The sequence below is a fragment of the Humulus lupulus genome, chromosome 6 (assembly GCF_963169125.1).
Source record: "Humulus lupulus chromosome 6, drHumLupu1.1, whole genome shotgun sequence".
Lineage (NCBI taxonomy): Eukaryota > Viridiplantae > Streptophyta > Magnoliopsida > Rosales > Cannabaceae > Humulus > Humulus lupulus.
The window spans coordinates 212,817,550-212,889,638 of NC_084798.1; the positions used below are offsets into that span (position 1 = coordinate 212,817,550).

The following is a 72,089-nucleotide window of genomic DNA, read 5'->3' on the forward strand; positions in this document are numbered from 1 at the left end:
TATGTTTATGTTATTAAAAGTGTTATGATATGTATATGTGTATGTTTGTAGGCTTGGGCATATGACCCATATGACTAACAAGACCCCAAATGGGTTATGGGCATATGACCTACTTAGCTAGTAGGACCCCATTAACCCCATGGGCATATGCTTGTTTAGTCTATGGGACCCCAAGTAATAATGGCCATTATAATAAGTGTATGTTATATGTGTTATGTTAAGTCTTTATGTTTTCTTATGAAATTATGTATGTGACTTTGTGTTAGATTTTCCTTACTGGGCATTAGGCTCACTCCTTTCTGTTTATGTGCAGGAAAATAAGTTTAAGAGGCGGTAAGATTCGTGACGCTTGGAGGATGTGTATCGATGATGAATGGAGTCAAGGGGCCGAGCGTTATTCGATTCGAGGATATAGTCTCCTTTTATGTTTTTATGGTTTTATGTGTATTTTCCGCATTATTATGTAATGTCTTTTATTTTTAAATCATCTTTTGTTTTTAAAGACAATGGGATCCCAAAATCCTTCTTAGTATTCTATTTATTTGTAAATAACTCTTATTTTCAAGTTACTCAATAAATTATGGTGTTTTCGTAAAAATGTAAGTTTTATGTATAGTTTCGATAATGGTCCAATTAGTCTAGATTAGTGGGTCGTTACAGTTGGTATCAGAGAAAACGGTTCCTTCGCATGAAGTTCTCCTCGATACACATGCTCAAAGCTCCGAATCGGACCGCCAAGTAAGTGTTTAAGTTACAAGTTACAAGTTACTTTGTCTATGTGTATAGCTAACAACTTTAGTGTTTATGTTTCAGTTAAGAATGAATGGAGCTTTAACCTACCAAGATATCCGAGCCATTAAGGCCTTAAAAAGAATAAGGGAGCCAAGAAACACCGTAGGAGCCTTAGAAAGGATTACACGAAGGTTGCTTTTGTTTCACCAAGCAATAGGTGGCCTTCAAGAGGCTAAACAAATAATGCTAAGATCAACGGAACAATATGTATTAGTGATTAGGTTGTTTAAAGATTTCCATCCTGTAATAGCAGCCTTAGAAGAAATATGGGAAGAAATGAATGATGAGGATGAATCACCATTAGCAATGAGATACTATTTCCTCTTAGTTAGGTTCACTGCAAAATTTGAATTTCAATTCACCAAGGAGCAAAAGAATAGGATTCTCACAAACCTTCCTAGAGGGCATTTTGATGCTCATGATAATGATGACTATGAGGCAATAGATGATGATATGTTAGATGACGGATCGGATGTAGAAGATCCCGATTTTTAGATTAGTAGTTTTTATTTGTTTTATTTACTTTTATGTTATGATTGTAATAAGTGAAATGGTTTTTCCAAATGAATAAACATGCTATTTGAATATCATGTGTGAGTTTGAATTTTTTTTCACAATCATAATAAATACTAAATAAAATGAATAATGACTGAGTTCGGTGAGGGTGGATACAAATCAATGAACCTGGTTTCCTTATTGAGAGTTAGGGGGCCTTAGTAGTGGGAACGATTTTACTGATCCCAGCCCTCCCTCAATATGGTTAACTTTGGAACAAAGATAAGTTTCGAGCCTGAGAATTAAGTCATATAGGATTATTAGAAACACACTTAGAAAATAAATATGACTTGTTTTTCTAAGTATAGAAACCCACTCTAATAATAAATAAAGACCTATATAATTTTTCATAAAAAGTCATAATAAACAGGTCCGAGATATGTTTGTTTTAGAATAAGTTTTTGCCTTAGAGCCTATTAGGAAAAGTTCTAACATGTTTCTTTTAACTGTTAGAACTCTGCTACGATGTCTCTCCGAAGATCTGCTCGCACCAACGGGAACGCTTCCAACGATGTTCCAGCGACCAATGCGATCCCTACCGTTCGCCGAAGGAGAGTGCGTGTTACTGCTCGCCGCAACGCGCCGGCACAGCCAGCTGACAACACTGCAGAGATTGCCAGACTGCGACAACAAGTTGAGGAACTTCTGCAGCAACGACGCCAACAGGCTCAATCTCAGCCTCAGCCTCCGCCACAGCCGCAGCCGCAGCCACAGCCAATGGCCCCAGCACCCCAACAAGTTGGTCCGTATGGGGGATGGCCTATGACGAACTACGCTCCTTATCCTGTACAGCATATGGAGCCAGTGTACGAGAGGTTCCGCAAGCAGCACGCTCCGAACTTCGAAGGGACTACGGACCCCTTTGAAGCAGAAGAATGGCTAAGGAATGTGGAGCCGATCCTAGCCCACATGAACCTCAATAATGCTGACCGCATATCCTGCGTCTCATCTTTACTCAAGAAAGATGCCAGGATATGGTGGGATTTGGTCCAGCAATCCCACGATGCTGCCACTATGACGTGGACCCGATTTGTGGAGCTCTTCCACAAGAAGTACTACAATTCAGCAGTGCTTGCTACGAGAGTTGAAGAGTTCACCAATCTGAAGCAAGGGAACTTAACAGTGGCGGAATATGCTCGTCAGTTCGATCGCTTAGCAAAGTTCGCAGCAGAGTTGGTTCCAACCGACTATCTAAGGGTGAACAAGTTTGTTAGAGGACTTCGCCCGAAGATCGAGATGGGGGTTAAACTAGCAAACCCGGGAAACACTTCATATGCCGACGTTCTTGAGACGGCAATTGAAGTAGAAAGGTTGCAAGCCAACGTGAGCAAAGAAGAAGCCAGCAAGCCGGAACCTAAACAACAGAGCCAACCTCAGGCCAGTCGGAACAGCAATCAGTCTACCAATAGCGGCAACAGTCAGTCCAACAACAACGGCAACGGACATAAGAGAAGGCATCCTGACAACAGGCAAGTTGACAACAACAAAAGGGCACGACCAAATAATGGGGGAAACAAGTCGGGGTACGTGGAATACCCGCCATGTGCCAAATGTCAGAAGAAGCACCCCGGAGAATGCCGTGCCAACACCAAGGAGTGTTTCAACTGTGGTCAAGAAGGGCATCGTAAAAGAGACTGTCCTCAGCAAAAGCCGGAAGGAAAGAAGGACGAAAAGATGGTTCCTGCTCGGGTTTTTGCTTTAACCCAAGGAGAGGCAGATGCTAGCAACAAGGTGGTCACAGGTCAGGTTTCCATCCTCAATAAACTATGTCATGTATTATTTGATTCGGGAGCCACCCATTCGTATATTTCGTTAGGAATGATAGATAAACTAGACAAACCTAGTGAAAGATTTAGAACTAGGTTTGCAACCGAGTTGCCTTCGGGCAAAGTAGTTCTATCATCACAAATTGTACGAGGCGTACCAATCAAGATTGAGGACAAGGAACTAGAAGGAGACCTGATAGAGCTGGTGATCAAAGACTTCGACGTCATACTAGGCATGGATTGGCTAGCACGGCATGGCGCAACGATCGACTGCAGACGCAAGAAGGTGACATTCGATACTCCTGACGGCCAGAAACTGTGCTTCATGGGACAAGCTTCAGGACTACGCACACCGTTAGTGTCATCTCTCAAAGCTCAGAGAATGATGGAGAAAGGATGCCAAGCATTCTTAGCCAACATCACGAATATGGAGAAGGAGACATCACTCAAAGTTGGAGATGTTCGAGTCATACAAGAATTTCCAGAAGTATTTCCCGATGACTTGCCAGGATTGCCGCCAACTAGAGAAATAGACTTCACGATAGAATTAGTACCGGGCACCGAGCCTATCTCTAAGGCACCATACCGGATGGCACCTACGGAACTCAAGGAGTTAAAGACGCAGCTACAAGAACTCCTAGACTTGGGTTTCATTAGGCCAAGCCATTCACCATGGGGAGCTCCGGTACTATTCGTGAAAAAGAAGGACGGAAGTATGCGCATGTGCATAGACTACCGTGAGCTGAATAAAGTAACGATTAAGAACAAATACCCGCTACCTCGGATTGATGATTTGTTTGATCAACTCCAAAGCGCGACTGTATTCTCTAAGATCGATTTACGGTCCGGGTATCATCAGCTCAAGGTAAAGGGGGAAGATATTCCTAAGACAGCCTTTAGGACTCGTTATGGACATTACGAGTTCTTGGTTATGTCTTTTGGTCTTACTAACGCGCCAGCCGCGTTTATGGACTTAATGAATAGGGTCTTCAAGGACTACTTGGATAAATTCGTCGTTGTGTTCATCGACGACATTTTAATTTACTCCAAGGATGAAGTGGAGCACGAGGAACACTTGAGGATAATTTTGACGCGATTGAAGGAGCACCAACTCTACGCGAAGTTCAAGAAATGCGAGTTTTGGCTCTCACAAGTGGCGTTCCTCGGGCACATCATATCAAAAGACGGAGTAGCAGTAGATCCATTGAAGGTAGAGGCCGTGAAGGATTGGCCTAGACCAAGGAACGCATCGGAAGTAAGAAGCTTCTTAGGGCTAGCAGGTTATTATAGAAAGTTTGTAGAGGGCTTTTCTAAGATAGCCACTCCACTCACCAACCTGACCCGGAAGCAACAAAAGTTTAACTGGAATGATAAGTGTGAGGAAAGCTTCCAGTTGCTTAAGGATAAGCTTTGCTCAACACCAGTACTTAGTGTCCCAACACCCAACGACAAGTTCGTTGTCTACTGTGATGCATCAAAGTTAGGATTGGGATGCGTACTGATGCAAAATGACAAGGTGATAGCCTACGCCTCACGTCAGTTAAAGGAGTATGAACAACGCTATCCAACTCACGATATGGAGTTGGCAGCGGTGGTCTTTGCGTTAAAAATCTGGCGCCATTATCTTTACGGAGAACGGTGCGAGATTTATACGGACCACAAAAGTTTAAAATACTTCTTTACGCAGAAGGAGCTCAACATGAGGCAGCGCAGGTGGTTGGAATTAGTAAAGGATTACGACTGCGAAATCCTATACCACCCGGGGAAGGCAAACGTAGTTGCTGATGCACTTAGCCGAAAAAGTTATGGGAACTTAGCAGCCCTATCCGGAATAGAAAAGCCACTGCAACAGGAGCTTATCAGTGCCGGAATAGAAGTGGTTGTAGGCAAGTTGGCTAACTTGTCTATCCAATCGAATCTGCTAGAAGACATACGGAATGGTCAGAGACATGATGATTCACTGGCAACGCACATGGATGCAGTCAGAGAAGGCAAGACTACAGATTTCTCAATATCCAGTCAAGGTTTATTGAGATATAAGGATCGAGTATGCGTGCCAGACAATCAGAGTATTAAGAAGACGATCCTAGAAGAAGCGCACAATACTCCGTACTCAGTTCATCCAGGGTCTACCAAGATGACTCATGACATCAAGGCAGTCTATTGGTGGCCAGGGATGAAGAAGGACATAGCGGAGTATGTATCTAAGTGTCTAGTATGCCAGCAAGTGAAGGCGGAGCATCAGCGGCCTGCAGGATTATTGCAACCGCTTAGCATACCGGAGTGGAAGTGGGACGATATAGCCATGGACTTCGTGACGGGTCTGCCAAAGACAAATAAGCAGCATGATTCTGCTTGGATAGTCATAGATAGACTAACCAAGTCGGCTCATTTTCTGCCTGTTAAGACTTCTTATACGGCAGACCAATATGCAGACATCTACATCCAAGAGATTGTACGATTGCATGGAATCCCCAAGACAATAGTATCAGATAGAGGATCAGTGTTTACGTCAAGATTTTGGAAAAGCTTACAGCAAGCCATGGGTACTAAGTTAAGTCTTAGTACAGCTTTCCATCCTCAGACAGATGGGCAGTCAGAGCGTACGATTCAGATCTTAGAGGATATGCTACGTGCATGTGTACTTGACTTTGGAGGATCGTGGAACAAGTACTTACCGCTGATCGAGTTCTCGTACAACAACAGCTACCAGTCGACGATCGGAATGGCACCTTATGAGTTGCTATATGGAAGAAGGTGCCGATCACCGTTGCACTGGAACGAGGTAGGAGAAAGGCAGCTTCTAGGGCCCGAAGCTGTTAGGCAAGCTCAAGAAGCAGTAACGCATATTAGACAGCGTATGCTTGCTGCTCAAAGCCGTCAGAAGAGCTACGCGGATACCAAGCGACGTGATGTGGAGTTCCAAGTTGGAGATCAAGTCTTCCTGAAGATATCTCCTATGAAGGGTGTCAAGCGGTTCGGGAAGAAAGGCAAGCTCAGTCCCCGATTCATAGGTCCTTTTGAGATATTGGACAAAGTGGGACCAGTTGCGTATAGACTAGCCCTACCGCCAGCACTAGCCGAAAGTCACAACGTCTTCCACATCTCGATGTTACGCAAGTATGTGTCAGACCCATCTCACGTCCTCAAGTACGATACAATAGCGCTCCAGAAAGACTTAAGTTACGAGGAACGACCGGTTAGCATCCTAGATAGGGGGATGAAGCAGTTACGGTCCAAGAGCTTTCCTATAGTTAAAGTCCTATGGAGCAATAGTTCTGAACGCGAGGCAACGTGGGAGTTGGAAGAGGACATGCAGAGCCGGTATCCGGAGTTATTTGGTAAGTAAATTTCGAGGACGAAATTCTTTTTAGTAGGGGAGAATTGTAGAGTCCAAGAACTTTACTTAGCTAATTGTTTAGTAGTATTATAGTATGTTTAGTGTTATCATTGTTACTTTGGATTTTTGGTTCAGACCGGGAGTTATTTGGACACTCATAGTAGTACTTATAGATTTTCTAAGTTTAACCTATAGTTTAAGAATATTAAGTATAACCTAAGGATTGATTAATGTGTCTGATATTAAGGATTATATTATTATATTATAAGGTTTAGACATCAACCAATAGGATTTTAAGCACATGTTTTGAATGGTAATTAAGGATTAAGTATTTTTGAGGATTAAATTAAATAAGGGTAAAAAGTTTGAATGTATAGGGTCAGTCAGCAGCTTTGAGCACGTTGAGGGCTTAGTCAAGGCTGTTTAGTTCATTCAAACTTAGCTAAAAATGTGTAAATTCGTGTTTAAATATTCTGCGTATGCCGATATATCGCAGCTATAGGGGGCGATATGTCGCAGCACGTAGATACGGAAAACACGAATCGATGCACGGTCGCCTCGGGAACAAAGGTCCAGGCGATATATCGCCTATAGGGGGGCGATATATCGCCTCCACCAGCATGTTTTCAAATTCATTTGAATTCTTTTCCCTTCAGCCATTCAAACTCCTTCAACAGTCCAGCATCTTCTGAACGAGTCTTCAGCCTCTGCTGAACGATTATTCAAATGATTTTCACCTAAAAAGCCATTATTTTTATTCAAGTAAAATCAAGATATTTTCATTCCCAAACTCTATAAATAGGACCTAGTACCCAGCCATTATTCACCATTTGCTCTAAGTTCAGAGGCTGCTAGTGTTAAGTGAGTGTGAGAGTGTAAACACTTGGTTTGGGGAAAAAAACTATAAGCTTAAACATCATAAGCTTATCAAACACTTTGGGAAGTGAGTTCTATAGTATTTCGGTGAAGGTTAGATTGATCTTGCAATCTTTGAGGTAAACCCAAAACTCTAGTTCTTTTCTGTATTTTTATGTTATTTCCTTTCTCAAAACCTTCTACTCAGTTCCCTAACCTTATTCTTATTTTGGTTAGGGAATCCAAGCTTTTAAGCATATAAGTCGGTAAGTGGGTTTTCTATGGTTTAGTCTTTCCATCTCTTTCATTTCATCTCCTTTCTTAGACTCACTCTTTCTTATGGTTTTAGGAGTGTTCCAACAATCCCAACTCAGTCCATAATCTCGGTAACTTTGGTAAGGAAAATAGGCTAGAATTAATATGTTATGTGCTTATGTTATCTATATGTTTATGTTATTAAAAGTGTTATGATATGTATATGTGTATGTTTGTAGGCTTGGGCATATGACCCATATGACTAACAAGACCCCAAATGGGTTATGGGCATATGACCTACTTAGCTAGTAGGACCCCATTAACCCCATGGGCATATGCTTGTTTAGTCTATGGGACCCCAAGTAATAATGGCCATTATAATAAGTGTATGTTATATGTGTTATGTTAAGTCTTTATGTTTTCTTATGAAATTATGTATGTGACTTTGTGTTAGATTTTCCTTACTGGGCATTAGGCTCACTCCTTTCTGTTTATGTGCAGGAAAATAAGTTTAAGAGGCGGTAAGATTCGTGACGCTTGGAGGATGTGTATCGATGATGAATGGAGTCAAGGGGCCGAGCGTTATTCGATTCGAGGATATAGTCTCCTTTTATGTTTTTATGGTTTTATGTGTATTTTCCGCATTATTATGTAATGTCTTTTATTTTTAAATCATCTTTTGTTTTTAAAGACAATGGGATCCCAAAATCCTTCTTAGTATTCTATTTATTTGTAAATAACTCTTATTTTCAAGTTACTCAATAAATTATGGTGTTTTCGTAAAAATGTAAGTTTTATGTATAGTTTCGATAATGGTCCAATTAGTCTAGATTAGTGGGTCGTTACACAAAGATAAAGTATATCATCAGCCAGAAAACCATGGTGAATGAGATGATTAACCAAGACAATCGACCACCTAGTCGGTCATCCGGACAAGGTTAATATGAAAAGTAAGATAATACTTCTAGTCTGATTGGACCAGCCCTCCAATGGTATACTAATTTACCTAATAATTCTATTTCTACTTTTGCACAATTGACTGACACTTTTGTTGAGCAGTTTGCTAGTAGCAGGAAACTTGAAAAGTCTGCAGAAGACCTCTACATCATAGTTCAACGACGGGGTGAGCCTTTACGAGAGTACGTAGGCCGCTTCAACAAAGAAAAGGTTTCTATAACCCATTGTAATCAGGACACAGCCATCTCAGCCTTCCTCAAGGGACTCCGGTACGACTCAGACCTATACAAAGAACTTACCAAGTATCCTTGCAAGAAGATGGAAGACGTTCTCGCCAAAGCCTGGGCACAGATCAAGTGGGAGGAGGATGAAGCTAACTATTATCACTCTTCTCCGAGGAAAGACACTCGAAGAGACTTAAGGGCAGGCAGACGGCAGAGTGATAGACGATCCGAGCCATACCCATATCCCAACAGATCAGAGAACAGAAGGAGGGAGTACAACAGGTTGTCCGAGACACGTCTGCGAGATGGACCAAAGATACCAAAATACAATCTCTCAATTTCACCAGCCGAAGTCGTTGGCGTACTGAAAGGACTCGGAGACAAAGTGAAATGGCCGAAAAGGATGAGGACTCCATCTGACCAGCGAGACAAAGCAAAATGGTGTGAATTCCACAATGACCACGGTCACCGAACGGATGATTGCATTGCCTTAAAACTCGAAGTATCCAACCTGTTAAAACGTGGTCACCTGACTGACTTACTTACAGACAAAGGCAAAAGAACATTCCAGCAGGAGGCAGACAGGTCAGTCGTCCGAAGAGAAGTAACCCCGCCGAAGCCACCTACTCATGAACGGACGGTGAACGTAATAACTGGTGGCTCTGAGGTAAGCGGAGTCACCCATTCAGCAGCTAAAAGACATGCCAGGCAGACCAACTGGGTCAAAGGAGAGTCCAGCGAGACAGAGAAGAATACCATCAACCTACTAGCTCAAATTGGAATACCATCAACAGTATATTTCAAAAGTTTTTGAATTCTTTTTCCTTTCAGCCATTCAACCTCTTGATAAGTCCAGCATCTTTTGAACGAGTCTTCAGCCTCTGCTGAACGATTATTCAAATTATTTTCACCTAAAAAGCTATTATTTTTATTCAAGTAAAATTAAGATCCTTTCATTCCCAAACTCTATAAATAGGACCTAGTACCCAGCCATTATTCATCTTTTGCTCTAAGTTCAGAGGCTGCAAGTGCTAAGTGAGTGTGAGAGTGTAAACACTTGGGTTGGGAAATCATAAGCTTAATCAACATAAGCTTATCAAACACTTTGGGAAGTAAGATTTTATAGTATTTCGGTTTGAGGTGTAGATTGGTCTTACAAGCCTTCAAGGTAACCCAAAACTCTAGTTCATTTCTGTATTATGTTATTTTCTTTCTCATAGTCTTCTACTCAGCCTCTAACCTTAATCTTTATTTTGGTTAGGAAATCTAAGTTCTTGAGCACATAAGTTTTGGTAAGTGTGTTTCTCAAAGGTGTAGTCCTTCCATTCCTTTCCATTCTTTTTCTTCAAATCTACTCACCCTGTTATATATGGTTTTAGGAGTGTTCCAAAAGTCCCAACGCTGTCCTCTTATCCCGATAACTTTGGTAAGGAAAATAGGATAGAAATGCATATGTTATATGTCATATATGTTATCTTATGTTTCTTATGTTATGATATGTATGTTTGTAGGCTTGGGCATATGACCCATTTGACTAACAAGCCCCAAATAGATTATGGGCATATGACCTACTTAGCTAGTAGGACCCCACTAATCTAATGGGCATATGACTTGTTTAGTCTATGGGACCCCAAGTAACAATGGCCATTATAGTATGTGTATGGTAAAGTGTTGTTATGTCTTTATGTTTCTTATGAAATTATGTTTATGACTATGTGTTAGATTTTCCTTGCTGGGCATTAGGCTCATTCCTTTTTATTTATATGTGCAGGAAAATAGGTTTTAGTGGCGGGAAGGGTTCTTGCAAGCTTGGAGAATGTGTATTGAGGCGGAATGGATTCAAGAGCCGAGCGTTATTCGATTCGAGGATGTAGTTTTGTTTTATGTCTTTTTACATGTATTTTCCGCACTATTTATGTAATGTCTTTTATTTTAAATTATGTTTTGTTTTTAAGACAATGGGATCCCATATCCTTTTTGGTATTTTTGTAAGTAACTCTTATTTCTACAAGTTTTCTAATAAAATTATGGTATTTTCGCAATGTAAGCTTTATTGAGGATTTGTATGTATAGTTTCGTTAATGGTCCAAAAGTCTAGAGTAAGTGGGTCATTACAGTTGGTATCAGAGCAACGGTTCCTTTGCATGAAGTTCTCCTCGATACACACGCTCAAAGCTCTGAATCTGACTGCCAAGTAAGTATTTAAGTTATGGTTATTTTGCTTATAAGTATAGCTAACAACTTTAGTGTTTATGTTTTCAGTTAAGAATGAACGGAGCTTTAACCTACCAAGATATCCGAGCCATTAAGGCTTTAAAAAGAATAAGGGAGCCAAGAAACACCGTAGGAGCAGTAGAAGGGATCACTCGAAGATTGCTCTTGTTCCACCAAGAGATAGGTCACCTTCAGGAATCTAAGCAAATAATGTTAAGATCAACGGAACAATATGTATTGATAATTAGGCTATTTAAAGATTTCCATCCTGTAATAGCAGCCTTAGAAGATATATGGGAAACAATGAATGATGAGGATGAACTGCCATTAGCAATGCGTTATTACTTCCTCTTAATTAGGTTCACGGCAAAATTAGAGTTTCAGTTCACAAATGAGCAAAAGCATAGGATTCTCACAAACCTTCCTAGAGGGAATTTTGATGCTCATGACAATGATGATTATGAGGAGATAGATGATGACATGCTAGATGAAGGATCGGATGTAGAAGATCCTGATTTTTAGAATAGTTAGTTTTGCATTGTTTGTTTTATTTCTTTCTTTATTTTATGATTGTAATAAGTGAAAATCTTTTTTCCAAATAAATAACATGCTATTTTATTATCATGTATGAGTTTGATTTTATTTTCGCAATCATAATAAGTAATAAATAAAATGAATAATGACTAAGTTCGGTGAGGGTGGATACAAATCAATGAACCAAGTTTCCTTATTGAGAGTTAGGGGGCCATAGTAGTGGGAACGATTTTACTGATCCCAGCCCTCCCTCAATATGGTTAACTTTGGAACAAAGATAAGTTTCGAGCCTGAGAATTAAGTCATATAGGATGATTAGAAACACACTTAGAAAATAAAGATGACTTGTTTTTCTAAGTATAGAAACCCACTCTAAATAATAAATAAAGACCTATATAATTTTTTCATAAGAAGTCATAATAAATAGGTCTGAGATATGTTTGTTTTAGAATAAGTTTTGCCTTAGAGCCTATTAGGGTAAGTTCTAACATGTTCTCGACTGTTAGAACTTTTGGTGAAGATGTCGCTCCGAAGATCTGCACGCACCAACGGAAACGCCTCCAACGACGTCCCAGCAACCAATGAAATCCCTCCAGTTCGCCGAAGGGGAGTGCGTGCTACTGCTCGCCGCAACGCGCCGGCACCGCCAGCTGACAACACTGCGGAGATCGCTAGACTGCAACAGCAAGTCGAAGAACTTTTGCAGCAACAACGTCAACAGGCTCAAACTCAGCCTCAGCCTCCGCCGCAGCCACAGCCACAACAAATGGCCCCAGCACCCCAACAAGTTGGTCCATATGGGGGATGGCCAATGACGAATTACGCGCCATATCCAAAATCGAACATGGAGCCAGTGTATGAGAGGTTCCGCAAGCAGCACGCTCCAAACTTCGAAGGGACTACAGACCCCTTTGAGGCAGAAGTGTGGCTAAGGAATGTGGAGCCGATTCTGACGTACATGAATCTCAGTAATGCGGACCGCATATCCTGCGTCTCGTCTTTACTCAAGAAGGATGCCAGGATATGGTGGGACCTGGTCCAGCAATCACATGATGTCACCACAATGACATGGACCCGGTTTGTGGAGCTCTTCCACAAGAAGTACTATAACTCAGCTGTACTCGCTTCAAGAGTTGAGGAGTTTGCCAACTTGAAGCAGGGAAATTTATCAGTGGCGAAGTATGCTCGTCAGTTCGACCACTTAGCAAAGTTCGCAGCGGAGATGGTTCCAACCGATTTTCTACGGGTGAACAAGTTTGTTAGAGGACTTCGACCGAAGATCGAGATGGGGATTAAGCTAGCAAACCCGGGAAACACTTCATATGCTAACGTTCTTGAGATGGCAATCGAAGTAGAAAGGTTGCAGGCCAATGTAAGCAAAGAGGAAGCCAGTAAGCCTGAACCTAAACCGCAGAGTCAACCTCAGACCAGTCGGAACAACAACAATAACGACAACAATCAGTCAAACAACAACGGTAACGGACAGAAAAGACGGCATCCTGAGTCATCGTGTTATCTGCGGGGTCTTAATCCTCGTGTAGCCTCCGCGGCCCAGAGAATACTCACCTCCCATGCCAAAGGGGTACACTCCACTAAAACACGATGACTTTACTGACTTGGCAGCTAACCCTACTACACGACTGCATGGGATCCACCCTCACAAGGTATCCCTTGTAACTGAGCCATCAAGTTATCTGTGGGGTCATGATCCCAGGGTGGCCTCCGTGGCCCATAGAATACTCACCTCTCGTGCCAAAGGGGTACACTTCGCTAAAACACGATGACTTTACTAACAAGGCGGCTAACCCCACCACACAGTTGCATGGGGTCCACCCTGTAATGACCCACTAATCTAGACTATTTGGACCATTAACAAAACTATACATAAACTTACATTTTTACGAAAATACCACAATTTTATTTAGTAACTTGTAAAATAAGAGTTACTTACAAATAAATAAAATTCTAATAAGGATATGGGATCCCATTGTCTTTAAAAACAAAAGATGATTTAAAATAAAAGACATTACATAATTGGTGCGGAAAATACACATAAAACCATAAAAACATAAAATGAGACTACATCCTCGAATCGAATAACGCTCGGCCCCTTGACTCCATTCACCATCGATACACATCCTCTAAGCGTCACGAATCTTACCGCCTCTAAAGCTTATTTTCCTGCACATAAAACAGAAAGGAATGAGCCTAATGCCCAGCAAGGAAAATCTAGCACATAGTCATATACATAATTTCATAAGAAACATAAAGACTTAACATAATACATATAACATACACTTATTATAATGGCCATTATTACTTGGGGTCCCATAGACTAAACAAGCATATGCCCAAGGAATTAGTGGGGTCCTACTAGCTAAGTAGGTCATATGCCCATAACCCATTTGGGGTCTTGTTAGTCATATGGGTCATATGCCCAAGCCTACAAACATACATACATACCATAACACATTTAATAACATAAAACATATAGATAACATAAGCACATAACATATTGATTCTAGCCTATTTTCCTTACCAAAGTTACCGGGATATAATGGACTGAGTTGGGACTTTTTGGAACACTCCTAAAACCATAAGAAAGAGTGAGTCTAAAGAAAGGAGATGAAATGAAAGAGATGGAAAGACTAAACCATTTGAGAAACATGCTTACCGAAACTTATGTGCTCAAGAACTTAGATTCCCTAACCAAAATGAAGATTAAGGTTAGAGATTGAGTAGAAGACTATGACAAAGAAAATAACATAATACAGAAAGGAACTAGAGTTTTGGTTAGCTCAAAGACTTGAAAGACCAATCTACACCTCCACCGAAATACTATAGAACTCACTTCCCAAAGTGTTTGATAAGCTTATGATGTTTAAGCTTATAGTTTTCCCAAACCAGGTGTTTACACTCTCACACTCACTTAACACTAGCAGCTTCTGAACTTAGAGCAAAAGGTGAATAATGGCTGGGTACTAGGTCCTATTTATAGAGTTTGGGAATGAAAGTATCTTGATTTTACTTGAATAAAAATAATGGCTTTTTAGGTGAAAATCATTTGAATAATCGTTCAGCAGAGGCTGAAGACTCGTTCAAAAGATGCTGGACTGTTGAAGGAGTTTGAATGGCTGAAAGGAAATGAATTCAAAAACGTTTGAAAACATATTGGAGGAGGCGATATATCGCCCCCTGTAGGCGATATATCGCCTGGGCCAGTATACCCGAGGCGACCGTGCATCGTTTCGTGTTTTCCGTATCTACGTGCTGCGACATATCGCCCCCTATAGCTGCGATATATCGGCACACGCTGAATATTTAAACACGAAATTACACATTTTTAGCTAAGTTTGAATGGAGTAAACAACCTTGACTAAGCCCTCAACATATTCAAAGCTGCTGACTGAGCCTATAACATTCAAACTTTACTCCTTATTAAATTTAATCCTCAAAAATACTTAATCCTTAATCACCATTCATAACATGTGCTTAAAATCCTATTGGTTGATGTCTAAACCTTATAATGTAATAAATATAATCCTTAATATCAGTCACATTAATCAAACCTTAGGTTATACTTAATATTCTTAAACTATAGATTAAACTTAGAAAATCTATAAGTACTACTATGAGTGTCCAAATAATTCCCGGTCTGAACCAAAAATCCATAGTAACAAAGATAACACTAAACATACTATAATACTACTAAACAATTAGCTAAGTAAAGTTCTTGTACTCTACACACCCTCACAAGGTTTCCCTTGACAATCACAAATATTGCACATTTGCATTCATGATAACTTTATTGTACTAAGCACATTCAAACCTGATAGATGGGTACTATTATGCACATCCAGTCATATAATCACACACACATATATATATATAACAACTAGAATTTAACTGGCAGCATACAACCATGCAAACAATTCACTAAGATCACAACAAGCTAAGTTACTCTTGGTGTATACTTCCTTGCCTCTTGTCCTTAGCTTTCGCGAATTATGTCTTTGTGAGTATTTCCGATCGCGTTTAGACTCTATAATCATATTGGGACAATATGTCTTAGTTTGTGCTTACTAAGATTTTAAATGTATATAAGGGAATTTAAAAACAAGAACTGAAATTCCCGACCCTGGCCCAAACCCGAGCCCTTGGGGTAAAATGACCATAATACCCCTCTCAAAATCCTGAAATCAACTTAGAAAATTATTATATCTTAAACTATGTCCGAAATTTCAAGTCAAAACTCTAATTATTTCTTAAAATTCTGTTTTCCGATGCTTGAGTCCAATTCACGAGCCCCGAGCCCACCTCTTGACCTTGAGACTTAAAATTGGTAGTATTGTACTTCCTAAAATATTTTCTAAGTCCTTCAAAATACTTCGTAGGTTCTAAGTCATCAAACCTAAACTTTGAAACTAACTCCCAAATTTAGAATTTTTCTTGAAGCTTACATAATAATTCATGAGCCTAGCTTGTAATAAATTATTATACTTGGACAATTAACTAGAGAATTTTTATCCTTAATTCTCAATAATAAGATTTGATCTTAGAGTACCTGATCCCAAGCCTTGCAGTAACTTTCTAAAGTTTCGGGACCAAATACCACTTTTAGTCTCCTTTGGTTACAAATCTGTAACTATTTGTAACCAGTTGAACACATGCACACCACTACATGCACACGTGACCACCAATGGTCACCATCTTCATACACACCTTCGACCTCTCCCCTCAAGTCTTGCCCGACCCCATGGTTCAACAACAAGGCAATCATGGCTTCCCCTCTACACCACCACAACCATCCTCTCGGCCACCACAACCACCCCATCACCACCACTGGCCTTTCCTCCCTTCCCACGTCGACCATGGAGCGAAACTTCCATATCCGCCTCTACCATTCATCACCCATCACCAAAACACCCCCAAACTTCAAGCCTTATCATATTAAACCATTCACAACCCCTTAATGAAAGTTTCTAGTCCCTAAACACAGATTAAAACTATATAAAACGCCCCACAAATTCATAGCCATTCTAAGAAATGAAAACGAAATATCGGAACTGTAAACTACGAAGGAAATCTATGAATTTGTACCTCTTACTGTGGCCGGTTCTTAATGGTTCCTTCTTCTCCTCAACTTAGTCCACAACGCTATGAACACAACAAAACCATTTGACATGAATTTGGTACTCAGAATCTAAGAGAAAAATCAACGCAAAGTAGGTTGGGGCTTACGTTTTTATTCAAACTATTCTTGTACCGAACTTCCAATAATCTTTCTCTTGCTTTCTTCTACAATCAAAACAGAGATTCTAAGGACGTGTCTAAGGTCTATAACCCAAGGAAAAACTAAAGAAATGACTCACCTTACCTTCTTCTTCTTGGACCCGAAGTGATCGTGCACTACAAGAACACAATGTGTTCTCTTTCTCTAATCTCTCTCACGTTCAAAGATGGCTGAAACAAATGAGGAAAGACAACGGTTTTAATTCCCTCCCTGGTAGCCTCTAAAAACTACCATGGCTATACAAACTATGTTTCCCTCCAATATGCGTGTGCAGCCGAACACACTGTACACTTTTCAAAAATAAAACATTAAAACTATAGCTTAAGAATGTCTAAACACCAAAAATGCAACTTTGGTTTAAACTTCTTTCTATGATTTTATGTGAGTCATTTCAACATAAAATCATAACTCTATTCCCATAAAATTCCTCTTGAATTAGTTATAGACTCTTAGTGAATAAGTCACAAAATCATAGTTTAAAATAATTCTAAGATTTTATGAGGATTTCAAACACATAAAATCATATACTTAAACTCTTTGAATAAGATGTCCATCTTAAATTTATTTTACATCTAAGTCCCTACACTATGGTCTAAAGCGATCAACTCACACTTCTTTAATTAGAATAATATTCACCAAATATTATTTTAATTATTATTCATACTCTTAATAATAATAAAAAAATTCACAGAATAATGTTTACATAAAACACAATAAATAAATAAAAAATCCGGGTTATTACACAAATGACTTGGCTGGAAAATACACCAAAATACTTGATAATTCCAGAAAGCTATTTCCAAACTTGAGAGTCCCTTAGTGCTTAGAGAATATGAGGAAATAAGCTTTTGGACACTTTGGTGATCTTCACTACTCTACACTTTGGTTGTGTGAGTGTTCTTGTTATTTTTACTTTGTTTTCTATTTACTATTATTCTTATTTCTTTCTTCATGTTCTTCTTTGTTCTTTATACTTACATGTACTATTTTTCTTTGAGTTTGTAATCTTCTTCTCCTCTACTTCTTCTACACCCCTTCTATTTATTTGTATTTTTAGCAATTGGTGTGACAATCTAAGCTCAATTATGCTTGCTGCGAATCTAGTCCTCCACGCTCGAACCAAGCACATAGAAATTGATCTCTACTTTGTTAGGGACAAGGTTCTGCAGCATCAGCTTTTGCTCAAGCAAGCTCGTGCACTTGATAAAGTTGCTGACTGTTTAACCAAGCCCATTTCTTGCCATCATTACTCAGATTTGAAAGAGAAACTCACTGTGTTTTCCTTATCCACACTAAGTTTATTTGAGGGGGCTGTTAAGGAGTAGCTATTGTGTTAGTTAGTTATTAGTGCTTGGCATAGTCTATTAAGTTGTTAGGTTCGTTATTGCTTTAGCTTAACAACTTCCTTAGTTTTAGTTGTAACTAACTCTACTGATTGTATATAAGGGGTTGATTCTTCTTTAATCAGCTAAGTCAATACATTACAATTCTTCAATTCATTCTTTCTCGAGAAATCTAATACTATTGAATAATTAATTAAAGATTATTTGAGAAATGATGTTCATACTTTGAAGTTATAAACAGAATAAAACGGAGAAAAACAGGACAAAGTTTCAAACAAACATTTGAGCTAAGAGAAAAAAGAATTAGTAGTCAAAGCCCAATTTGGATTTTCCATCGGTCATGAGAGGATACAAAATGCTGATATGAGGATGAGTGGGGATGATGGTGAAAATGAACATTTGTTTACAAAAACTAACTAATTATTACTTTAACTTACACCAAAGCATTATTTTATAAATTAATACCACCCATAAAGACAAAAAGAAGGAGAAAAAAGGAAAAACAGAGTAAAGTTGTAAAAACACAAAAAAACTACAGCTAGAACATGAACATTATTACAACATGAAACTAAATATATTGAAATCTAAATAAATAGCATAGCTCTACTATGATCACATCACAAACAAAATTGCTCTTCCATTTGAGAAAAAATTATTATAACCTATGAAGATCCCAAACACAAAGCCACATCCATACCCCAATAGCACAACTTTCCAAGTAAATCCATTTGAATCCTCCGATTCACTTTCTAGCTCCATGGTTGATCCTTCATTTTCCTCATTGCATGGTTTGGACAGTGGAAAACCACACAAATCTAAATTTCCTTTGAATGAATCATTGCTAAAAGTATTGAACTGCTTACCATTGAGTATTGGTCCCACGAGTTGGTTTTCTGAAAGGTTTAAGATTTCAAGCCATATTAAATCGGTCAACTGCAAAGGAATATTCCCACTCAGCTTGTTAGCAGAGAGGTCTAACCACTCAAGGTTAGTCAACTTTCCCAGCAATGATGGTATGGCACCTCTTAACATATTATGAGAAATGTTGAGGCCCTTGAGCGACTTAAGCCTTTCAAGCAACCTTGGAATCTCTCCAATAAAATTGTTGCAGGAGAAATCAAGACTTACAAGGATAGTTTGGATATGCACCAACTCTGACTCATATCCTTTCATGGTCACTGTTATAGAGTCTTGGTAATAATACTCTCCCATGTACTTCATTTGGACATTCTCTGTATTCATCATAGCTTTGAAGTTGACAAAATATTTTGTTGGAAGAACACTGTCAAACTCATTGTGGGATAAATCAATAATCCTTAAATCAGGAAAAGGAAATTTGGTTTTAGGTTCACCTATGGAACCATAAAACCTATTAGATCTCAAGACTAGAACACGTAACATTGGAAGAGATCTAGCCAATGAGGAAATGAGTCCTTGAACGTGTTATTTCCAAGATCTAGAACTTGAAGATTTCTACAATATTCCAATGATCTTGGCAACCGTCCTTCTAGATGATTTCCATTTAGATTGAGATTTCTCAAAGCACTTCCTTTCGAAAATGTGTCGGGTACAATGCTATACAATTCAAGACTGAAAGTTGTTTGCTAAATTTTCCCATGCGTTTAGGAATGATGCCACTCAAATTATTATGTAACGACCCAACTATTCTAGACCTTGGACCATTAATAACTACTATACTAATCTTAAGAAAACGTACATATGAAATAACCATAACTTTATTTAAAAACTGTAAAGTAAAGGTTAAATACATAAAAATTCATTTAGGATATGGGATCCCATTGTTTTGAAAATAAAACAAAACATAACTTAAATAAATTGGTAACAAAATTAAGTGCAGAAAAATAATACATAGAAATCATAACTAAAAGACTTAAAAACTTCATCCTCGAATCGAACGCGCAATCCACCAATTCCATCCTGCCTCAATACACATCCTCAAACTGCCAAGAATCTTTCCGCCGCCACAACTATTTCCTGCACATATAAACATAAAGGAATGAGCCTAATGCCCAGCAAGGAAAAATACTAACCACATAAACATACACATAAAATCATATCATAACATATGCTAAAAAACATATCATAACATATACTATATAAGACTATACTAATAATGGTCATTATGACATGTGATAAACCATCTACGTCCCCTGTCTAATATTTGAGGTAGGTTAGATCACATGTAGTGTATGATAACCCATCTACGTCCCCTATCTAATATTTGAGGTAGGGTAAATCATAACATAACATATAAAAACATAAACTTATCATAACATATTAACCATAACATAACATATCATACAAACATACAAGATCTAGCCTATTTTCCTTACCAAAATACTGGGATGATGAGAACAAAGTCGGGATTTTGGAACACTCCTAAAAACCATTAATAGAGAGGTGAGTTTTCTAAAAGAAAGAGATGAAGAGGAATGAACTAAACCATCGAAAAGATACTTACCAACAAGAAATCTCAAGTTTGAAGAACTTAGATGCCTAACCAAGAATAGAGAAGATTGGGTTAGGAATTGAGTAGAGAAAAACTATAAGAACTAACAATACAGAAAAGGAACTAAGAATAGGAATACCTTTGAAATTGCTATGACCGAACTACACCTCGAAACTGAAATACACTCTATGAACCTTACTTCCCAAGTGTCTAATAAGCTTAGAATGACAAAGCTTATAACCCCAACCCAAGTGTTTATCACTCTATAGTCTCACTGGCACCTAGAAGGCTCTGATCAATGCTTGAAGAATGAATGAAAAAGCTTGGTGCTAGGTCCTATTTATAGAGTTCTAGGAATTAAAATCTTCTAATTATAATCCAAATTTAAACTTAAATTTAAAATAGAATCCTAACTTCTAACTTTCTAAATTTCGTAACTCTAAACTAATCTACAGTAAAATCAACATAACTGGATCTGTAGGACTCCGATTTAGAATATCTTTATACCGTTAGAAAGCTCATTAAATTATCTACAACTTTTTATAAATACTATTTTTCGAAATTCATAAAATAACTGGGTCAAAAATCGATCGGAAGTTACAGTACCCTAAAGTTACGAAAAATCTATTTAATTATCTAAATCACAAATAAATAAAATATCTAAATCACAATAAATAAATTTGTGACAAATGTCAAGCTCCTAACAAATTCTGGTGAAGACTAAGTCTTATATTTCCCTTATTTTATCATTAAAATAATAATTCCTTAATAATCATACATATGACAAGTGTCATATTCCTATTGGCTCTATCTAAACTTTAGGAATAATCCATGCTCATCACAAATGTCATATTCTTATTAGCTCTATCTAAACCTTAGGTTATAATAATTATCATATTAATGACCAGCAATATTAATCAAACCTTATGTTATAATTAATATTCTTAAACTATAGGTTAAACTTATAAAATCCATAACTATTGCTAGGAGTTTCCAACTAAATCCCGGCTTGAACCAAAATCCACAGTAATGAACATACTATAACTAATACTAGCTATTATTACTACTACTACTACTATCTAACTAGCTAAGTAAATTCTGGAACTCTACAATTCTCCCCTACTACAAAGAATTTCGTCCCCGAAATTTACTTATCAAACAATTCCGGATACCAGGCTAACATGTCCTCCTATGTAATGCCCCGAATTCTCCGATGTGTTTAACGGCGTGAATAGTAGGCTGGGAGGGCCATACTTGCTTAATTGTGTTATTAATTGATAAAATGCATGTATGTGTTGATTATATTATAATATGATGCGAAATGCATGCATGTGAGTCCATATTTCTAATTACAGGGGTGTGATGGTAATTTGGCCCATTGAGGGTAAATTGTATATTTGTATGCATGTCGGTGATATATTGTTGAGACCACATTATGATGTGGGTTTGTTCGAGCTATTCGGCATGAGACGATCTTTAAGTGTTAAAGTAGCTGTTTAGTCATAACGGGATTAAGTTCGAGGCTCGGGGTGAGTCTCATGATGTTTTTAATGATTAGAACATTGCCGGGAGTAAAAAGGGTAACGGAACATGAATTATTGGTGTTTGGGAATTTTGAGAATAGCGGGAATTGGAGAGCGTTAATTATGATTAACGAAATAAGTGAAGGATGACGATTTTACCCTTGGGGAGACATTAGAAGCTTTAAATGACCTAGGGGTATTAAGGTCATTTTGCTTGGGTTATATATGTTTCAAGTGGCTGTAGAAGGTTATAGAACAAAAACAGAGCAGCTTCTTCACCTTCCCGTACATCATTTCCTCTCTATCATTCTTTGAGGTTTTTGGTCCCAAGTTGAGGTAGCAAGCTAGGAAATCAAAGCTTGGAGGTTGTGGACTTAGTTCATCTTCTAAAGAGGATTCAAAACCAGTTGGAGGTAACCGCTAAGAAGTCTAAAGGTTGATCGTTCTCAGGGGTCATTCTTTTAATCATTCTAGCTCGAACCAGAGGTAAGAAAACTGCACCCCAAGTGTGACATGCATGGATATTCGTGAGGCATGCTGGTTGTGTAAATATGGACATGGATTGAATATAGAATGTTTAGCATATGTTGCTCACTTGTGCATGGTACTGACTCATTGGTCAGATTTGGCAAAGGTGCTAGTATCAACTGTGAAGCTGTGACTTATTAGTTAGGTTCGGCAGTGGTATTGGGCACTGGTCATGTTGAGCTGGCTCATTAGTCAAGACGGTCTTAGCGTGTTAACGCAAGCCAACAAAGATTAGATCTAATCAACTATCAGCATTGAATGGCTCAACGAGCATTAATGCCAGACCGACCCCGAGGGTCAATGAATGAAATAAGCGCTTGGAGGCTAGTGGCTTACCTAGCAGCCACTCTCCCACTTGAATTAGTGACATGCTTAACAGTCACTCAGTATGGTTTACCAGAACCTGTTGAAGGCTAGTGGCTTACCTAACAGCCACTCTTCCATTTGAATTAGTGACATGCTAGTCAGTCACTTAGTATGGTTTATCAGGACCTCATGTGCTGTGTTCTCACTTGTTTGAAAGCTTTATGCTCAGTGTGATTATAATGATAATCATTTGATAATGTTATTAAAAAGTGTTATGCTTTCTTGCTGGGCTTTGGCTCATGGGTGCTATGTGGTGCAGGTAAAGGGAAAGAAAAGCTCACCTAGCCTTGAGTGGAGAGCTAATGTGGTGATGTGTACATATGCGGCCGCTTGACCACCACGGCCAAGGAGTTCTCAGAGGAACTAGGGGGTTTACCCTATTTTTGCCGCTTAGGTCGGCGGGATTGTAAATTTTAAACAGTAGTGTCCATTTTGTACTGAGAACAACTTGTAAACGTTTTGTTTAGCTCTGCAGAGCAGTTTGCAATGAAAATCTCCATTTCCTTTTATTGGTTTATTACCTTAACCTGTTAATTACACTTAGAACACGTTTTTTACCAAAGGACTCGGGTAGCGAGTCAAATTTCCGGTCCACCGTTCACCGTAACTGTTCTGGGGCAACCAGGGCGTTACATCCTCCAACTCCCACGTTGCCTCCCTTTCAGAACTATTACTCCATAGGACCTTGACTATCAGAAAACTCTTAGATCGTAATTCTTTCATCCCTCTATCTAGGATGCTAACCGGTTGTTCCTCGTAACTCAAGTCTTTCTGGAGTGCTATCGTATCATACTTGAGGACGTGAGATGGGTCTGACACATATCTATGCAGCATCGAGATGTGAAATACATTATGACTATCTGCTAAAGCTAGCGGTAGGGCTAATCTATATGCAACTGCTCCCACTTTGTCCAATATCTCAAAAGGACCTATAAATCAGGGACTAAGTTTGCCTTTCTTCCCAAACCGCTTTACACCTTTCATAGGAGATATTCTTAAGAAAACTTGATCTCTGACTTTGAATTCCACATCACGCCGCTTGGCATCCGCATAACTTTTCTAACGGCTTTGAGCAGCGAGCATACACATTCTAATCAGGGCTACTACATCCTAAGCTACTCTAATAGCTTCAGGTCCAAGTAGTTGCCTTTTTCCTACCTCGTCCTAATGCAACGACGATCGACCCTTCTTCCATAAAGTAGCTTGTAGGGTGCCATCCCGATTGTTGACTGGTAGCTATTGTTGTAGGAGAATTCTATCAACAGCAAATACTCACTCCAAGATCTCGATGTAAACACCGATCCTCCATCGAATACTATTGTCTTAGAGATTCTATGCAGTCGTACTATTTCTTGGACTTAAACGTTTGTGTATTGATCCGCTGTGTATGAATTCTTAACAGGAAGGAAATGAGCTGACTTGGTTAATCTATCTATTACTGTCCAAGCCAAATCATGCTGCTTACTTGTTCGTGGCAAACTCACCACGAAATCTATGGCTATATCATCCCATTTCCATTTTGGAATGCTAAGTGGTTGCAATAAGCCTGTAGGCCACTGATGTTCTACTTTCATTTGCTGGCATACTAGACACTTAGACACAAATTCTGCTATGTCCTTCTTCATCCTTGGCCACCAATACATTGCCTTGATGTCGTGTGCCATCTTAGTCGACCCTGGGTGAACTGAATACGAGGTACTATGTGCTTATTCTAGAATCGTCATCTTAATCCTTTGATCGCTTGGCACGCATACCCGATCCTTATATCTTAATAACCCTTGACTTGATATTGAGAAATCTGTGGCCTTCCCTTCTCTAACTGCATCTATATGACTAACGTGTCATCATGCACTTGCCCATTCCGTATATCTTCTAACAGACTTGACTAAATGGACAAGGTTTACCAATGACTACTTCTATTCTAGCATTGATCAGCTCCTACTGTAGCGGCTTTTCTATTCCAGCTAACGCTGCTAGACTTCCATAATTCTTCCTACTTAGCACATCAACAACTACATTTTCCTTGAGGCATAGGCTATCACCTTATCATTCTACATCAACACACAACCCAATCCTTACTTCGACACATCGCAATAGACTACAAACTTATCATTGGGTGTCGGTACACAAAGTACTGGTGCTGAGCATATCCTTAAGCAACTGGAAACTTTCTTCACACTTATCCGTCCAGTTGAACCTTTGCTTCTTTTGGGTCAGGTTGGTAAATGGAGTGGCTATCTTAGAAAAGCCTTCTACAAACCTCCAGCAATAGCCTGCTAGTCCCAGAAAACTTCTTACCTTAGACGCGTTCTTTGGTCTTGGCCAATCTTTCACGACCTCTACTTTTGATGGGTCTACAACAATCCCGTCCTTGGATATTATATGGCCGAGAAATGCTACTTGTGAAAGCCAAAATTCGCACTTCTTGAACTTGGCGTAAAGCTAATGCTCCTTCAGTCGTAGCAAGATTAACCTTAAATGTTTCTCGTGCTCGACTTTATCCTTTGAGTACACCAAGATGTCGTCGATGAAAACTACGATGAATTTTTCCAAGTAGTCCTTAAAGACCCTATTCATTAAATCCATAAACGCGGCTGGAGCGTTGGTAAGACCAAAAGACATAACTAGAAACTCATAATGTCCATAACGAGTTCTAAAAGATGTCTTGGGAATATCCTCTTCCTGTACCTTGAGCTGGTGATTCCCGGACCGTAGATCAATCTAAAAAAAATGGTTGCCCCTCGGAGTTGATCAAACAAGTCGTCAATTCGGGGTAGCGGGTACTTATTCTTAATTTTCACCTTGTTCAGCTCACGATAATCTATACACATATGCATACTTCCGTCCTTCTTCACAAATAGTACCGGTGCTCCCTATAGAGAATGGCTCGGTGCCCGGTACTAGTTCAATTGTGAAGTCTATCTCCCGTGTCGGCGGCAATCCTGGCAAGTCGTCAGGAAATACCTCTGGAAATTTCCTTACAATATGTACATCTCCGACCTTTAGTGGTGTTCCCTTTACCACATGCATAACACTAGCTAAGAATGTGTGACATCCTTTTTCTATCATCCTCTGAGCTTTGAGTGATGAAATAAGCGGCGTATGTAGTCCTAAAACTTTTCCCATTTAACATCGTTTCTAACTGTTAAGAGTCTCGGACATCACTTGCTTACGTCTGCTATCGATGGTTACGCCATGCCTTGCTAGCCAGTCCATTCCTAATATCATGTAGAAAACTTTAATCTCCAGTTCTATTAGGTCTCCTTCTAGTTCTACGTCCTCAATTTTGATCGGTACGCCTCGTACTATCCGTGATGATAAGACTACTTCACCCGAAGGCAACTATGTCACAAACCTAGTTCTACAAGGTTTGTTTAATTTATCTATCATTCCTAACGAGATATGCGAGTATATTTCTCCCAAATCAAGCGATACTAGAACATATACTATCGAGGATAGGAATCTGACCTGTAACTGCTTGTTACTAGCATGGGCTCCTCCCTGGGTCAAGGCAAAGACTTTGGTCTGGAACCATCATTAAATCCCTCTTCTCCTTCTGCTTAAGCTATGGACATTCCTTCTTTCGATGACTTTCCTAACCATAGTTGAAACATCCCTTGATGTTTCTTTTGGCCCTTAGAACATTGCGGGTATTCTACATAACCCGACTTATTGCCTCCATTGTTTTTCCGTGCTCTTTTATCACCATTGGCCTACTTATCATTAGGATGCCTTCTCTTCTGACCATTACTATTACTATTGCAATGCTGACGGCTGTTGTTGTGGTTGTTTTGACCATTCTGAGGTTGACCCTGCTGTTTAGGCTCAAGCCTACTAGCCTTCTCCTTACTAACATTCGCCTGAAGCCTTTCTTCTTCTATTGCCGTTTCTAGAACATGGGCATAGGTAGTATTTCCCGGGTTTGCTAGCTTAACCCCTAATTCAATCTTTGGTCTAAGTCCTTTAACGAACTTGGTCACCCTCATAAGGTCAATTGGAACCAACTCTGGTGCAAACTTGGCTAATCTGTTGAACTGTCGAGCATATTCTACTACCATTAAGTTGCCCTGCTTCAAACTAGCGAACTCCTCGACCCTTGTAGCGATGGCTGCCGAGTTGTAATACTTCTTGTGGAACAGCTACACAAATCTTGTCCATATCATGGTGGCGACATCGTTAGTCTGCTAAACTAAGTCCCACCATATTCTAGCATCCTTCTTAAGCAGAGACGAAACGTAGGATATACGGTCCGCGTTGCCGAGATTCATATGCACTAGGATCGGCTCTACATTTCTGAGCCATTCTTCTGCCTTAAAGGGGTTATGTTGTCCCTTCAAAGTTTGGAGCGTGTTGCTTACGAAACCGCTCATAGATTGGCTCCATGTGTTGAGCTAGGTATGGCGCATAGTTCGCCATTGGCCATCCCCCATAAGGACCTACTTGATGGGGTACTTGAGCCATTTGCTGGGGCTGTGGTTGCGGCTGAGGTGGAGACTGAGTCTGCTGTCGCTGTTTCTATAGTAATTCCTCCACTTGTTGTTGCAATCTTGCAACTTCTGCAATGTTGTTAACCGGCGGCGGCGGCGCTCTTTCTTTAGCAGCAGCATTGGTTGCACGCCTTCCTCTTCTGCGAACTGGAGGGGCTTCATAAGTTTCAGGAGCGACGCTTGAGGCGTTTTTGTTGGTGCGAGCAAATCTTCTGAGCGACATCCTCAACAAAGTTCTAACAATCGAGAACATGTTAGAACTTATCCTAATAGGCTCTAAGGCAAAACTTAATCTAAGCAAACATAACTCGGACTTATTAGTTTATGACTCTTTATGAAAAAAATATGTTAGCCTTTTTTATAATTAGGGTGTATTTCAAAACTTTAAAAAAAAAAAGCCATCTTTATTATTTTCTAAGTGAGTTTCTAATTATCCTATATGACTTAATTCTCAGGCTTGAAACTCATCGTTGTTCCAAAGTTAACCATATTGAGGGAGGGCTGGGATCAGTAAAATCGTTCCCACTACTATGGCCCCCTAACTCTCAATATAGAAACTTGGTCCATTGATTTGTATCCACCCTCACCGAACTTAGTCATTATTTATTTTATTTATTACTTATTATGATTGCAAAAGAAAAATCAAACTCATACATGATAACAAAATAACCATGATATTAATTTGGAAAAAGGTTTTCACTATATATAATCATTATGAAAAGATAATAAATAAAATAAATAAAGAAAATAAACTAATTTACAGGTATTCTTAACTGAAAACATAAGCGCTAAAACGTTAACTAAGCACATCATCATAACAACTACAACATAAACAACTTACATTGGCGGTTAGATTCGGAGCTTTGAGTGTGTGTATCGAGGAGAACTTCATGCGAATGGACCGTTGCTCTGATACCAACTGTAACGACCCAACTATTCTAGACCTTGGACCATTAATAACTACTATACTAATCTTAAGAAAACGTACATATGAAATAACCATAACTTTATTTAAAAACTGTAAAGTAAAGGTTAAATACATAAAAATTCATTTAGGATATGAGATCCCATTGTTTTGAAAACAAAACAAAACATAACTTAAATAAATTGGTTACAAAATTAAGTGCGGAAAAATAATACATAGAAATCATAACTAAAAGACTTAAAAACTTCATCCTCGAATCGAACGCGCAATTCACAGATTCTATCCTGCCTCAATACACATCCTCAAACTGCCAAGAATCTTTCCACCGCCACAACTATTTCCTGCACATATAAACATAAAGGAATGAGCCTAATGCCCAGCAAGGAAAAATACTAACCACATAAACATACACATAAAATCATATCATAACATATGCTAAAAAACATATCATAACATATACTATATAAGACTATACTAATAATGGCCATTATGACATGTGATAAACCATCTACGTCCCCTGTCTAATATTTGAGGTAGGTTAGATCACATGTAGTGTATGATAACCCATCTACGTCCCCTGTCTAATATTTGAGGTAGGGTAAATCATAACATAACATATAAAAACATAAACTTATCATAACATATTAAACATAACATAACATATCATACAAACATACAAGATCTAGCCTATTTTCCTTACCAAAATACTGGGATGATGAGAATAAAGTCGGCATTTTGGAACACTCCTAAAAACCATTAATAGAGATGTGAGTTTTCTAAAAGAAAGAGATGAAGAGGAATGAACTAAACCATCGAGAAGATACTTACCAACAAGAAATCTCAAGTTCGAAGAACTTAGATGCCTAACCAAGAATAGAGAAGATTGGGTTAGGAATTGAGTAGAGAAAAACTATAAGAACTAACAATACAGAAAAGGAACTAAGAATAGGAATACCTTTGTGTACGCCCTGGTTTTCCCACGGGCTGATTAGCAGGTCGAGCCTCGGACTAATCAGGTTTAGTCGGAGGACTCCCCCAAGCCGGAGATCCTGTTTCCAGGTCGTACCTTCTTAGCTCGAGGGATCCTCAAGGGCTCTCCAAGGTTGCCCAAAGACTGGAGGAAGAAGTCAGAAGGCCGAAGGTCAGGTCAGGGGAGAAGCTCGTAATACGAGCTTCTCATGGTACGAGCTACTCATGAAGCTCTGACCCTCTATAAAGTCAACACACGCAAGATAAACGTGCATATATCTGACATCACGTGTCCGATATCCCCCTGACTTCTCGGACACGCAGCAGGAACGTGCGTATTCAGACACCCACGGCTGGGTTGGGCCGTGCGGCCCATTATCTCCTTACATACTGATTAGACCACACTTATGTGTCAGGTTTAGGAATTAATCATAAATGTCACAGAGTTGATATGACAAATAGTAAGGTCACGGGATGACCTCCTTACCAACTTCCAGGTGCCTTCTCCTATAAATATGGAGACCCTGGGGGTTGATAGGGGTTGGAAAAAATAGTCTCTGAAGAGCTATATACTTTGTAAACCAAATACCCAGAATATATCAATAATATTGACTAGTGGAGCAGAAGGATTTTAACCTTTGAACCACTTAAAAACGTGTCTTGAGTCACCTAGTTCATTCTCTAAGATTTCATATCTGTGACGGTTCTACTTTCAGTACTAATCCCTTTCTCTTCTTCTCTTAATTACCTGTTGGCGAAGAACCGCGTCAACACTTTGAAATTGCTATGACCGAACTACACCTCGAAACCGAAATACACTCTATGAACCTTACTTCCCAAGTGTCTAATAAGCTTAGAATGACAAAGCTTATAACCCCAACCCAAGTGTTTATCACTCTATAGTCTCACTAGCACCTAGAAGGCTCTGATCAATGCTTGAAGAATGAATGAAAAAGCTTGGTGCTAGGTCCTATTTATAGAGTTCTAGGAATAAAATCTTCTAATTATAATCCAAATTTAAATTTAAATTTAAAATAGAATCCTAACTCTAACTTTCTAAATCTCGTAACTCTAAACTAATCTACAGTAAAATCAACATATCTGGATTTGTAGGACTCCGGTTTAGAATATCTTTATACTGTTAGAAAGCTTATTAAATTATCTACAACTTTTTAGAAATACTATTTTTCGAAATTCATAACATAACTGGGTCAAAAATAGATCGAAAGTTATTGTACCCTAAAGTTACGAAAAATCTATTTAATTATCTAAATCACAAATAAATAAAATATCTAAATCACAATAAATAAAATTGTGACAAATGTCAAGCTCCTAACAAATTCTGGTGAAGACTAAATCTTATATTTCCCTTATTTTATCATTAAAATAATAATTCCTTAATAATCATACATATGACAAGTGTCATATTCCTATTGGCTCTATCTAAACTTTAGGAATAATCCATGCTCATCACAAATGTCATATTCTTATTAGCTCTATCTAAACCTTAGGTTATAATAATTATCATATTAATGACTAGCAATATTAATCAAACCTTATGTTATAATTAATATTCTTAAACTATAGGTTAAACTTATAAAATCCATAACTATTGCTAGGAGTTTCCAACTAAATCCCAACTTGAACCAAAATCCACAGTAATGAACATACTATAACTAATACTAGCTATTACTACTACTACTACTATCTAACTAGCTAAGTAAATTCTGGGACTCTACATATTAGAAGATAAATTAAGCACTGCAAGGGATGTCTTTTTGCAAAAGGAAGTTGAGATATCTCCCTCAAATTGATTTTTGGCTACTGAGAAGAACCATAGAATTGATGATGAAATAATTGGAAGAGGTCCTGAAAACAAGTTGGAGCAAAGATCAAGGTATCTTAGCCAATTCCATGGAAGTGGCTCTATGTGTGTTAACAAGTTGTGAGAGAGAGTCAAGTTGTTGAGGGAATTGTTTCCCACTTCCCATAACCATTTAGGAACACGTCCTTGAAAATGATTATGGGAGAGGTCTAAGCTAGATAATATTTTTGAAGATTTTAAAATGTGTGGCAACTCAGTAATGTTGCAAGAGACAGGAGTAAATACTCAAGATTATCCAGACCATAGTTTTTGGAGTTTCCAAAAGTCACTGAAATATTATTTGAGGAAAGGTCAAGATATGCTAACCTTTTGAAATTTAAAAGCTTTTCCAATTCCAAAGTACCACTCAACTTATTTGATGAAATATCCAAACGTTGAAGGTTTGGACTTTGAAAGCCACCAATTATCTCCCCAGTGAATTTGTACACCCTTTTGCATAACTCCTAACCAACTTTCTTAACTAATTGTAAAATTCAATATGAAATTGCTACTGCTCCAGAGAAAATTAGACATATTGGATGACTCAAAACATATATTAAAACAACAATTATTCTTAGTCTCACAGTTTACAATTCAATGACTTCGACGTCAATTTGTGATCCAATAAAACATTGCAAAAACAACAATTAACAACAGAAGTGTTTTCCTATTTTTCATAAACAAGTTCTTATCATTTTCCTCCATTTGCAGTTACTATTTTTCATAGCTTTTAATAGTAATTTCAGTTCAAATTCAAATCAGAGCATTTGAAACCTCAAACAATAAAACATATAAGTTTTTAGTACCAAAACAGTCTAAAGACTAATATAGCACCATTAAATTTCAATTTCCTCAAATGAATAAAAGGGAAAAAGATAAAAAGAAGAAAAAACCACCTGAAGGAAAGTGAAAAGAAGTGTTCTTGCTAGGTCAACAGAATAGAATCATTGAAACACATATCTAAAACTTATCTAAAAAAAGACAAAAAAGATCAAATCACTCCATCCCCATGCCTCCTATGAATAAATCTGGATGCAAGTTGCAGATACGAAAAAGAAAATACAGATCTTACTAACAATATTGTAACAAGTCTATCGTACAAGACTCAATTATTAATGAATCATAAGTTAAAACCAGCCAAAAAACTACCTGCCTAGTTATATTCCAAATTTTCTAATGAATCACCAAATACCAAACCCCAAACTCTTAATAACTAAGTCATATGTTCGGGGGAAAAGAAAAAGAAATCATTCCTAGTTCACAGCAAACTTTTGATGCTATTAGAAATTGGTTATTCATGAAGTAATAGTACCAAACTACATGAAATCAGAAAGTAAATGTACAACTAAAAAAGCTGACTAAACAGAGTTTGGTGCAAACATGGAGGATATTAAAAAAACAAAAAACATAATTTTTATTTCTCATATACTCAAAAGATAGAAAACTCATCGATAAGCTTAATAACCTAAAAAAATAAAGCATCAAAGCTAATAAAAATTGGTTGTTGCTGAAGTACTAGTATCAAGCTACATGAAAACGGAATGTTAAAAAATACAGTAAAGGTGCATAATTTGTGTACCTGAGAATGAGTGAAACAGCTGGTGGGTTTGAGGTATTTCTCATAATAGAAGAGGCTCCTCCATTGATAGAGCAAAGGGGAACTTGGTACAAAGAGAGGAAGAGGCTCTAACGGTGACCTTCATTGCCAGAAGAAATGCAGATTAGAAAATGTATAAAATCACAGCTATCACCTACTTCATGAAAATATCAAATAATATGTCAAAAGAACTATAAAACACATACATGTCATATTTTTACAGATCAAAATCATAAAATAAAAAATGGGTTGCAATTACCTTGCTCTGTCACCGTCCATGGAGGTGAGCGCCGGCCTCGCTGGATGTAGAAGTCCGGTTAGCGTGAGAAGAGGAATTTACCGAAATGGATGGCTTAGCTTTTATATTATTTTTTCATTTTTTTTTAGGGTAGGTAACTACCATGAGTTCTTGTAAAGAATGGTTTTATGTTCGTGTGTTTAAAATAATGCTTATTTGGTACTTTATATTTTGAAATTGTGTATATTTAGTACATTGTATTTTAAAATTGTCAAACTGTTATAATTGTATGAGTTTCAAATTCAAATATAATTACTCAATTACATAAAATTGATAACAGTTTGATCATATTGTCAAAAAACTTATTAATCAAATCTGAATCTAGGGTACTAAATATGTATGACGTTAAAATATAAAGTACCATATGAATATTATTGAAAAAAGAGGATACCAAAATAATATTTTGCAAAAATACAAAGTACCAATATGATGATGTGGCATTCATTAAAATTAGAGTGATATTACCTTAATACATATAGGCATAACCGATCATATCATTTAGGTGATGTTGTGTATGTTGAATTGGCAGAAGTAACTTCTGTAACACAGGGCCAAAGTTTTGGTGCTGTTGAAAATGGCTAGGCATCAAGTGATACTTATTCTCCCGTATCTGGAAAGGTGACTGAAGTGAACGAGGAGCTTAGGACCTCGCCTGTTTTGGTGAGTACATATCTTAATCTGCTTTATTCGTTATACACTGCTGTGAGAATTACATGATGAGAATGTGGTTGAGTAAATGAATTTATGTTTCTCCATTGTTCTTGTTGTTTTTGTTTATGAAACTCGTAAAAACTCATATGAAGTTAAGAACCAGTTTTTTTTTTTTGTTGTTGATAATATAGTTTGACGTTGTCAATAAATTGAGCTAAATTACAATGGAACATTGAATGAATTTACGAAATTAATTTGTCTTTTTAATAATGATTTTATATAAGCCCTCAAGGTTATATGTCCAGTCTAAAGTTTTAAGGTTGTTCGAGTAATATATACGATCCACTTGCCACATTGGTACTATTTAATCGTGTTGAAAAGTTTTTTAATTGTATGGCTCTGAGTAGTTTTAGACCTTGCAGGAGCATCAATAAATCAAATGGAAAAATAATGAATATTTAAAGAGAATAAACAAACAAAAAGAAACAATTGGGTCACTAAGACTGTCTAAACAGAGAGAAGCCACTCTTACTTTATAACTCTACTCTTTCACACACACTTCACTCACTCCTCTTGTTCCTAAATTGAATCTTTGAAAAAACCCAGAACTCGGATTTATCAAATGAGGCTTAGAATCACCATCACCATCACCATCTTTTTCTCTTTTTGGGTGTAAATGAACCGAGGAAGTTTTATGGTTCAAGCAAAATGACAATGGATTCTTTGCTTCTGGGCTCCTTTACCACTCCTATATTAGAAGTTTTCCCACTTCTGTCTATTTGTTGATGCACTACTTTATTTGGTTTTAGCCTTTATTTATTTATTTTGGACAAAAATGGGTTATTTTGGACTCATATATTTGTATCACTGTTCTTTGATTGATTTTTGTTTTGTGGGTTTTGGGTTACTTAATTGCAACTCTACTCAAAAGTTGTTCTTTATATTTTTAATGTAAAAAACTTGAATTTGTTCATACGTTTTCATCTAAGATTTTTTTGTCTATTATTGCACTGCATTTTTTTTTATTTCACTCTTTCTTCTTATTTTGAGCATTTGATTAGGCTGAGGGCACTAAGTTTGGTCTGTTTAATGCACAAATTTGGGTTGAGGGCATTAATATTTAATTTGGGGTGTGGCATATATAGAGTATTAATGAATTTGACTGGCCTCCATTGAAGACTTATTCAAGATGTAATTCAGAAAGAATATTGGGCAAAGTATCATTATTATTACTGTTAGATACCAATGATAAGCTATTATCAGAAAGATAAAGAATTTGGAGCTTTTTTAACTTTGAAAATTGGTCAAACTGCACGACACCACTCAAGTTATTTGAGGAGAGTTCCAAATCCATGAGATTGACTTGCTGAAAAATTGATCTTGGGAAAGAGCCTTGTAAGTTATTAGAATATAAAGAAAGATACTCCAAAAAATTATGTTGGAATTCCTGAATGCTACCACTAAATTTGTTGGAACTTAGATCTAAATATTGTAAAGATGGAAGGGAATAGAACCAAGATGGTATTGTCCCATTAAGCTCATTTCCATATAAATCTAGAGTTTTTAAATTCAATGGAGGAGAACTCACTAATTGATGTTTTGAAGAGACACACGAAATTGAATTTTTTGTTGAGTTACTACAAATTTCTGGAATTGGGCCTACGAAATTATTCTCTGAAAGATCCAAATAGGTTAGTTGTTGTATATTTAAAATGGATGACCATGGGATATAACCACCAAAATTATTACGAGAAAGGTCTAAGGAAGTGATTTGTGTGCAGTTGTCAAGCAATGTGGAAGAAAGTTTTAAGAAATTGTAATTCCTTAGAGACAAAATGTGTAAATACTTCAACTTTCTACAAAGATGAGGTAGATCTATTACGACTCCAGATTCAGAAAGATTCAATAATTTAAGCGGGCTGCTCCAATTATATTGTGGAAAAGAACCATTGAGATTTGGGTTGTAACTCAAATCAAGTTGTTAAAGGTTTGGCAAACTGAGAACATTTTTCATTATATTTTTGTCTATATATTTTTCATTATATTTCCATACAAATTCCTGTGTTTAGACTTTAACACATTACAAAGCACTTTCGTCTTTCTTTTTGAGCTTTGAATTTAAAAACATCGATTGAGACATAGTTGAACATGATGAGATAAATAGTCAAGTAGTGGATAACCACATTGGAGATGGAAATTATCTACCAAATAAAAAGGAATTTAAGAAAAATAAATTAAAAATAAACAAAAAAGATTGTTTTCTTTTCTTTTGCTGAGATAATTGAATGTGTATCGCATAATCTATGTGTACAAATTTATCAATAATTACATCCCAGTGAAATAAAATTAGATAATTAGTACTGTATCTAATTGTAATAATGTGTACCTAATCTCAAAAATAATAATTTGACTAGTGGATCATGCAAAAGTTTTAATTAAAATTAATGTCAATTTGCCTCTCCACAAATTTCTATTATTTTAAATTTTGTAAATTTTACCCAATATTTAAATGTATATATAGAGTATTGTCTTTATTAAAAAATTATGTTTCACAATCACACTTTAGGTGTGTGGTATATATAGAGTATTAATGAATTTGACTGGCCTCCGTCAAGATGTCTGCTACATTTGGATCACTATCAAAGACAGCTAATATCGAGGGTTGACCTTTTCTTGCAAAGAGTGAAACAACCCTTTCAAGTAATAAAAGAGAGTAGTTGAATTATTTATACATAGTTTCACTTATTTAATTTGTGGTTCCAAATTTCTTTTTCCTTGTGGTCCCATTTACTTATTATTTAATTATTAATTAGATATATATGGAATAAATCTCAATGGTTACTATAGCAAGTCACCAACATGTAAATATTTTTTTACATTAATTTCGAATTTAGTTTTATTTTTTGCCATAATTAATGTTGTTTCTAACTAATAAGAGACATTAGCTATATTTAGAAATTGGCATGCATTTGAAAAATGAAAAGTTTACAATATTATATTTTCATAATAAATACACATTTTTCATCAGGTAATGTGACGCCCCACGTCACTATAGCTGCTTCCTGGAATGACGACTGACCCTACAAACCAACACGAGTCACCCATCTTGAGATTACTCCAAGTCAATCATGCTTGACTTTGGAGTTCTCAAGTGATGGGCTACCGAAAAGAAGATGCATCTTATTGATATAGGTAGTACCCATTAATCAATTTAAGCCATCTTCAACTATGTAGTTTCCATACCTACACAGTCTTAGAATCATCACACTTGACCTTCCCCAGGGGATTGCACAGCTTTACCCGGTCTTTCCCCTTACCATTATATTGGGCCCTCTTCATCACTTTTATATTAGGAACTGCTTGTTCAATCAATGTGAGTTGATTTAGTCTCATGAATTTTCATATACAATGCATAATAAATGGATTTTCTGAAATAATTGACTTAGTTTTATTGTCATGTAATGAGGAAAGGCTAAGAGGAAAACTTTACAGACTTTGTTTCTTTCTTGGTAGCTTTAACACCTTTCTCACTTGGAAGAGATTTGCTTTAGTTACAACAATGTGCATCCTTGTTGTTTTATCTATTCCTCTTGCCTTGTTAACCAAGTTGAACTTTCCATGTCTCTTTCGATGTCATTTACTGTATAAGTTTTCACAATGTCATTTACTGTATAAATATAAGAAAAAGATATGGATCATGTAGGATAAAAATAGAAGGGTAAGGAATAATGTTTATTTTGGTATCATGTAAGGTCAAATGCACTTTCAAATTTCAATGGTGTTTCAACTACTGAAATATGGATTGCTTTTCAAGGCCTATCATCTTTGCAACTACATTTATGAGCTTCTTCTCAGTTGTTATAGCATTATTTAAAGTATCAACTTCTTTTTCTCTATTTCTATTGAACTTTTAAGTTGTTTGCTTTCCAAATCTATTTATGCTTTTGGTTTGGGCACATGTAACTCTGTCGTAAATAAAATAGCTTATTTTTATTTTTTGGTGAATAATGTATAAGATATACCTGATATTGATGGAGATAGGATATATACGACATCCCATCATTTACAGTGTGCTTAGGTCAAAAGCGGGTTAGGCTTAAATTGGAAACCTTGTTTTGTTTCCATACTAAATCATATTGTGTAGGTGTTTTGGATATGCTTATGCATTTTCACTTTTAGAGGGAGCATCATCCGGCTTCATGTGGAGCAAAGTTGAAATTGCTTGTTGTTTTTTCTGCTTGCTACAATGTTAAGGGGTCAATAGTGATAGGTTGTATGAATGTTGACTTATTATATGTATGTTTCCTTGTTTAGGTATTGGGACACACAATTTTGGCTTCAATACTTTGGACTAATGCCAAGTCAGTTGATTTGGGCAGCAAAGCTGCAATAACATCTTTTTACATGTTCATATGGAAGGTAAGTAACTATGGTGCCAAACTTACTTTGTTTAACACTTATTCTTGGGCATCCCCTAATTTTTTGTGTCTTCACTCGAATTGCATTGATTCAAAACTCAAATCTCCTGTTCCCATTTTCTCAATCCCTTTTATGTTCCATCATTGAATGATATTTCTTTTTATTTATTTTTGTATGTGCATTGATTGTCATTTTAAACGAGTTGGCTACTATTCAGTGGTGGGATATAGAGGAGACATGTAGGGGCCGTTTGGTATGAGGAGTTCATAGTTTTCATATTATTGGGAAATATGAAGAGGGTAATCTGATAGTCTGGAAACTTACATCATTGTGTTTGGTTGTGCACTGTAATCTTATCTATGATTCCTGGGAATATCACTTTCTGTGTTTGGTTGTGCATAGGAATCTGTTAAGTTTTCATATTTTCATAAAATTAATATAATAATATATTTCATCAAAATAATTTATAAACAATTTTACTCATGAAATCTTTTTTAACAAAATTAAAAAAATACATCTATTGAATACTAGAATCAAGTATAATTTTTAAAAATTACAAAAATACCCTTATTTTATTTTTAATAATATTTCATTTGTTATTTTAAACTAAAGTAATGATATAAAGGCTTTACAAATCAATTTCTTTAAATAAACAAATATTATTTATCATTTTATAGTTTGATATATGTATATTTGTTTTTATATTATAAGCTTCAAAAATAAAATAAGTCATTAACTAAAAAATTATTGGTTTAAGAATTTTAAAAAAAAAAAATAATAATTTTGAATTGTTTCACATTCCTGGGTATTTGAAAACCACTTGTCAGATGGGTTTCACTTGAACCTAGAATCAGGTTAAGTTAAAACCCCTGCAGTACAGATTACCAGGTTAGAAAAACTCAAACCCAGTACCAAACATGGGAAAGTGTTCAAATTCTTATTCCCGTGTCCAAATTCCTGCATACCAAACGACCCCGTAGGGTTAACACACATTGAAATTGACTTAATGATGTGAGAAAGTGAAATTAGCATAATAATCTTGTTCTTATATTGAATGACGTGTAGAGTTGCTTAATCGATCTTGAAAATTATTTTGTAATGGCGAAAAAGAAAAAACATTTGGTGAAAATGGACTTTTAAAACTTCAACTTGCCAAAATAACATGCTATTACAAAATAATCTTTAGTGTTGAGAAAATTTCTTTGCAAATATGTAACGACCCACTAATCTAGACTAATTGGACCATTATCGAAACTATACATAAAACTTACATTTTTACGAAAATACCATAATTTATTGAGTAACTTGCAAAATAAGAGTTATTTACAAATAAACAGAATACTAAGAAGGATTTTGGGATCCCATTGTCTTTAAAACCAAAACATGATTTAAAAATAAAAGACATTACATAATAATGCGGAAAATACATGTAAAACCATAAAAAAACATAAAAGGAGACTACATCCTCGAATCGATAACGCTCGGCCCCTTGACTCCATTCATCATCGATACACATCCTCCCAAGCATCACGAATCTTACCGCCTCTAAGCTTATTTTCCTGCACATAAACAGAAAGGAGTGAGCCTAATGCCCAGCAAGGAAAATCTAACACATAGTCATATATACAATTTCATAAGAAAACATAAAGACTTAACATAATACATATAACATACACTTATTATAATGGCCATTATTACTTGGGGTCCCATAGACTAAACAAGCATATGCCCATGGGGTTAATGGGGTCCTACTAGCTAAGTAGGTCATATGCCCATAACCCATTTGGGGTCTTGTTAGTCATATGGGTCATATGCCAAAGCCTACATACACATATACATATCATAACACTTTTAATAACATAAACATATAGATAACATAAGCACATAACATATTAATTCTAGCCTATTTTCCTTACCAAAGTTACCGGGATAAAATGGACTGAGTTAGGACTTTTGGAACACTCCTAAAACCACAATGAACAAGGGTGAGTCTAAAGAAAGGAGATGAAATGAAAGAGAATAGGAAGACTAAACCATTAAAAGAAAATATGCTTACCACCACTTAAGTGCTTAAGAACTTGGATTCCCTAACCAAAATAAGAATAAGGTTAGGGGACTGAGTAGAAGGTTTTGAGAAAAGAAATAACATAGAATACAGAAAGGACTAGAGTTTTGGGTTTACCTCAAAGATTGCAAGATCAATCTAACCTCCACCGAAATACTATAGAACTCACTTCCCAAGTGTTTGATAAGCTTATGATGTTTAAGCTTATAGTTTTTCCCCAAACCAGGTGTTTACACTCTCACACTCACTTAACACTAGCAGCTTCTGAACTTAGAGCAAATGGTGAATAATGGCTGGGTACTAGGTCCTATTTATAGAGTTTGGGAATGAAAATATCTTGATTTTCACTTGAATAAAAATAATGGCCTTTTAGATGAAAATCATTTGAATAATCGTTCAGCAGAGGCTGAAGACTCGTTCAAAAGATTCTGGACTGTTGAAGAAGTTTGAATGGCTGAGAGGAAATGAATTCAAAAACATTTGAAATCATACTGGAGGAGGCGATATATCGCCCCCTATAGGCGATATATCGCCTGGGCCAGTATGCCCGAGGCGACCGTGCATCGTTTCGTGTTTTCCGTATCGACGTGCTGCGACATATCGCCCCCTATAGCTGCGATATATCGGCACACGCTGAATATTTAAACACGAAATTACACATTTTTAGCTAAGTTTGAATGGAGTAAACGGCCTTGACTAAGCCCTCAACGTACTCAAAGCTGCTGACTGACCATATAACATTCAAACTTTACCCTTATTTAATTTAATCCTCAAAAATATTAAATCCTTAATTACCATTCATAACATGTGCTTAAAATCCTATTGGTTGATGTCTAAACCTTATAATATAATAAATATAATCCTTAATATCAGCCACATTAATCCAACCTTAGGTTATACTTAATATTCTTAAACTATAGGTTAAACTTAGAAAATCTATAAGTACTACTATGAGTGTCCAAATAATTCCCGGTCTGAACCAAAAATCCATAGTAACTAAGATAACACTAAACATACTATAATACTACTAACAATTAGCTAAGTAAAGTTCTTGGACTCTACAAAATAATATGTCAACATAAGCCTTTAACCATCCTTAAAAAAAACTAGTTTGCAAATAGTTTTCTTGAAAATTATTTTACAAATAAATTTTCTCATTAATTAATGTTATTTCTACAAATTATTCTCCTCAAAGAGTAATGATATTCGTTATGAATTCATGATTCATTTGTAAAGGTATTTATTGTTTGCTAAAATTTATTATTATATCAAATTATTCATTGACATGTTTTATGTTATTTACATCATGAATTTTAACATGTAATGAATTAAAAAAAATTATGGTACCTCCATCTTAGTTGTGTTTGTGATTATAAATGGTTGTGTTTGTGATTATAAATTGTCATTTATCTTTTCAATTTCATCTAGGGGCATTATATTAACTCTTCCTCAATCCATGTTGTCATTTTCGATTTTTTTTTTCTTTTCTTTATTTTGAAGTGGTCATTTTTGAATTGGGTTGATATATCCTAATTTATTATAACTTTTAAATGATAGTTTGAATAATATATAATTAAAAATATACATTTTTTTATAATGAATAAATTATTATTACTCACTTGTGTTTTTTTATAATTATTTTATGTTGAGTATTTAAAAATTATTTCTTGGTGGATATAAATTGGTTGATCTATAAAATGATGTATAATGAAATCTATAAAATGATGTATATGTCATGCATTCAATAAAAAGAGATCTATGGTCTGCCATTGTATTTGTAATTTTGTTAAAGTAAAAATAAAAACTTTTATTGAGAATACTAATAATAGTTCAATAGTACAGTGTGAGATAATGTTAAAATTTATTCGACCCAAATCTTATATCACGTGGTCTAGTATACATAAAATATACATAAAATAGTATTGGTCTTATTATGTTTATTTTGTTTTTTGTTTTTTGTTTTGTTTTTTATTTTTTATACTTTTTTAAAAAACACAATCATTTACTTAGTTTGTGTAAAAAAAATTCCTTAAAAGGTAAGCATATAGATATGCTCTCTAAGCATTATGATTAACATGAACACAAACCAAACATTTGTATTATTATTTGGATGAATTAATCAAGTAATATGGCATTTTTTTTTCTTATCCTAGTTTCTTACCAAAGAAATTAAAAAGAAAATTCTCTATCTTATTGTAATGCACATCATCTCTTTATTTTTAGTTTTATTTTTCATTCAAGTAAAGTATGTCAAAACCATAAAATAATTTTGTAATAATTGTATTTGTGTTATACATTTTCTTGTCTTATTTAAGAAATAACCATTTTTATCATCAGTTGGGAGACTTTATAAGTGTATAGAGAAAAATGAAACAAAAAAAAAGGTTCATTTAAACAACATAGTTTTTGTAAAGTTGAGTAAAATTCATTTAAACAAAAACTTACATAATAACGATCTACAATAACAAACAACATACATTTAAACAAAATGAAACACAATATACTAAAAATGTAAACTAGGGGGTTTACCCTATTTTTTCCGCTTAGGTCGGCGGGATTGTAAATTTGAAACAGTAATGACCATTTTGTACTGAGAACAACTTGTAAATGTTTTAATTAGCTATGGAGCAATTTATAATGAAAAACATCATTTCCTTTTTATTGGTTTTCCACCTTAACCTGTTAATCACACTTAGAGCACGTTTTTAACCAAAGGACTCGGGTAGCGGGTCAAATTTCCGGTTCACCGTTCACCGTCGCGTGACCCGAGGTAGCCGGGGCGTGACAAATGCTGACAGTTAAACGTTGTCGCTATTGACTGATGGACCCAAAACGGGTATGTTTTAAATATTTATAACTCGCAAACACACAAATCGTATATGGAATATAGTGTTCGTGTAAGCACGAGATCGAACCCAAAGGAGTTGTTTAAAATCGAAAAGAAAACTATTTTAAACCAAAGTTAATAAATTCTAATCTAGCCCCAAAGATTGAAAAGATTTTTGAATAATGAAAATAAAATAAAAGACTATAGAAATTAAAGACAATATATATTACTAAATTAATAATTGTAAACAAGATGGTAAAATAAGATTATTAAGGATTAGAATCCACAAAATATAAGTTCAATAACATTTATAAGTACATTGATTCCCAAGTTTTAGTAATAGTAGAAATTAATCAAACCGTCACTTATTCAAACTAGATATTCTATTTAAGCACAAGTTTTCATAAAAATATAGGATTTATCTTCACTTTTAAAATTTATAATTTCAAAGTATTTAGTGTAAATCAATCTAATGAAATAACAAATAAATCAATGAACATTATTTATAAGGCAAAACATAATATTTTTGTTCTAATAGGATGGATGTGTACAATTTAATGACACATCTTACACAAAGAATATTATGTTTTTGCACTAATGAAGAACAAAGTGTAAATATGAGCTAACAATCCAAAATACATGATATTTAAGATGAAAGAAGATATTTGAAGAAGAAAAATCCATAAACTTTGTTGCATAAAATGAGAAATCAACATACAAAATAAATATTATCTAGTTACATATTGTTTCATCATCACCTTAATAATCTTAAAACGATTAGAAACTCATAACTAGAATAGCAAATACACACTAAAAATTATAAACATAAATAGGAAAATTTGGAGGAGAAACCCCCAAATTGTTCCTCTAAAAATACATAGAAAAATAACAAAAAAAGAAGAAGAAGATGAAGAGAATAGAGATGTTTAGAAATGTGTAGAATTTTTGGTATGGTAACCTCTCTCAAAATATGCACCCAAAATCCCTTATTTATAGCCAAAAATGAGGATTAAAATAATCAATATAATTTAATTAAATTGATTAAATTAATTATAATATGGCAAATATGGGTAAATTATAAGGTGTAATAATGATGTTTTGGGGTAAAATGTGTAGAAAAATTTGGGTAAAAAAATGATATTTTTAACAAAGGGGACAAGGGTACAAAAGTGAAATTGTTGGGCTAAAGAAAAACACAAAAGTGCTGGTGGGCTGGATTGATGCTTGGACCACGCTGGGCAGCAGCTGAAGTGGCGGGTGGCACTTTGGCTAAAGCAAATGGGAGCAGCTGGAGGTTGATTGGGAGTGTGGTGCTTCGGTGGGATGCTAAACGTGGCTAATGGAGTATATATGCAAATTTCCCTCAAATGAATGAATTGGCTGGAGGAGGCAGCTGCTGGATGTTCACGGTTGAGGAGCAGCCAGGAGCTGTCAGACGTTGGGCCTGGGGAAGGGCAGGCCCACAGCTGGGAAAATGCCAATTTCCTCTGTATTTTTTTTTTCACAAAAATACCACATTTTTTTTCATTATTTTTATTCCTTTTCAAGAGCAAATAAAATACAATATACTCCCTACAAAATAAACATAAATTGTATCAAAATTAACTATTTTCAATTATAAAATAAATCATATTAATTTATTGAAAATATTAATTAAAACTTAATTTACATTTAACATTTAATTTCAATAATACAACATTTTTTTACCTCAATTAAACAACAATAATTCAATTAATTAACTACAACATTTTACAACAAAATAACTATAAGAACACATCAAAATAAAACCAATACATTCAAAATTACTTTAAAACTTAATAAATCAATTAAAAACTCAAGAATTAAACAACAGTTAGCACATAAAAAATGGTAAAATAACTCTATTTTGTAGAGTTATCATTGACCCCAACGCCGACAGTTAATAAAAGTCCAACGCCGACAGTCATAAAATGTCGCCAAAATTCAAATAAAAAATAGGGTTTATACCTTTTTGGACCCTTTGTTTTTTCCCATTACCTGTTTGGACCCTGTGTTTTGATAAATTATTTTTTGGACCCTATATTTTGTAAAATGGTTAAAATAGAACCCTAAACTCAATTTTGGTCAATGTTTTCTCAACTAAAATTACAAATAATTTATTAAACTAACAATTCAGAACCAAAATAAAATCACTCTGCTTAAAAACTGTGTTGTTATATTCAATTTTTTCTTCATCAAAATTGAGTTTAGGGTTCTATTTTAACAATTTTACAAAATATAGGGTCCAAAAAGTAATTTATCAAAACACAGGGTCCAAACAGGTAATGAGACAAAACACAGGGTCCAAAAAAGTATAAACCCTAAAAAAATACAAATTATAATTAATGAATAGTATAATTTTAAAAATAAACTAAATTATGTAAATATATATATTTATAAAAACTATGTATTTGTTAAAATCTTTTAAAACTATATGTTTTTTGTTTCTAAATTTTTCATATTATTAACTTTTGTATTTATAATATATTTTATATCAAAATTTAAATTTATTATTCTTTAACATATTTATAAAATTAACTATATTATTCTTTAAAATATTTATAAAATTTGTATTAGTTAAAAAAGAGTTGTTTTATTAATTGGAAAAATATTGTAAAAATATTAATGAATAAAATAATTTTAAAAATAAACTAAATTATATAAATATATATTTATTAAAAACTTTTAAAACTATATTTTTTTGTTTCTAAATTTATCATATTATTAACTTTTGTATTTATAATAATTTTTATATCAAAATTTAAATTTATTATTCTTTAACATATTTATAAAATTTGTACATTATAATTTTAAAAATAAACTAAATTATGTAAATATATATTTATAAAAATTATGTATTCATTAAAACTTTTAAAACTATAGTTTTTTTGTTTTAAAATTTTTCATAAAAACGTATTACAGTAATATCAACCGTTAAAATATGTCTGAATTTTTTTAATGGAGCAATGCCGACAGCTTGCATTGCCTCGTTAAAAAAATTGAGCCTCATAATATTTCCCCCTCTTTCTTTCTTTTCCTTTTCCCTCTCTCTTAATATTTCCTGTCCTCTTAATATTAATATCTCTCTCTCAACCAGCCCTCTCTCTGCGACTCACTCTCTCACCGATCCGCCCTCCAAACAACGCCGACGCCGATGCCAACGCCAACGCCTTTCTGATGAAACGATTCTCCCACTTCACCTCTCGCCTCTCGCCTCTCGCTTTTCCTCGACCACGTCCCCGTATATCTTCCTCAATCTCTTGAAGACGCTGCGTCTTCAATTTTTTTACATTTTGGGTTTCAGCATCTTCAATTTTTTTTAAGGGCTGATTATCTTGGGGTTTGATTGGTAGTGTATAGTCGCTCACAATTTTTTTTCCTCTCTCTCTCACTCTCATGGATTCCGGTGCCTCTTATTCCCCATTCTCTTTGAGTATTATATAGTTTTATATATAGAATAATTAGAATGTACGATTTTACATGTAAGAATTGCTGTATTTTGTTCATTTGGTCTATTGAAATCATATATAATCATTTTCAAACTCTAGAGTGAATCAATAATGATTTATTATGTGAAATTATGAAATTGAATATGCTTTTGAAGAGCAGAAGTTCCAAAACAGACCAGTAAGTACTGTATCTATGGTGTGTTATTTTGACATTTTGGGTTATCTTTGCTGAAGCACTTCTTTTTGAGAATAATTTAGGTGATGGCTAAAGTTAATTTATTTATCTTGTTTAAATTATAATTTAATGGCTAGCTAGAGAAAAATAATTATATAATGTAGAGAATATATTTTGTGTATATTTTGTACCTAGTTGTTATTTAATTCTTGACTATTCTCAATTACAAACGACTCCTTAGAATTCTTATGTGGATATCTTGATTGTGTACATGCAGTCAGTAAGTGATCTTCACAAGAAACGTAGCATAGTCTGTTATGTTTGCTCAATAAATATTTCTATGGAATTTAAAGTTTGTTGATGCAAGTTACTAATTCTGTTTTCAGATACGAACGTATATGGAATCCTCACAGTCCGAAACAAATACAATCAATCGGAAATATATCAGACAAGGGATTGGTAACCCAGTTGGCGCTAACCACCTTCAGCAATGAAAAAATGTATGAAATTGTCTCTGAAACATTGTTCATTTCTTGTTCATATTAAGGTGGTTAGATACACAATGGTGGCATATGTAATTGAATATGAAATTGAGTATAAAATTATGAAATTGAATATGCTTTTGATGTTTCTTTGGAAATCATGTTTAGGGTTCAATCTGTGGTAATATGATATTATTGTTGTAGTTGGCATATGTAATGTTTGATAAAATTACTGTGTGAATAATTGGTATGTAATTTGAATAATTGCTTAATAGTTTGGTTGTGATACATGGACAAAGACACTTGGTAAAGATTATCAAACTCATTTATCTACTTTATAGTTATCAAGATGATTTATAATTACCTATGGATATGCTTTATGGGTCATTAGAGAGTTGTGTTATGTACTGTTCATGCTCATTTTTTATTTTTTATTTGTCTGACTAATAACCCATGTTTGTGAGTTAATCAATTTATCTCAGTTGCTGATTTTGATCACAACTTTCCATGTTTCTCACTGCTGGAAGCATGTTCTATTTTGGATATACAATGTTTTTTCTATAATTGTTATTGCAATATCATTTTTTCTTTCAATAATACATGTTTTGGTTGATTTTAGAGGGTTAAGTTTTCTGATGGATTTGTTGAGAATTGCTTAAACTCAATTATATTTAGCAATGCAACTTTTCTTTAAGTTTACTACCATCTTGAAGGATCTCAGTTGTTTTGTAACATTGCTTTTGGCTTTATGTTTAGAATTGCTTAGACTCAATTGCTGAATATTTCCATTTTCTTTGTAAAATCACTCAAGCTTTGTAAATTTCCATGTTCTTGCTCCACTGGGTTGGATTCCTGAATATTTTGCAAGTGAGATCTTCTATGATAAGAAAAGTTGTAAAAGTGCATATATGTATATGTGGAAGAGATTGCTTACTTGAATTTTAGCAGAACCATCATCATCAGCATGATCCCATTACTTTCTTTCATTTTCTCACCAACCTGCAGAGTAGGAACATTCTCCCCTAATATCTCTTTCATAGGACGTGCAACAGGGGAGCAAGAACCATGCATGGTCCCCTTTCAACACTTCTAATATTAGCAAAGCCGACAATTGTTGAAAGCAGCAAAGGAGTGTTTTGGTTAGCAGCCTCATATAATGCACCTTTTTTAGCTGAAAATAATATATAAAAAAGAAAAACTAATAACATACTTTTTAAATTTGAAGAACATTTTGGAAGGCATGATAGAATCTACACAAATAGTTAGATAGATCAAAAGAGGCATATATAGTCTTCTCCATTTAGCTCTAGATTTATTATTTGTACACTCTGCTCTAGCCCACTGTTTGTCTCACTTGGAAAAAGCTGTGTTTGAAATTCAAGTCACGTTGCTTATGGAAAGCTTATTGAATGCCTTGGTTCCTTTTATTTGTATTTCTTTGGCCAAGATTAAAGATGAATGCAAAGATGAATTTCATCATATTTGAAACCATAATTTTTTTACTAGCTATTGAATCTGTCATTTTTCTTAGATTTTGCAATTTATTTAAGAAAAAACTAGCATGACTCACTTGAACCCCAATACCAATAGCTCACAATCATGAAAAAGAGTGGATTCCATGCATTGAGCTTCTAGGCTTTGCAATGTTTCGAAGTCTAGATTTAGCTATCTTGTTTGTTTAGTTGATTTTTATGTTATCTTATATGTACATATAATGTAAACTAGAAATGTATTCTATAGTTTATAAAAGTCTTATGTTAAATCTGATTTGTAGCACCATTACAATATAGTTCGAATCTTTTTGTTTAGGAACTCTAAATGTTTGAAAGATGATGCTTGACAGCATGTCACCGAAGAATTAAAAAAAAGTCAGAAATGACCTAAGTAGTGTTGATTAATAAAAAATGTTCATTACCTGCTGTAGAAAGATAATTGGTTTAACAAGTTCATTAAAAAAATTCTTAAAATAGAAAGAAAAAAAATAGTAATGAATCAATATATTTTTCAAAAGTCAAATTATAAAAGAATAACATTATCCTACAAACAAATTTGTGATTTAAAATGAAAAAAATTTGTAACTAAAAACTTATCATCATATATACATGTGTCATTATGCTACATCATTTCAGATCAATAATTGTACCACAACTTCTACATAACTAAAAGCTCTGATTTTTATGTGAAATCATTGAAATCTCATTAGTTGTTTTTTTTTATGCCATCAATATTTATGCACTTTGTATCTTGAGGTATTCTTTTGGTTCTTTTATATGTTTAGGATTAATTAGGTGCATATTTTGTTATTAGTTTGTGTATATGTGTGTTTAAATCAAGTTCTTATCTTGTTTGGAGTATGATTTATGATTTATTTTAAAGAGTGTTATTAGTTGGTATGTTGAGTTTTTTAGTTAGAAATGTATACATGTTTGAACTTGGTTTCTAATCTATTTATGGTATTAATTTGGTTTCACATTTGATTATTGATTGACTTGGTGGCTTGGTGACTTTGAGGTATATTATTATAAATCTTGTTGATTAAATCCCCACTAATTTGAAATCTCATTAGTTGTTTTTTATGCAATCAATTTATATGGACTTTGTATGTTGACCTATTCTTTTGAATCTAATGCGCAATAATTTTCTTCCCTTTCCTGTTCTAACTTACAGACTGCGACTTTTTGGCCCTATAACCAACTTAGGTGTCGTGTCAGAATATGATTAATAGAATAAACCTTTTATTTAAAATAAATTAGTTAATTACTATGATTAATTTCAGCTTAAAACAACATAGTATATATTATTAGAATCCAATTCCTTGTGCAAATACATGATTTATTTTGAGTATAGGTTAATTCCTTGTGCAAAAATTAGTTAATTACTATGATTAATTTCAGCTTAAGACAACTGAGTATATGAATTAATGCTAGAAAAATAATTAATGAAGTATGAATTTCAGTGGTATATATTTCACTATGGTTAAAAGTATACGAATCATTTTCAGGCAACTTCAAAAAACATTATTAGGTGGTTGATTTATTTATAATAGCAACATTATTGTCTATTAATTATGAAGCACCTAGGGTGCCAATTGATGCTTTCCTGTGTATACTTAGAGTTGGATGGGTCAATTCCTTGGACAAAGATAGTGTGAAAATGAGAGTATTCTTGGTCTGGCAGAAGGGATCTCAGGTCAACTAACTAGTTAACAATTTAAGTGTGGTTTTAATGATATGAACCCGAGGGTTTAGGACGCCATGCTATGTTCTGCAAACTAGTCTAATGATATGAACCACTCTAAATCTTCTTTTAGCAAACAATTGCCCTCATTTTATTAGCAATGTGAACAACCATATTTTTTGAGATCTTGACCTCTCGCTCCCCTTTTCCAGATATCCTCATTGGAGGAACTAATAGTGCTTTAGCTCCAAAAATAAGCATTTAAATAAATAGAGCTTTAGCTATTATGTGGAAACCATTGGAGTTGTGAGTAGAGTTGGTCTTTTTTATTTATATGCTTTGGTTTCTATTAGAAGTTTTTGGAATTTGAGTAAACATGATTGCCATTTGGAGTTCATGTAGAGTCCTTGCAATTCCCATATAAATTACAGTACTTTGTTGATTTGTTTTTGTCTTGCAATGTTCTTTGATTTGAAAAACAAACCTTCATATTCTTGTAAAAAGTTAAAAAGGAAACTTGTCTTATGTGTTCAGTGGTGGTTTGTTTTCTAGGTCCTTGATGGTCTTGTATCAGAGTATGAGAAATCAAGTCATGGTCCAGGAAAATGGCCGAAGCTAGCTATGTTCTTACAAAAAAAGTTTGCAATGATTTTTCCTCCTTTTTCTTTTTCATTTCCTTTTGTTAGATGTGAATAGTATGTATATGGGCATGCCTTTTGATGTGAATAGTATGTATGACATTGCTTTTAGGGAAGCTAAAGCTGCTCTAGAAAAGGCCATTGTTATTCAAGAGCGCACAAGCAAAGAAACACAGAAGAGAGAAGATGCTCTTAAAGAAGAGTTTGCTATTACTTTGGCTGAGAAGGTGAGTTCTTTTATTGTTCCCTCCCTTTTAATTTTGGACAGTTAAACAATTGTATTCTCATGCATTGATGTTTTGCGGTTTCTAGTTTCTACACACTATGTTTTGTAATTTGTTATATTTGTTGATGAATATACAAGACGAAGAACTGAAGGATAAGGCAGTGAATATTGAATATGCTGAGCAGTGCTTGACTACACTAATATTAGAATTGAAGGTGAGCTGTATTTTTTCACATGATGAATAAATATTATATAGTTCATCTATCTTGTCATTTATACCTGTTTTGCCCAGTTACTAGCTTTTTATGCTTAATATTAATGGTGGCAACTGGCTATGGTAAACATGATGGTGCAGGCTGCTAAATCAATGGTGGCAACTGGCTATGCCCATTAGCTAGTGGAATGTTTATTTATTCTCCATTTCACTCCCTTCTGGTTTTGTGTAAGTTTTTTTTTATTAAACTGAGTGATAGTTTGGAGTTTGTACCGGCACTCTAGTTTCATATTTTATTAATGAATCAACATCCACATGCATAGCTTTTTCCATTTGTTGCTTTTTGATATTTCATAGCTTCTTCATAAGGTTTGAGCTATTTTCTTGCAATACACATGCTGACATAAAGCATAAATTATGATTTCAGTATACTTTTAGTTTGATATACTTTTCTTTGAATTTGTAAAACTTTATGCAATCTATTACTTGGTTAGAAAGATTCTAGATGTGAGGCATTTGATGCACTTCATATCTGGTTAATAGATTTCTCTTCACCTGTAACTTATTTTCTTTTGTTTTAGTTGTCATTTTTTTAATCAAATGATGAGCTATTGAGAGAGATAATTTTTTATTGTTAACACATTCTGCTTTGAACCTATTATTTATTGTTAATGACTTCATGCCAAGTATGATTACATTTATGGAACCATAGAGAATTTGTTAGATGCTTTAGTTCTAATGGTTTTTTTGCAGTTCTTTTACTTTGAAATACCAACTGTTCCAGAATAAATTGTTGTATATTGTATCATTGTGTGTGCATTTTTTTTTAATAAAGAGCTACAACTTTTAGTGTTTCAGGAACTAAAGAGAAAGAGCACATTAGCTGCTGCACTCAAGTCACTTCAACATAAACTTGAGAAATACAAGATAGAGTTGAACAACTTGTATAAGAATTCTTGAGTATATTTATAACTTGTTCATGTTGCATAGAATTGATTACTTATAAATTGAGATTATATTTGTATCTGATGAAATATATTTTGATTAAATTTGCTATGTAATTTTTGTCTTTGTAATATGTAGATTTGGTTTATTTTTTGATTGTCTACTGTTGGTGTAATAAATTTATAAAATTGTTGAATAAAAAAGTTTATAAGTTTATTTCATTTATTAGAAAGTGTTAGAACTAATCAAATACAAATTTAGTGTTACCAATGTTAAATTAATTTAATTTAGATGTGCATTCTTTTACTACACCATATAGAGTCAATCACGACACTTAAAAACTGTCGGCGATGCCAGCAACGACGACACTTATTAACTGTCGGCGTAGTTACTTCTATGCTGACATAGGTAAATACGACAGTTAGTCGATTGTCGTCGTTGTTCAATAGCGACAGTTAAAAACTGTCGGGAAAGCCCGTTTTTATAGTACTGTCTATTTACTTGGCAAGAGCATGGAAGACCTTATACCTTAAGGGTGTGTTTGGTATGGGTTAAAGTGAAAGTGAGAATGAGAATCTAAAACAGTTATCATGTTTTGTTCAAATTTGTAGGGGGTAAAGTTAATAATTTTTGTGGGCCCCACATGTATCTTAAGTGTAAAGTGAATCATTTTATACACTTGAGTTTAATATTACATCCATCCTACACTCTTCTACACTTTTCAAGGCAACTCAACTATTCATAATAAACACCCCCAACAATTTGTTTTATCTAGTATCTCATGGATATTGAATGAGTGGATAGGAATAAATTGTGGGAAAATATCTATGCAAAATCATTTAGAAACATGAGTGTTTATGGAGATCAGCTTCAATAATTACGCACCATACAATATATTCGTATGGTATCTCATGGTTATATCATGTTATGTCCTAATAGATAATTTCTAACACAGAATATTCATACCACCAACCAAGTGGCATGTCTGATATCTTAGAGGTCAGGGGTTCGAATCAGGGTGACTCCCTATGGTAGCATGGAGCGACAGTCCAACGAGTCTTAAATGTGAGCACTCTGTGCGCCATCCCAACCACCCTTGTGCCCTGACTCAGGATCCCTTTAGCACTAGTTGATTGATGGGGCTCAGGTGACGCACCCCATCGTAGGTGCGGGCGAACCGTCGAGTAGGGTCTTGGTAAACATTCCTTGGCAGTATTGGAGCTCTCATGTTAACGCCCAGAGAGGGGAGCCACAATACAGTACTAGTCTTTTCTTTTGATTCGGCTTTAACATTACTGTAATACACATAGGGAACTACTTAGGAATATTTGTACTTCAATTGCGTAAGAGGGTCAAGCTCAAATGCAAAATCATATAATTACAAGCATAGTAAATACACTTATTTACTCATAAGAATTATTTTATACAATAACACCGCCAAAAAAGAAGAAAATAACAAAAAGAACAAAAAGTGCTTAAAACATAATAGTGAAAATCACATGAAGTATGGCTTATTCGAACTTTGTTTGTTTATTAAATAAGAGATTCTTAACTTCTCTCAAAATGTATGCGTTTTTTACCACAAACTATTCACATATATAAAGACTAATTGTCAAATTATTTACAATAGTTATGATTAAATGTGATATAAATCTTGCTATAGTTGCAATCATTAACTTTTCTTATATTAATTTTTTAATTATTTTCTTATTGCAAAGAGTTGTAGATGCTTCTAATGCTACATCGATTCACTTGGTACGAGCATGGAAGACCTTATACCCCAATTTTATTTTATCTAGTTTCTCATGGATATAGAATGAGTGGATAGGATTAAATTGTGGGAAGATATATATGCAAAGTTATTTAGTAAATATGAGTGTTTATGGAGATCCACTTCAATACTTATGCACCATACAATATATTGGTCTGGTTTCTCATGGTCATGCCATGTTATGTCCCAATCGATGCTTTCTAAAACTAAAAATTCATACCACCAATCAATTGGCCTAGTGGTAAAGTGGCATGCTTGATGTCTTAGAGGTCAGGGGTTCAAATTTAGGTGACTCCATTTGGCAGCATGAAGCGACAATCCAAGGAGTTTTAAATGTGAGCACTCTGTGTGCCAGCCCAACCACCTTTGCCCTCTGGTTCAGGATCCCTTTAGCACTAGTTGGTTGATGTGGCTCAGATGACACACCCCATTATAGGTGGGGGCGACCTATGGAGTAGAATTTTGGCGGATTGCAGCTCTCATGTTAACGCCCAAAGAAGGGAGCCACAGTGCTAGCCCCCTCCTCCCCTTTTCTTCAGCAAAAAAAAAAAAAAAAATACAGAAAATTCAAAACACAATAATATATTTATATTTCATATAAATATGTATTAAAAATAAATCTAATATTTGAGAACTTTTTCTATATAACTAGTCGAGATACGTGCCATAGGCACTTGTGGTATTTGTTAGGCTAAAATTTAAATGAAATCAAATAAAAAAAATTAGAATATTAAAACAAGAATAATAATATGCGCACTAAAATTATACAAACAAACATTACACCAATTGACGTGACATTATTTTTAAAATAGTGCGTTGCTTGAAATAAATTTAGTTAATTAAGTGAAACTACCACATCAATTGGTGTAATGTTTTGGAGTATAATAGGTATACGTAAATTTATCCAAATATCTAGGACAACAAATAATCAAAACACTTAATAAATTGAAACTATTACAAATAAAGAAAGTGTTAACAAAACATGTAGTACAATAAAAAGTTGGCGTGAAAAAGAAAATTCTGAAATAATCAATTAAGTATTAAATTAAACTTAATATACTACATACCCATTTAAAATTTAACTTATTAGAAATCATATCAAGCTAGCTTAAAAGATAAAGATTTCTTTGCAAATTGTATAAATAATGTACAAAATGTAAATCATAAAGTTAAAATGTTCCTCAATGTCTTGTGAAGGTATTTAATAATAAAAAAAAACTTTACAAATAAACTATGATAGATATAGATGCTTAAAAAAAGCTATAAGGATATGAGATGGACCAATAATTGATATAAATCTATTGCGTGCTAACCAGATTTTTTTTTTCATCTTTTATCAATCCTTATGCAATTTAACAAAATACAGAGGATAAATTCTTGGATATTGAACTACAGAATTAGTAAAAATTTTAATAAGTTCATAAGGTCTCAGTCATCAAAAAAAGGTACGCAAAGAATATCACTCTATATAATCATATATAATAAAATATTTAGAAAAATTGAAAGTTGAATTGATAATTATTATGCAGGTACTGGAAATGACACATAAATCATAAAATATTTAGAATGAAATATAATTTTGACTTAACATAATAATTTTTAAATTATATCTACATACATGTATTCTAATTCCAATGTATATACTGGTTAATTACAACATATATAAATGAGTCAATAAAATCCTATAAAATTACTATATAAATGAGTAAATAAAACCCTACAAAACTACTAAATAAATTAATAACACAAATCTAATAATCAAAACAATATTATATTCTTGAACACAGTAACGTACATACTTTAACAACTTATAGACAAGATGATTTTTGCATATTAATTAGATTTATTGATTTTTGTAATATATATAATTTATTTCATCTTAGGAGGTAATGTTTTAGTTTATGATCCACAGCTCTGGTGCAAAGCTTCCATCCTCGATCGGTCGGGCTTCTCTCTCTCTAGGTTGAAGAAACAATCGGTCCAGCTTTGAAGAAACAGTCGATTCTGTTTTATTTTTTTATTTTTATGTTTTTTAATTAATTAAGAAAGATATTTTAGTTTTAATTATTTTTTAATGTTTTAAATTAATTTATTTTTTGTTTTTTCTTAGATTTATTAAAATTATTTTAAAAAAATTGATTAATAATTAAATTTAACGGACTTAGTTGGCATTTAATACCAAAAAAGACCGGATTGTAACAAACCATTGACGGAAGGGATTTTTCCGTCAATAATTTTGTTTGGGGGGTTTGTCATAACTTCTGCAAAATAAATGGAGTTTTGCTGCGAATATCGCTATATGTTATAAATAAGCTTAAAAAAAGTTGATGCTCCATGTCACACAGACGAGGTTTATTAAAAGAAATGACAAAAGTGGGTATAAAAGAAATAAAAGATTGCATTGGAACGAAAGACTTAAAAAGTGGGGCTTGTTCTGTTAGTATCATGTGTTTACAATAATGCTTATTTGATACTTTGTATTTCGAAATCGTACATAATTAGCACTCTGTATTTTAAAATTGTACATATTTGGTACCATAAACTCAATTTTAATTAATAAAATTTTATTATTTTAATCAAACTGCTTTCAATTATATGAGTTTCAAATTTAAATTTTATTACTTAATTAGTTTGGTCATATTAATAAAATTTAATCTATCAAATCTGAGTTTATGGTACTATATGAACATTATTGAAAACAGATGGTACTAAAATGATACTTTGCAAAAACACACGGTGTTGAAATTAATTGAGCATCAAACAATAATAAAGAATTGATCAAACATATTCATACTCAATATTGCACAATGAAATCATCTTATTTAAGGCATCAAACATAATAGGAAAAAGAAAATTTACATACCTTTGTGATCAAGTCTATGAATCATCATTCTCCATGATTGTGCTCATCACATTTCACCCACCTACACATCAAAGATCAAAGGCATGCTTGGGGTCTAGATGAACACTACTCTCTCATTTTTTCCTCTTAAGACACCCATTGTCCACACACCCTTAATAAAAGGGTGTAACCCCTTTTATAAACTATAATGGGTTTATTGGGCCTAGATACCCAATTAGAGGATTAGTTGACTTGGCCCAATAGGCTGGCCTAAAGGCGTTGAGAGTGTGTTCATGGGCCCCGAGCGTGTTAGTATATTATGTCCATCCCATTATGGTCCGATGGTAATAGCATGCAATACCAATTATGTAGTTATCCTTACATACTAATCACGACACTGTCTGAGCAACATGTAATTATGTCATGTCCATATAAAATATTCTAACACATGTTACCAAATAAGACTAAATATTAATGACTGTTTTAGATATCTCAAATTTTATAAAAGATTGTCGAGAGCATCACTTTGGATCAGGACAACCCCTTGAAGCGGGCTGTCCGGCATTTTCCACGGCAAATTTCCATGTAGAGCGCATAACATCGTCAACAAAGCCTATGAAAAATTATCGAAAAGAATATATCAATAAATTTTTACATAAATGATCGTCCTATAAATTAATTAAATCAAAATTAAATTATTTTTCTGTAATTATTTTTTTGTTTGTAATTATTTCCCTCCTCTTTGTCTATTTGCCAACACAAGACTATCTAATTAATTTTGATATTTTAATTCATGTTTAACTAATTAATATATGTAATATCATGTAATTTTTTAATGAAAATAATTGCAAAATGCATATATAATTTTTATACACATGGAGTCTTAGTGACTAAATTTTTTTAACAAGTCTTCGTCCAAATTCTATAAAATCATGAACCATATCTTTTCATCTTTATATTAAGATCATCGGTAATTAATTAACAAGAATATCCATAAATTAAAATTATGAAGATAAACTTTTTTTTTTTTTTGTGAAAAAAGTGCCAATAAAAAGTGAGGAAAGTAGTGTTTATTCTAATAATTTTTGTCAAGTAAAGAATGGGAATGTTAGAGTGATGATGAAAGCAATAATCACGGACTAAGAAAATGAAGCTAACGAAACTCCATAGCACTGTTAAGTTTTGGATAGGCTTGTAAGAAAAGTCTTTGATGGACGTTATATTAGACCATAACATTATTGGTGCAAAGAATTGACGTGTGGAAAAGTCTAGCAAAGAAGATATATATGGGATGGAGAAGAAACAACATATGTTTATATGATCAATTATACTTAATTATGGTATATTACAAAGTCTCTTTCCATGACAAAAATGTTTGATCAGTCCTTAATTTTTTTAAAAAAATAATATCCAACGCGTAATATATAAAAGTCGCTCGCTCTAATAACAAATTTTCCAAAAAGAAGTAAGGCTCGACGTAATTTTTGGGTTAATTGGAGATTTTTTTCTTCTTCGTTCTATCTTTTCAATCCAGCTATTGTTATACAACTGCACTGCACTGCTCTGGATGGATTTGTTAATTACGACCTACAATAATTTTCTAAGACTCTATTCTTACTTTCGTTCTATCAGTTCCATTGTTGACTTGACCAAAACACTTATTTTGTTTACAAAAGTTTCACAGCAAAATTTGCAAATTGTGACTAAAAAAATATTATTAAATAAATCGTCGATTATTAGGCCACAACATTATTGGTACAAAGTCTGTAACATTAAATATTGCAAATTGTGAAGCTAACGAAACTCCATATAGCGCTGTTGCAAGTTTTGGACAGGCTTGTAAGAAAAGTCTTTATTAATGGACATTATATTAGACCATAACATTATTGGTACAAAGAATAGACGAGTTGAAAAGTCTAGCAAATAAGATACATATGGGATGAAGAAGAAACAACATATTAATTTAACCCAAAATATATGTTTAGATGATCAATTATTCAAGTACTTATGGTATATTTCAAAGTCTCTTTCCATAGCAAAAATGTTTAATTAGTCATTATATTGTTTTATTAGCCTTTAAAATCTTTCATATATTTCAAAGTCTTTCATGCCCATTTGTTCAGTTATTTTCTTTGCTAGCTGTATCTCGATCCTCCTCGGCCTACATTGTAGCTCTCTGTGATAGTGATCCAAAATTATTTCATTGAAATTTGGTAGGTTTTCATTCAAATTAAAAATCATGGAAATGACATGTCTAATTATTATTAACTTAAAATTTGAGGAGAGGCAAATTGACATTTTAATCAAAACTTTTGGCATGATCCTGTCAAATTAATTAATTGTTATTTTTGAGAGACTACTTACAAATTATTAGAATATATAGGGCACATGCAATACTAATTATCCAATTTTATGTCGCTCAGTTGTTATTAATACAAAGATTATACATATATAGACAATAATTAATTCAAATTCCCAGAAAAAGAAAAAAAAAAAAGAATATTCAATTTATTTTCCTTCAATGGATAACGTTTTTCTTCATTCTTTTTTGTTTTTGTAAATAATTTCCTCCTCAAACGTGGTTATCTACTATTTGCCGACACAGGATTCTTTATCTAATTTTGATGTATTATTTTATGTCTAACAAATTATATATAAGAAATCATAACAATTAATCTTTTTAAATAAAGAAGTATAAAATTATAGTTTTAATGTATGGAGTACTAAGTGACTAGGATTTTAATGTCTAACAAATACGAATATTTTAATATCACTACAAGAAAATTGTTTTTTTAGCGGCGGCAATATTAGCAGCGACACTAAGTCGCCCCTAATATTGCTCATATCAGCGGCGACAAAGCATGTTCGCTATTAATATCACGTCAGTTATAATTTTTTAATTTACAATATTATTAGCTGCGACATGTTTGATATTAGGGGGATAGAGTCGCCTCTAATAAATTGAAAAATACCCAGGAAAAACGTGGGAATTTTCCCACTAATTTTTTCACTTAACTATTAGCGGCGACACGTGTCGCCACTAATAGTGACCACGATATTTCCCCACCAGCCGACCCTTCTTTTTCATTTTTCAAAATTCTCAATATCTTCTCTCTCTCTCTCTCTCTCTTTGTGTGTGTGTGTGTGTGTTTGTGTGCAACCACCTCCCTAGAGCCGCCCCGTCCCCCAGCCCTGTCCCCCTCTCTGTCCCCCAGCCTTGTCCCCTTACAGTCTCTCTCTCTCTCCCCTAAACCGCACCACCCCGTCCCCCAGCTCCGTCCCCCCCCCCCCCCCCTCTTCTCTCTCTCTCCCACGGTCTCTCTCTCTCTCCGTCGCCGCACTACCACCCATCACTGGGTATATATAAATATATATATGTATATTTATGTTTTTTTTGAAATTATATATATGTTTGTTTTTATTGTTTATTTTTTAGTTTATGTATATTTTTATTTATTTAAATTTTAATATAGTTGTGTATATGTGTATATATGTGTATATGTGTGTATAAATATATATATATTTATATGTGTATAAATATATATATATATGTGGTCGTGTATTTATATATAAATATAGGTGTATTAGATATTTATTTATATGTTTGTGTATGCTTATATATATAATATTTATGTTTTTATTTGTTTATTTTTTGTTTTTATTTGTTTTTTATTATTCTGTTCTTATTTTTTTTATTTCTTAAGTATATATATATAATATATGTGTGCCGTGTACATGTGTATGTGTGTATATATATTTATATCTATATGTGTATATATATATGAGTATATAAATATGTGTGTGTGTGGTGTATATGTATATGTGTGTGAGGTGTATATATGTTATATGTGTTATAATTTTTTTTTTACTAACTTTGTTTTCTTTTTTGGAGAAAATGAATAGGTATAAATTTTGGAGCATTTTCATTTGGAGTGTTTTCTTGTGGATCCTTCTATTTATTGATATGTGTCTCTTATTTCTTGTTTTATTATTATTATTATTATTATTATTATTATTATTATTATAATTTACCATTGTTAGAGGAGTTTGAATATCTTAAATATTCATCCATAATGAAGTAGGTTCTGAGATACATATTGTGTGCTGAGTGATAACAGAAGGTTATGAACTTGTATGTGTATTAGTGAAGTAGGTTCTCTGAAATTTTTGCGTGTTGCAGAGATATAAGGAAGAAACTTATTGTGTGTTTTTTGAATTGCTTTTTTTTTAACTGTTTACAGATGGCTAGGTCATTAGTATAGAGGAGATTTTGCCCAATTTTTTGTAGATTTATAAGGTCAGGATAGGGTCGGGGGTCGAGATATGGCCTTTATAGGGTCGGGGGTTGGGATAAGATCTTTATAGGGCTGGGGGATTAGGATATGGTCTTTATAGGGTCGGGGGTCAGGGTAGGGTCTTTATAGGGTCGGGGGTCGGGATAGGGTTGGGATAAGGTCTTTATAGGGTCGGGATAGGATCTTTATAGGGTCGGGGGTCGGGATAGGATCTTTATAGGGTCTTTATAGGTTCGGGGGTCGGGATAGGGTCTTTATATGGTCGAGGGTCGGAATAGGGTCTTTATAGGGTCGAGGGTCAAGATAAATTCTTTATAGGGTCAGGATAAAGTCTTTATAGGGTCGGGGGTCGGGATATGATCTTTATAGGGTTGAGACAGGGTCTGGGGTCAAGATAGGGTCTTTATAGGGTCGAGGGTCTGGATAGGGTCTTTATAGGGTCGGGATAAGGTCTTTATAGGGTCAAGGGTCGGGATAGGGTTGAGATAGGGTCGGGGGTCGAGATAGGGTCTTTATAGGGTTGGGATAAGGTCTTTAGAGGGTCGGGGGTTGGGATAGGGTCTTTATAGGGTTGAGATAGGGTCGGGGTTGGGATAGGGTCTTTATAGAGTCGGGGTTCAGGATAGGGTCTTCATAGGGTCGAGATAGGGTCTTTATAGGGTCGGGATAAGGTCTATATAGGGTCGGGGGTCGGGATAGGGTCTTTATAGAGTCGGAGGTTGGGATAGGGTCTTTATAAGGTCGGGGGTCGGGATAGGATTTTTATAGGGTTGGGATAAGGTCTTTATAGGGTCGGGGGTTGGGGTAGGGTCTTTATAGGGTCGGGGATCGGGGTTCGGGATAGGTTCTTTATAGGATATGATGGTTATTATCACAAAGTGATAATTGTTATTATTTCTAATAACAGAAATCCATAGTCATACATCTAGTGGATGCCTTGGAGGATAGTAATCCGAGTCAATGTATTCATCTAGTATTCCTCATTTTTCAAGATATTTCTTCAAATATCTTGAAAAAATGGGGAGTACTAGATGTCTGCTTATTATCTTTAAGGGATCCACTAGGTCGGAATAGGGTTGGGGATAGCATTTGACTTTATAAATCATCATAAGAAATAATAAAACGACATAATCCATCTATTGGATGCCTTGGGGATAATAATCCATCTAGTATTCTCATTTTTTTCAAGATATTTCTTCAAATATCTTCAAGCCATAAACATGCAAGATATTTGAAGGAATATTTTGAAAAAATGTGTAGTACTAGATGAATGCTTACTATCGCTAAGGGATCCACTAGGTCGGGATAGGAGCATTAGATATAATTTTTATTGATAATTTTTTTTATTTCATTTTAAATTTTTTTATAAAACAAAATAAAATTGGTAAACATGCTCACCGACCAAGTGAACCAATTGACATAATTAATATTTTAAAATTGTATGTTTTATATTTACCGTAGATGGCAATTGATAAGAGTTGGACGAAATTGAGAAATCGTGCCAGTGATGCTTATTGGAATGATCTCCAAAATTTCATGAATATGGCGTCACAACATAAAGATTGTGACGGGAGAATAAGATGTCCATGCATCAGATGCATGAATCTTAGACTGCAAACTTTGGATATCGTTCAAGCACATATATTCGATCGGGGTTTCCAACAGAGTTATGAACAGTGGATTTACCATAGGGAAGTCGCGGAAGATGTTGTTGATGACGGGGTGTATGAGAATGAGCTCGTAGATGAGATGCGTGATGTCGTTGACGATTTCCTTTTACTGAACAATGCTGAAGAAGCTAACATTGGAATGGGTCAATATTATGATGAGTTATTCGACGAGGTTGAAGTTGAGTTGTATCTGGGTTGTGATTGGATATTATCGCTTAACTTTTTAGCTAAGTTGATTCACTTGAAAGTGAGGGGGAAGATACCGAACAACGCATTTGATGAATTGTTGAAGTTATTAAAGTTTGCATTTCCTAAGGAGAACAAAATACCTACATCCCACTACGAGGCTAAAAAAATTTGAGTAAATTAGGGTTGGGATACCAATCAATTCATGTGTGTAGATATGATTGCTGCTTATTTTATAATGAGCATGCATCTAATGACTCATGTCTGGTTTGCAGGAGTAACGTGTGGATAAATGAAAAGAAGAAAGGGAAAAAGGTTCTGCAAAAGGTGATGCGTTATTTTCCGTTGATTCCCTGATTAAAAAGATTGTACAGTTCAAGGCATACAACAGAAGAGATGCTATGGAATCATACTGGGAGATCCAAAGAAAAAAGGGTGATGCGTCATCCAGTTGATGGGTTAGCGTGGAAGGATTTTGATGACAAACATCCTGATTTTGCAAGAGATCCTAGAAATGTCCGTCTGGGCTTGGCTGCCAATGGGTTTAATCCATTTGGAAACATGATTTATTGTACAACATGTGGCCTGTTGTGTTGACGAACTACAATCTGCCACCCTGGCTTTGTATGAAGGACCATTGTTTCATGTTAACTCTTCTTATTTCTAGCCCAAAATCACCAGGTATGGACATGGATGTATCTTTGAGGCCATTGGTGGACGAGTTGAAAGAGTTGTGGATTAACGGGGTGGAAACTAGGGATGGTAGAAACAACAGCATGTTCAAGATGCGTGCGGCCCTTTTGTGGACGGTGAACGATTTTCCTGCTCGAAGTAGTTTGTCTGGATGGAGTGGTTAGGGTTACAAGGCTTGTCCTATATGCAACGAAGACACATCCTCTATCCGAGTGATTGGTAAGACATCTTATGTTGGTCATAGACGATTCTTAGGCAGTAATCATCGGTGGAGAAAGGATACTCAATTCGACAGAAAAGTTGAGACAAGACGTCCTCTAAGAAAGTTTACTTGTTAGGATATTTTAGAACAAGTCATTGCCCTACCACCTCAAGTCCCAGGGAAACATGAGAGGTTTAGTGGTTTGAAACGAAAAAGAGGGCGGAGGATAGTAACTGGAGGAAAAAAAACATCTTTTATGAACTTGAGTACTTGAGTTCGAACGAGTTAAAACACAACATAGATGTTATGCATGTTGAGAAGAATGTATGTGACAGTGTCCTTGGTACTATGTTGAATAACGATAAGTCTAAGGACACTACTAATGCAAGACATGATCTGAAGAAAACGGGAGTTAAGGACGCATTGTGGATATATGTAGACCAGAATAAAAGTTAATGAAACCACATGCTCCTTACGTGTTGACTCCGGAAGATAGGCGAGAATTTCTCCAATTTCTAAAGGGTGTTAAACTGCCAGATGGTTTTTGTTCTAACTTGAAGTAGAAAGTGACTGATAACGACTCAAATATCATTGGGTTGAAGTCACACGAATGTCATGTGATAATGCAGCAATTACTTCCAGTGGGTATTCGCAAGTTTCTATCATAATCTATATCAGGCACCATAATGGAGCTATGCAATTTCTTTAGACAATTATGTTCCCGGACCTTGAATGTAAATGATATGCAGAAAGCTCAAAGGGAGGTCATTAAAATCTTATGCAAAAATGAAGTTGATTTTTCCTCCTACTTTTTTTGATATAATGATACATTTGGTCTTGCATTTTCCAGAAGAAGCTTTATTGGGTACTCCAATATTTATGAGATGGATGTATCCTTTTGAAAGATACATGAAAAAATTTAAAAACTGTGAAGGGTCCATAGCTGAAGGATATGTGGTAGATGAGGCTTTAACATTTTGTTCCATGTATTTCAAAGGCGTGGAAACCAAATTTAATCGTCCAGATTGAAATGCGGATATAGTTTATGTCCCACCCCACCTTTCAGTGTTTCAATCTTAGTGTTGTCCATTGAGTAAGGGATTTCAAGTGTCTCTCGATGAAAAGACTCGGAATATAGTTGAGTGGTTCATACTGGAGAATTCTTCTGAAATTGAAGTCTATATGGAGTAGGTTTATTTAATTATCTTTTTTTTTTATTTTACTTTTTAATGTAACATCTTTGAACTACAATCGTAACATTATGTTAATCAACAACGAACACCTTCGTGAGATCAAACAGAGGGATCCATTGGGTGATCATAACCTTTTGCACAAAAAAGAGTTTCGTTCCTGGTTTCACGATAAGGTAATCTATAACTAGGACATTCTTTGTTGTTAGATTGAAATCTAAGTTTCTTATTATAATTTGTTTTGCTATATTTAGACATATGACTTGCACCAGCTCGGGTCTTTAGAGAATAGGGAAGAGTTGCTAGCTTTAGCATCTGGGTCTGAACTTTTGGCGTACTCCTATCCAGCATGTATAGTGAATGGGGTTTGATATGTTACACACAATCGAGATCAAAATTGTATTACACAAAATAGTGGAGTGTGTGTTGCTGGGACAATTATAGACAACTTGAAGAGATATTTGAGGTATCTTATACTAGTGTATATTCAGTGGCATTGTTTCAATGTAAATGGTTCAATACGGACTCGAAAAAAAAGAAAACAATTACTGAAAATAATGTCACCAGTATAAATGTGAGCGGTGAATGGTATAAAGATGAATCGTACATACTTGCTAGCCAAGCAAAACAAGTTTTCTACCTCGATGATCTACTTAGAGGTCGAGCTTGGAAAGTTGTTGAAGAAGTGAATCATAGGCAAGTTTGGGATATTCCGGACAGTTCTGATCAGATTGTTGATATTGATGTTGTACATGATACAAACTGATCCGATTTTGTATTGACTGTTGAGCTCGGGGAATTGGTTGTTCAACAATCTAATCAACCATTAACATTCATAGGCACCGTTGCTCGACCTTATTCGACTGCTCAACATATTGATGATTTTATTAATGACGATGAAGAAGAAGACGAAGACGTGGAAGAGGCAGATGACGATGATGGATTGCTTGTTGACTTTAGTGATGATAACACCAATCATATCTCACCAATAGATGTTAATTTGATAAGTGATGACATTGACTAATGTACTTAATTCTTGTATTTGTGTAAGAAAAACTTTATATTTAAATAATTATAGATTAGAATTGGTTGAACGATTTATGGATTTGTTATGTTATTGTAGGGTTGAAATTTTGACATTCATCAATAATATGTATTTTATATTCATAGTAACTAACAAATTTGGTCATATTTAGTTTAAAGATGTCAGCAGATGTAGCTTCATATCATGGTGGAGATGGTGGTGGTCAAGATCCGCCAGATCCTACTACGTTCCCATCTAGTTGCGGGTCAGGTATTTTAAGCTTAACCCTTATTTATTTTTAATTAGACCTTATTATACAACATACTAATTTATATGATTTTAAAACAATACAGTTGCTCCACCGAAGAGAAAAGGTCGTGGGTCTGCCGCTGGGAAAAAATTAGATGACAGAAGGCGAGAAGCTGGACATCCACTCCCCATAGTGGTTGACCCTATCACGTACAAGGTGGTGGGAACGGAACATGCTGCTTTTGTCCACCTTTTGGGCACCCAAGTCACATCAGCGGTTCCAGGATATTACGAGGATTGGACAAGTGTCCCACAAAGGTATAAGGACAATGTCATCAATAGAGTAAAGCCAAAATTTTATAATTTACTATAATAATAATTGTATTATAATTCAAGCACGATTAACATATTTTCTCTTGATTGTAGCACATCTATCAAATAGATGGGATAAAAGATTATACCACCCTCATTGACAGTATTGATGCTGAGATGGATGAGAGATACCGAGATAGGAAAGCTAAGCGGCACAACCACTTTAGAAAGTTTTACAAAGGACCAGATGATTGGGACGAGTTCCTACAGAATCCACCCAAAGATGTCAATGCTGATGAGTGGAAACAAATTAGTGAGTTTTTCACGAGTCCAGAGTTTATTTCGCGCTCAGCGAAGAACAAAATAAACCGAGACCAAATGAAGTACTCTACAACACAAGGCACGAAATCATTAGTGGCCCCTTGTCACGAAAAAGTAAGTGAAAATATTAACTTAATTAAGTTGTATGAATTTATAAGTTCTCTAACATTTTCATTTTCTTTATTAGTTGAACTCGAACCTCATTGAGGAATGGAAGGAGTATCACTGGACAAAAAAGAACAAGAATTTTGTCAGAATGAGATTATGTAAGTTTAACTTTATTATCAATTCAAATAATTATATTTTTCTTTTGTTTCAAATATTTTTTAAAAACAAGAAAAGTTGAAGTCAACTCTTGAAGCTGAGACTCAACAGACAGTTGAATCTGGTACCGATGATTCTTCCTCGGTTAATCAAATGAAGATACTAAGTCAAGTTCTTAGGGAAAGGTGAGGCCACCATCGAGGAGTTGGCCGCAAATTAAAGGGTAAAGCGTTAATCCATCCCTCTAACACTCAGTCTCAGGCACCACCTCACTAGTCGATTGAGGACATACGTGAATTGGTTGATATGGTAAAGACCATGAATGAGCAGCTTCAGTACATGTATCAGCAGCTTCCACTTGAAAAACGTCCGGCAACAACGTGGATATGCAGAATACATGTCAGCGATTTTATGAGAAGTATGTAGGTTCGTCTTCTGAACCTCAAACACATCACACGTCTGATGCTTCAGCGTCTCTTTCTCAGCCTTCACCAGGTCATCCCGACATGCCTCCACCATCGTTGTCGTCCCAACCTTCGGCCCAGCCATATATGTATCAATGGCTGATGCCTCCGTACCCTCAGGCTTACCCTCCTTATATGAACGAATTGTTGTCCCAACCCTCGCCTCCTCATATGAATGGACTGTCGTATCAACCCCGCCCTATCCTTATCCATACATGTATGGATCTGGAGGATCATCGTTACCTCCATAGTATCCCTGGCTGATGCCTCCGCACTCACTACATCCACCGCAGACTTGGCAGGCACCCCATCCACCGCAGACTTGGTAGGCACCTCAGCCAACGCATGCACCAGAAGAAGGGGACGTCGAAGGTTGAGATATTTTATATATTATTCTATTAAACAATAATTTTTAATTAATATATTATTGTATGCATTTTTAATTTGGATAATATAGTATTAGTTGTGTAATTTGAACAAATTATTAATTTTATGCATATTTAATTTTGATATTATTATTTTTATACATATTTAATTTTGATATTATTAATTAAAAAATATTATTTTAAAAAATATTTTTTATTTTTTTAATTATATAAAACTATTAGGGGCGACTTTTATCGCCGCTAATAATATACCAGTTGTCGCTGATATTCTATTTTATTAAATATTTTTTATTTTCTTAAATTATACAAAACTATTAGGGATGACTTTGTCGCCGCTAATAATATACACGTCGCTGCTAATATTCTATTTTATTAAATATTTTTAAATTTTTTTAATTATACAAAACTATTAGGGGCGTCTTTGTCGCCGCTAATATTATATTATTAGGGGCGACTTTTAATTTATTAGGAGCAAAAATGTCGCCGCTTATATTATATTATTAGGGGTGAAATTTGATCCAGTAGACACGATTATTAAGGGCGACTTTTAATTTATTAGGGGCGAAAATATCGTCGCTAATATTAATTATTAGGGACGACTTTTTTGTCGCCGCTAATAATCAACATTAGCGTCGAAATATTAGCGGCGACAGGTTAGCGGCGACATGTCGCCCCTAAGGACTATTAGTGACGACTTTGGCCATTATTACGGGCGATATCCATCGCCCTTAAAGGCCATTTTTCTTGTAGTGTATGTCTTCTTCAAAACTCTATACAATCATGGAAACTAGGATTTTATATTTATATAGAGATTGTTAACAGAATTAACAAGCACATCCACCAATTAATATCATTATTATTATTTTATTAAAGGTGAAAATTAAAAAGGAAATAAATAATATGCATTCTAATAAATTTGGTCAACTAACACTGCAAAAAAAAATATAGGATTTCTAGCGGGATGACGCAGATATATCGATGTAGGACCTAGTGACAACTAGATGTTGTCGCAGAAAATAGTCACTAGATCCTTATTTCTAGCAACAAGGCCGAGAAAGTCGTCGCCATAACTTTTAGCTACAACATATGTTTTCACCAGTTGTCAATGTTTTCGTTGCCAGAAATGCTTTAGTTTCAAAAACTGAATTAGCTATCTAGCGAAAATGCTTTGCGCAACACATACCGAGTTAATACAAGACTTGAACATGAAATTTTATATTAACTTCAAACTTCGTATTTTTTCTTAGATTTGTATTCATAAATACCAAATTCACTTTTAACAATAAATTTAAAAAAAGATAAACTGAAAACACATTAAACTAATCAAAAACCAAGAAAAAAATAAGAAAAAATATCTTATGATTTCATAGGGTTAACAATGATGATCATATTATACTTTTGTTTTATTTGAAACACTTATTTTTATTCGGTAAATTGTATTGTTCTATTCTTAGCTAGTGTTTATCCTTTATTGTTGCAATGAATCCTTATAATTAAGCATGAAATGTCCAAAAACCTTGAGGATATTTATCGTGCTTAGCTTCTTTTATTTATTTCGAGTACTACACATTTTTTGATAGGTTCAATAATCCTTTGTAAGCGTCCTATGTTCAATTTGGAGAAAAGTATTCACTTGATAAAATTGGCAAACTGCATGTGTTCAACTTCTAACGGGGTCCAACTACAAGAAATGGAAACAAGATATTGAATTTAGTTTGGGGATGATGAACTTGGACCTAGGCTTGCGAGAAGATGAACCTCATGCTCCTACTGATGCAAGCTCTACTACCCAACGTAGTCTCCATGCCCAATGGGAAAAGTTAAATCGTCTTAGTCTCATTACCATGAAAAGAACAATTCCTGAGCATCCACTGAGTGGCCTACCCAACACTAAAAATGCCAAGGAATTTTTCACTGCTGTTGGGAAAATGTATGACACTGGTGAGAATGCTGAAACTAGATCTCTAATGGATGAAATAGTCAACATCAAGTATGATGAATCTAAACGTGCATTTCGTTGGGTTCAACTTCATGTTATACTTGTTTAGCACATCAAAGCATTCTCCCAAATCTTCCAGATGATTAATCTCTTTCCTAGACTTTACTACCATATCATCGATGTACACTTCCATTATGCACCCCAGTTGCTCAGCAAAGATCTTATTCATTAGCCTTTGGTACGTTGCTTCGGCGTTGCGCAATCCAAACGACATTACTTTATAACAGTATAGCCCTCGTTCAATTTTGAACGTTGTATGAATTCTATCTTCCTCAGCCATTGGAATCTGATTATATCCAGAGTAAGTATCTAGAAAGCTCATCTATTCATACCCTGTAGTAGCATGCACCATCTGATCTATTATGGGTAGTGGGAAATTGTCAATTGGGCACACTTTATTCAAGTTAGTGAAATCGATGCATACTCGTTTCTTCCTCGTTGACCAGCATTTTTCTCAACGACACTGAGTCAATTTGTATGACACAATAAGAAATAAACGAACTGAAATCAAGTAAACGACACACATAATTTATAGTGGTTCGGCCGCAAGAGTTGGTAATGACCTACGTCCACTTACACTTTTATTTATCACTGAAATCTCACGCTCAAGATCAAGAAGAAATTGGGTTCAACTGAGTTTCTTAAGCTGAGAAAAGAATACAATTCAAAGGGATTTGTATGTAAAGTACGTACAAAGGAAATCTCTAGTAATTTGTCTCCTAATTGTTGCTTAGTTTTCACTTAGCGTTAATGAATGAATGAACTCCCTATTATAGAGAGTCTTAAGGGGCTATGTGCCCTTACAAATGAATCTAGGCCATACACGTGTACGTGTGAGATCAGTACATTCAGTTACAACAAATATTAAAATTCAAATAACTTTGACTAACATGGGAAATATACAATTTAAATATCAGTTACATAAATAACTTAGGATAATCTTCTAATATCTCGTGAAATCCGGATATTTGGGTAAAAGTATCATGTTCATGGAGCAAGTATTTTTCGAGCAGCTTCATGGCACGATACTTGCTTGCTTCCTCAAGCAGGTTACTTAAACTTGTGTGTATAGACCTCTTTAAATTCAATGCGGAGTTACGCCATGTGTCTCTGTCTAAGGCACCACATCATCAGGTCCAAAATTGGGTGAAACATTCCCATTTTTCTTTGGGACAACTACAGGATTCAACGTCCATGACAGATATAAACATTCTTCGATTGCCTCTATTTGTAATAAGTGTTCCACCTCTTCATCATTAATGACTTGGTTTATTTATGGGTAAAATTATCCTTGTCTTTGTTTTTCAGCAGGGAATCGTTTATCATTGTTCAGCTGATGTGTCATGACTGCGAGATCTATCCTTGGCATATCTTTGGCCGTCCACGCGAACGTAGAAATGTTTTTTGCCAAAATTATGTCATCAGTCTCTTTTGTTCACTGCTCAGTTGGGCATTTACTAGCACAATTTTCTCTGCACAGCTTGCATCTAACTGTACCTCCTCTAGCTTATTTACAGTAGACTGTGGTTCTGCGCACTCTTCCTCTTCTTCTAGAATATTCAAATAAGCCGGTAACTTGCCCTTTAATTGCTATGCCTCCTCCTCCGATATTTCTTTCCCTTTTTTCGCTTGAATTACTCCCTTCAATAACACGCAACAATTTTTAGCTTGCTTTTCTCATCCCTTTATGTCAATGGTATAAGTTCCACACGGTGATTGGCATCTTAACACTTGATGTAAGGTCGAAGCTACCCCCTTGCACACTACAAGAAAAATCAGT

The 72,089-nt window shown here is 34.9% G+C and overlaps 1 protein-coding gene and 1 long non-coding RNA gene across 5 annotated transcripts; one reads left to right on the forward strand and one right to left on the reverse strand.

Moving 5' to 3' along the window:
- Window positions 1–18,740: 18,740 nt before the first annotated feature.
- LOC133785975 (receptor-like protein 33) lies at window positions 18,741–19,529 on the reverse strand. Its single transcript, XM_062225186.1, has one exon. It carries the CDS (start codon window positions 19,527–19,529, stop codon window positions 18,741–18,743), a length of 789 nt encoding a protein of 262 aa, XP_062081170.1.
- Window positions 19,530–46,154: 26,625 nt separating this feature from the next.
- On the forward strand, window positions 46,155–52,552 carry LOC133783168 (uncharacterized). Of its 4 annotated transcripts, none has more exons than XR_009870785.1 (7): window positions 46,155–46,762; window positions 47,146–47,259; window positions 50,971–51,056; window positions 51,169–51,283; window positions 51,421–51,497; window positions 51,638–51,724; window positions 52,347–52,552. It is a non-coding gene; the product is annotated as an uncharacterized LOC133783168 (long non-coding RNA). The 4 variants fall into 4 exon arrangements; XR_009870786.1 differs by having other exon boundaries at window positions 46,155–46,484; XR_009870787.1 differs by having other exon boundaries at window positions 46,155–46,376.
- The last annotated feature ends 19,537 nt before the right edge of the window (window positions 52,553–72,089 follow it).

Excerpts from the sequence above, each read along its gene's own strand:
- LOC133785975 (XM_062225186.1), bottom strand. The coding sequence starts at position 19,529 with ATGTTACGTGTTCTAGTCTTGAGATCTAATAGGTTTTATGGTTCCATA.